General features: G+C 39.0%; 12 protein-coding genes across 12 annotated transcripts; 5 read left to right on the top strand and 7 right to left on the bottom strand.

Moving 5' to 3' along the window:
- Positions 1-6,687: 6,687 nt before the first annotated feature.
- On the top strand, positions 6,688-7,228 carry K441DRAFT_600246 (uncharacterized protein; the record flags this gene model as incomplete). Its single annotated transcript, XM_067645189.1, has 2 exons — positions 6,688-7,068; positions 7,118-7,228. The coding sequence occupies exons 1-2, from the start codon at positions 6,727-6,729 to the stop codon at positions 7,226-7,228; spliced, it is 453 nt and encodes a 150-aa protein (XP_067510582.1). The 5' UTR covers positions 6,688-6,726.
- A 232-nt stretch (positions 7,229-7,460) lies between these two features.
- Positions 7,461-9,158, bottom strand: K441DRAFT_650684 (kinase-like protein). Its single transcript, XM_067647071.1, has 4 exons — positions 8,734-9,158; positions 8,141-8,641; positions 7,561-8,080; positions 7,461-7,504 (listed from the first exon to the last, which is right to left on the bottom strand). Exons 1-3 carry the CDS (start codon positions 8,765-8,767, stop codon positions 7,647-7,649), a joined length of 969 nt encoding a protein of 322 aa, XP_067510583.1. The 5' UTR covers positions 8,768-9,158; the 3' UTR covers positions 7,461-7,504; positions 7,561-7,646.
- Positions 9,159-17,264: 8,106 nt separating this feature from the next.
- K441DRAFT_10948 (uncharacterized protein) lies at positions 17,265-20,096 on the top strand. Its single transcript, XM_067639945.1, has 2 exons — positions 17,265-17,438; positions 17,495-20,096. The coding sequence occupies exon 2, from the start codon at positions 17,518-17,520 to the stop codon at positions 19,858-19,860; it is 2,343 nt and encodes a 780-aa protein (XP_067510584.1). The 5' UTR covers positions 17,265-17,438; positions 17,495-17,517; the 3' UTR covers positions 19,861-20,096.
- Positions 20,097-20,127: 31 nt separating this feature from the next.
- K441DRAFT_650686 (uncharacterized protein) lies at positions 20,128-21,401 on the bottom strand. The gene has a single exon (XM_067647072.1). The coding sequence runs from the start codon at positions 21,261-21,263 to the stop codon at positions 20,394-20,396; it is 870 nt and encodes a 289-aa protein (XP_067510585.1). The 5' UTR covers positions 21,264-21,401; the 3' UTR covers positions 20,128-20,393.
- A 1,783-nt stretch (positions 21,402-23,184) lies between these two features.
- On the top strand, positions 23,185-24,213 carry K441DRAFT_530636 (subtilisin-like protein; the record flags this gene model as incomplete). The annotated part of the gene is made up of 1 exon (XM_067642177.1): positions 23,185-24,213. The coding sequence occupies one exon, from the start codon at positions 23,185-23,187 to the stop codon at positions 24,211-24,213; it is 1,029 nt and encodes a 342-aa protein (XP_067510586.1).
- A 564-nt stretch (positions 24,214-24,777) lies between these two features.
- On the bottom strand, positions 24,778-26,196 carry K441DRAFT_672647 (DUF1692-domain-containing protein; the record flags this gene model as incomplete). The annotated part of the gene is made up of 3 exons (XM_067650575.1): positions 24,778-25,319; positions 25,425-25,973; positions 26,115-26,196. The coding sequence occupies 3 exons, from the start codon at positions 26,194-26,196 to the stop codon at positions 24,778-24,780; spliced, it is 1,173 nt and encodes a 390-aa protein (XP_067510587.1).
- Positions 26,197-26,420: 224 nt separating this feature from the next.
- On the bottom strand, positions 26,421-27,566 carry K441DRAFT_650688 (uncharacterized protein). Its single transcript, XM_067647073.1, has 2 exons — positions 26,614-27,566; positions 26,421-26,562 (listed from the first exon to the last, which is right to left on the bottom strand). The coding sequence occupies exon 1, from the start codon at positions 27,343-27,345 to the stop codon at positions 26,827-26,829; it is 519 nt and encodes a 172-aa protein (XP_067510588.1). The 5' UTR covers positions 27,346-27,566; the 3' UTR covers positions 26,421-26,562; positions 26,614-26,826.
- A 99-nt stretch (positions 27,567-27,665) lies between these two features.
- K441DRAFT_650690 (uncharacterized protein) lies at positions 27,666-28,546 on the bottom strand. Its single transcript, XM_067647074.1, has 2 exons — positions 28,346-28,546; positions 27,666-28,210 (listed from the first exon to the last, which is right to left on the bottom strand). Exon 2 carries the CDS (start codon positions 28,187-28,189, stop codon positions 27,842-27,844), a length of 348 nt encoding a protein of 115 aa, XP_067510589.1. The 5' UTR covers positions 28,190-28,210; positions 28,346-28,546; the 3' UTR covers positions 27,666-27,841.
- Positions 28,547-29,155: 609 nt separating this feature from the next.
- K441DRAFT_10977 (NAD(P)-binding protein) lies at positions 29,156-30,817 on the bottom strand. Its single transcript, XM_067639947.1, has 3 exons — positions 30,354-30,817; positions 29,647-30,238; positions 29,156-29,597 (listed from the first exon to the last, which is right to left on the bottom strand). Exons 1-3 carry the CDS (start codon positions 30,459-30,461, stop codon positions 29,365-29,367), a joined length of 933 nt encoding a protein of 310 aa, XP_067510590.1. The 5' UTR covers positions 30,462-30,817; the 3' UTR covers positions 29,156-29,364.
- A 2,058-nt stretch (positions 30,818-32,875) lies between these two features.
- Positions 32,876-35,129, top strand: K441DRAFT_625322 (uncharacterized protein). Its single transcript, XM_067646104.1, has 3 exons — positions 32,876-33,135; positions 33,271-33,382; positions 33,440-35,129. Exons 1-3 carry the CDS (start codon positions 32,963-32,965, stop codon positions 34,952-34,954), a joined length of 1,800 nt encoding a protein of 599 aa, XP_067510591.1. The 5' UTR covers positions 32,876-32,962; the 3' UTR covers positions 34,955-35,129.
- Positions 35,130-35,595: 466 nt separating this feature from the next.
- Positions 35,596-37,422, top strand: K441DRAFT_683516 (uncharacterized protein; the record flags this gene model as incomplete). The annotated part of the gene is made up of 6 exons (XM_067651697.1): positions 35,596-35,653; positions 35,731-35,807; positions 36,036-36,347; positions 36,473-36,811; positions 37,100-37,128; positions 37,335-37,422. The coding sequence occupies 6 exons, from the start codon at positions 35,596-35,598 to the stop codon at positions 37,420-37,422; spliced, it is 903 nt and encodes a 300-aa protein (XP_067510592.1).
- K441DRAFT_11105 (uncharacterized protein) lies at positions 37,134-38,015 on the bottom strand. The gene has a single exon (XM_067639961.1). It carries the CDS (start codon positions 37,944-37,946, stop codon positions 37,491-37,493), a length of 456 nt encoding a protein of 151 aa, XP_067510593.1. The 5' UTR covers positions 37,947-38,015; the 3' UTR covers positions 37,134-37,490.
- Between the last annotated feature and the right edge of the window lie 31,832 nt (positions 38,016-69,847).

A 69,847-nucleotide genomic window follows, 5' to 3' on the forward strand; every position in this document is an offset into this window, starting at 1 on the left:
AGTCTAGCTTTTAGCTAGGTTATTTAGTTTTCTAATTCTTTATTATAACCTAGACTATATTACTAGGGGCAAAGTTAGGCTTTTAACAGTATTTATTTGCCTACTATTCTATTAACCTTTAGGCTTTTTTTAGGTTCTTATAAGCTACTATCTAAGCTTCCTCTAAGCATTTAGTATACTATTAGGCCTTACTATAGAATAGCTTCTCTTATATAGTCTAGGGTTTTTTTTTAGCTTTTTTTAGTTAAAGCTTATATAGGGTAAGTATCCCATTTCTAGCTAAATTAGGGCAAACCCTGTAGAGTTATAGGGTAAGGTTACTTAGGCATAGTCTATTAAAGGTAGTAGTTTAGACTAGTTATTTTAGAAGTAGTTAATAAAGGGCCTAAGCCTCTAGTCTAGGTACTAATTTATAATCTCCGTCTAACTATTTATTTAGGGGTAGTAAGCTATAGAAAGCTTTAGCTTAATATCTAGAATCTAGGTAAACTCGTTCTAAAAGGCTAATATAAACTATAGCCTATAATTAGACATAATAGTATCTAGTAGTCTATAAACTTAGTAGACGTAGTGGATATATAGCTAGGCTACCTCTTTAGTATTAATATTTTTATAATAGGGAATTAAGAACGGGTGTTTGCTAAAGCAGTTAACTATAACTATAACTATATTATACCCGTCACGGTCTATAGGTAGCTTATAAAAGTCTATAAAGATATACTACTAAGGGCGCTCTAGTATTAGGAGTAGCTAAAGTAGTCCTAGAGTTTTGTCTTATAGGGTTATAGCTTTCCGGCAGTCTTCGCAGTTCTATATATATTAGTTAATATCCGCAACTATTCTTAACTAATAATAGCAGTAGTTAATAATTTTACGGGTCTTATTCTTGCTAGGGTATACTATAGAAACTTAGCAATAAGCTTCGCGGATTAGTTTAGCCTATAAGTTGTTAATATTAGGGACTATAAGTCGCTTCTAGTATAGGAGTAATCCTTTCTCTATTTTAAAATCGGGGGGGTTTTTTTACTGCTTAGTCGCGGAGGGCCTTTAGGGCGTTAGCTATGCGGTTTATAGTTAGGAGGCGGTTAATTAGCCCTACTAGTTTATCTAAGGACTCCTTTATTAGTGCTAGCTTATTATACTAGAAGTCTAGCTCCCTAAAGATCTGCGGGTTAAGCTGTTTAGGGTAAAGGAGGGCGCGCGTCCAGTATTAGGTCTTTAGCTTATCTTAGGGTCCTATATTTTATTTTCTTTAGGTTAAGGTATTAGCCTTAAAGTTTTACTTATTAGAATAATATATAATTATAAAGAAGAATTATAAGAGTATTTTAGCTTACTAGGCTTACTATTTAGTAAGCTGCTTTATAGTTATAAAGTACTCTAGGGCTTTATAATCTATATATATTTTAATCTAGGAGTTTATACCTTTAAGCTCCGCACGCTATTAGAATAGTAATTAAATAATAGTTAGTATTTCTTTATTATATACTTTATAGTTATACTTAGCTAGGTTTATTGTTTTTTTTTTTTAAAAGGCAATAGGGTACTATTTATCGTCTAGATATAGCTATAATAGGATTCCCGCTATAACCCTATTAGAAGCGTCCGTTTCTAGCATTAATTTAAGGTCTAGGTTATAGTAATAAAGGACTAAAGAAGAGATAAGCCAATCTTTTATCTCTTTAAAGGCCTTTATATAGTTATTATTAAAGATAAAAGGCGTATCCTTCCTGGTTAGTTAAATAAGAGGTTTTGCTATAATTCTATAGTTATAGATAAACTAGTAGTAGAAGTTATAAAAGCTAAAAAAGAACTAGATCCCTTTTACTATATAAGGGGGCTTTTAGTTACAGATTGCCTTTACCTTCTTAGAGTTAACCTTAATTCTATCTGTAGTTATAATAAACCCGAGGTACTTTATACGTTTTACCCTAAACTTATATTTCTTAATATTAACTTATAAGCCTGTGTTTTATAGTCTTTCTAGGACCTTCTTAATATAAACTTAATGCTTAAGTTCGTTGTCTAAGTATATAAGAATGTTGTCTAGGTATACCATATAGAATTTGTCTAGGTAATTAAAAAGAACGTTATTTATATACCTTTAATACGTAGCTAGTCCGTTTATTAGTCTAAAAGGAAGAACTTTATATTTATAGAAACTATAATTGTCTGTATAAGTAGAGGTTGTAAATAGTGTTACGCGCAGAGCGTATGCGGCAGGGGCCGTATAGCGTAGCGTAGGTCACCTGACCACCTACGGCCCGATAGATAGTCCGACCTCAGCCCCCCCTATTTAGGCACCGCGATCCTTACGATCCTCTGCAAGAAAACAAGACGAATACAATTGAACCAAAAACCCCCCCACCGTGATCCGAACAATAATAAGTGCGGAATATAGTTAAATCTTTAGATGCGGGATTTATTCTAATTTAGTGGAAAGCTTAATAGATATTAAATTTAGTAAAGATCTTTACCCAGCTTAGATGTGTAAGGGTCTTATTAATTAACAGAATAGAATACTAATCCTTTTAAGTAATAGTATTTAGTTTTTAATAGTTAATGCAGGGGCGGAGGCCTTTATTAGGCTTTTTTATAAATAGGATAGGGGAAGTAAAAAAGGGTTAACTTAGCTTAATAAACCCTTTATCTAGGTTATTAATTAAGTACTACTTTATTACTTTTAGCTTATCCGTTAATTATTAGTAAAGGGGGCTATAATTTAGCGAGTTATTAGCTTTTAATTAAATCTTATAATTATATATTTAGTAAGGGGGTAACTTATTTAAAGCCGTCTTTAAGAATATATCTTTATAATTTATATAAATAGTAAAAAGGAGGCGTTTAACTAGTTCCTCGTTAGTTTCCTTAGCTAGCTCTTTCTGCCTATTATTAATAATTTAGTTAATCTTATATAGGCTCGTTATAAAGACCTTATTATCCTTCCGGTATATATTAAAGTNAAACNCTATAGCGCTAATTNCGGNNATNTNTATNGTAGGGGNGTTANNTAATAATAGGGGCGTATATAACTTTAGGGACTTCTAGGGTACTAGCGTTATTATTACTCCTTTTAGCTCCTATTACATCTTTTAAAGGTTATCCCTTATATCCTATTAGTGCGTTCTTTTTTATACCGGTTAGATCTACGCAATTTAGATATTATCTATATTACTATCTATCCTACTTCTATATATAGAGTCCTCTTTAAATATAGCGCTTTAGGAGAGTATCTTTCTTAGTATAAAGTTCTTTCTAGCTTTACGGCGGGCGTTTTTTTAGGTAAAGGCTAGATTACGGGCTAGGATATTTTACTAGTAAGTAAGGTTAGCCCTTACAGCTAGTATCTTATAGTTAGTTCGGATCTCCCTAATAAAGGAGGGTAACCTTAGTCTATCCTTTGGCCAGATAAACTGTCTTTATTGTATATTTAACTAAATATTAAAATAGGATATCTATTTTCGTCTAAGGATTATATTATAGGACTCTAGGTCTAGGATATAAAAGGGAATACTATATTGGCGTTATCTATTAAGAGTAATATATAACTTTAAAATATAGGTAATAGGCTAGCCGGCTTAGCCGTTATAGCCTTTTACCTATATAGGCTTCTCTAGTTAGATAGCTTCTGCATTTAAAAACTTAGCAATATTATTTATATAGGCAGTATTTATAAAGGTAAAGCTATTTACTCTAGTGTTAATAAGGGCGGTTATATTAACTTTATATCTATTTTAAGATACTATATATAGAACTATAAAATGCTTTCCACCTATTAACTAACTAAGATTAATCTCTTTAAGATTAATAGGGTACCCTAGGGGGGAGTCTTTCCCTAGGGTTTTTCTTTTCCCGACTTATCGGACGTTTTTTCTTCCTTTATTTCCTTAATATTACTTATATCCTTTAGCTCTAGGTAAAATAAGGTAAAGTAATCCTCTTTATTACAGTTGTAGTATATAGCCAAGGTAGGGTTAATTAGAGTATTACGGCGAATACTAGTTAATAGCGTAGTACGTAGCTAGTTAGGCGAGGCTCGCTAGTGCGTAGTTATAACCGCTTTTAGTATAAGAGCAATTATAGCTTATCTTTTTACTTTAGCTTTTATAGGTATAGCTAGCGAGTTCTAATTACTATAGAGTTACTTCTACTAATTAGGGCGGGCGTTAATCCGCTTTAGTTCTAAGTCTAATAATAGGTAATAAGCTGCAAGTCTGTTATAAGTTGGTAGGTTATTTAAGGTTACAGCGATCTTCTCTTATAGCCGAATTATTAGCTTATTATATAGGTCTAATTAGTAGTTCTTAAGGGGAACTTAGCCTTCTCCTATAAGGTATAGGAATTAAGTCTAAAATTTAGTAATAGGTTAGTTTAGTTTTATTATTAGGCGATTATAATTATACTAGGCGTTTTATACTTTATTTAGGTTAATATAGATAGCTGCTAGGTGCCGTATTATCTCATTAATAGATATAAATTAGATAGAGGACTCGTCCTTAAATTTGGCTTAAAGGTGCCGTTAGGCGTCCCTAGTAGTTTAACTAAAGAGGTAGAGTATTTTAGCTTCTTTATAAAGGAAATAGTTATAGTTAACACGGAGCTTTCCTTGTACTTAAATCCTCTAATTCTTAAAGGTAGGGTCTATCCTATTAGATAATAGTAGGGGGTTAGGGAGCTTAACGGACTTTAATTACTTTATTATTATATCTGTACTCCCTAGTATATTATATTTAGTAGAGTAAATAGGTTAGCTAGGGCTTTAAAAGGGGGAAGCTAAGCCATTTTATAGGGCTATAAGGCTTTCTAGGATCTCTTATAGGGTCTCTTATATATTTCTTACTTTAAGATAATTAGCTTTCTAGCTAGCTGTAAGGGCGTAAATCTACTCGCGTACGTCTATAATAATATTATTATCTTTAATTTCTAATCCTAATTAGATCTTAGGTTCCTCTTAGGTAGAGGCAGCTCTCTTAAATAAGCTTACTTTAGGTACCATCGTTAGCTTCCTAAGGTTTACTAATATTATACGCTTTAGCTTTAATTCCGGGGGTATAGGTCTAGCCCTATCTAGCTCGTAAGGTAGGATATTATCTAGGCCTTCCTAGGTAATATAGAGTTGTTTTAGTGTCTAAGTATAGCGCGTTAACGCGTTATTATAGATAAAGTTTCTTTTTTAGGGTAGAATATTATTAAGGCCTTCCCAGGCAGGGTAGGGTAAGCTTAGTATAATATTACGGCTTAAATAAATGCCTCTAAACCGAAGCTTAAACGAATACTGTATTACGAAGATACTAAGCTAAGGAGAAGGAAAAAAGGGGTTACTAGGACCGATGTAAACAAATATATAGGGTGAGCCGCTAAGGCGCTAGCTTTGGGCAAGCCAATTATAGGTTGGCAGAATATGGCAGAATTTGGCAGGTAATGAGCAATAGCGCCATTACACCCATTTTAGTTACAGACCCCCCCTACCTTTCCTATTTCAGACACCTACCTCATATATAAATAGCTTCTTTTCTTTATAGTTTAAATAGACAGAGTCCTTATTCTTTACTTACTTATCGGTGCACGGACTACCGATTGACAATTATATATAGGGAGCTGAACTTTAAGCTAGGACTTTTATATACTAAAGCACATTATATTAAATATTATATAAATACTATATAAGAAAATAATTAGATAAAAAGCGGCCCTTAATTATAAAGGACTTAGTAAAGGCTTAATTAAGGTAGGTAATTAAATATAAGAAATAGAAGTAATTAAGGTAGTTTAAGATTATATAAAGTAACAAGTGTTCGATTAAGGGAAGTTCTAATAAATAATAATCCTATATCTTTTATATACTACTATAGAAATAGGATAAAGGTAAGGTTAATACTTATAAAAAGGATAAGGGGTATAGTTATATTATAGGTAAGCTTTTTTAAGGCTCTTAGGAGGTCCTATTTAGTGGTTATAGAAAGGGATAAGAAATCGCCTAAGAGGGATACTCTACTTAATCTTATATTTAAGTTTTAGAGGACTAGATACCTTAAATCTATAAGCCCGATTTCCAATTTATGTAGTTGGACCCGTCTTAGAATAGTAGGTTTTGTACAAGAGGATTTAAGTCTCTAAACTTACGTCCACCCAACGCGATAGAATGAGGGTATATAGGCTCCCTTCCACAAATTCATGGATATCGTGCACGGTGTTCAGGTGTGATAAAATCACCGATTCACTTAGGGGTGAAAGGGCAGGTGTCATGCTATGCTAGTATATGGAGGGTGCTGGTGTCGTATTTGTTGAATTATCGACAACCGGGTGTAGTGTTGCTACCGTATAGTTGGAAACGATGGTGTCCTACGCGTGACTAATGGAATCAGCATAAATTAGGCAGCTATCATCACATGACGCCTCTATGAAGTTCTCTAGGTCTCACTTTGTTGGCGTGAAACTCTGTCTTGTTGGTTCAAGCCATGACCTCAAAATGACCGTTAATATGAACTTAATTGTTGGAAGAGGTACTTAACTAACCGTGAACAACTAAGAGGGAAGTAATAATGTGGATTGTAATACCACCTCATCAGACCTAAAACATGACACCATACACCCGGGTGTGTAGAGTCTGGAAAAATATTATATATATATTTCCAGATCCTATTTAAGTAGACCTGTTCCCTTTCTGTGTGGTATGCTGGCTCTTTTATTCGCTAGAACTTTCCTATCACCGTTTGCCCTTAGATAATGCCTCGAACAATATATCTAGCAGTCTTCTCTAATGGTGCGAGACCTGCTCATTGGGCCATCTTTATTCCCACGCCTGGCACAGAGCACGCGGGGAAATTGATTCACGTCACCGGATCCACGGCCACCGGGTTCTACCTGGAATTCAAGCGCAGATACAACTTCGCGACGACAACTCGCCGATACCAGATCGTCCCACTGGCCCAAGTCAATGACCAATACATTGCCGATACTGTGGGGGGTGGAGCTGCCACAGCAGATACAACGGCCCACGATCGGCTTGAATCAGCCGCCACTGTTGTGCAGCCTCCAGGCCGCAGCCCCAATCCCTTCGATACAGCGGTAAGAATGTCCTCGGTAACACAAACTCCGTGTCTAACACCCCATACAGGCCCTCAATTGTCAGAACTGGATTGAGGACTTCGTCCAAAAGCTTATTGACGATGGCTATATTGCTAGCGCCACCACCTCAGTGCTGCAGACTGCACCCAGACAATTGTGAAAAGCGGACAGGTTAATCGCCAATTGCGCAGCGTGTTGTTCCGGTCCGCGAGCTGCTTTGGGGTGACAAGATTCATTAAGCAGTGGCACATTATGTCGAGACCTTGTGGAGTGAATTGACGGGAAGTTTGTATGATAGGATCAAGCTATGAGGGCGAACTATACATAGACCCCTCTGGCTGGGATCATGATTTCCGCTTAAATCATCTCGATTGCCGTGGATTGTAAGGATCGCCGCCGCAAGCCCTACGATCCCCGCGAGCCGCATCCGCTTTGTCTGTCCATCTGTTAGTCCACAATAAGGGTTATTATCTTGAACATTCCGCAACCAACCCTCGGCTGTATTATATCTCCATTCTTTCCCCACAATCACGCGATACGTCACCTTCTACGTGTCCAGTGTCACCTGGCCCTGAAACTCAGCAACCCATAGCTATTGTGTAGTAGTCCCATGGCTCCCAGGTGTCTATATACTGATCCAAAATCATTGGCAGATACTTCTCAGACCATTCTCCCAAATAATTAGCAGTGAAGTGGGCTTTGCGATCCTCCCAGTAGGCCGGTAGCCAGCCAGCCTGTTCCCAATCCACGATTGCAATAACCCTGGGTGGGCTAGACAATGTTAGTATAATGTTGCTCCGGTGAAGATCTCCATGTGTGAATACGACCTCAATGTCATCAGGAAGACATTGGCGGAAGGGTTCTAAGGGGACAACGTGGGGATCAGGCATTGGCCGCCGGTGTAGGAAGGTGAACCAATCATGGAAATTTTTAACGGAAGTGAATGGTCCCGATTCTGACATGTATCTGGGGTTGATGGCCCTGTCATAAAGAGGATCCCGTGCAATGCCGCCTAGACATGCAATTTTAGCTCTTGCGGAATATGTTGCTAGGTAGAAAGAAGGTATCCCACCAATAAATGTGTCCAGCGGATCTTGTTTAAGCCGGCGTAGATTATCAAAAATTGCCCGGAGCTCGCGACAAACACTGAGGCGGTCATTTATTCCCATCTTGTCCCACGCTTGCTCTAAAGTCCTGCCGTTTATCGCCTCCATATAGAGAAATATCTCGTCTCCATCTGTACGCCACCCGTAGATTTCGGGGACTGGCACGACGCTTTTAAGGCAGTGTCGAACGGCATATAGAGACTGACCTTCAGCAATTCTAACAGTGGATCCCCACTTAACAAACAAGCCGATGGACTCGAATAAAACAGGTGGAGGATACACATTAGGGCCAGCTAAGTTGAAGGTCTTTCTCTTATCCCAGTTAATGCCAGCAAGATGCTGGGCTCGTGCTTGTGAGCGGACTGTTTGCGGCGATGGTAATTGGCTTTGTCGCTGGAAAAATGACGAATGTTGGACATCGAAGTTTGCGTCTGTTGGGACCATAGAAAGCGTCAATGAGACAGATGCTGTAGTTTAGTTAGTAGATGTTGTGAGCGACGCACACGCGGAGAAGATCTCTTCAAGGGCTAAGTTTGTGATCTCGATCCGCGCTACGTACCTGAGAGTGTGGGAGTTGGGTCAAGAGAATTCATGATTAATCACGAGGGAGGGCTGGAAGCAGGCTGAGGATAGAAATCGCAGAAAGTCGCGTCTAACTGCCGAAACTGGCAGTCGCCGAGCCCGCAAAACCACGCTAGCATGTAAAGCAATAGAGAAATTTCGAGTTCTACTGGAGGTTTGAGGGAGGAGGATGCTTTGGGGAAAGAGAGACTTTGATTGGAGTTTGTGAAGAGGAACGGGAGACGATCGATGAGAGGCGGGGAACGAAGGAGCAATGGAGAAACTGCGAGGTGGCGCATCGAAAGCACTGGCAAGAGATTCTTAACTCGACGTCAAAGTAGTTGGCGCTCAGTCAGGTGACCTTAACAAAAGGGTAATGGATCGTTCGGTTGCAAATGTTATCCCAGGTGCCCCAGACCCTCGTTGAGGAATTCGCGGGCTCACAGCTCGGCGTGGTCACGGAAAAGACTCGGCGTGGTCAGAAAGTTCAACGTGGTCAGAACTTACAAACCAGCTTCGTGACCACAGTTAGCTTGAGACCACGCTGAGCCTACGCATATGCAATGCACATGTAATTTAAATAAAATAGGAAATGCAAAGCCGTTTATCCTTAAATCATAAATATCCTAGTTTATAGAAGTGTATATGCCGCGCATATACGCTAAACAATGGCCATTTAAGGTAATAGTAGTTAGTCATTAAAACATGGCCCGTGCACACGCGTAGCATATCCACAACAACAGTCACACTATAACTTCTTCTCTATAACATTACAGCGTATGCCATAAGTATATACAGCATAATATAGGCATAGGTCTTGCATATGCTGACAGAAAAAATAAGGCAAATTCCTATTACCAATTTAACTATTGTATACGCCGCGTATACGCTTACTATAAGCAATCTAACAATCGCAGACTTCGATAACCCGCAGGTGGCCTCCGCCGCTAACCCTTCTGCCTTTGGCCATTACTATAGTAAGCATATATAGAATATATGCTTACACCATACTTATAAAGCCTTATAGGTCCGATTCCAAATCCTAATCCCAGTTAGGTAACTCCTGGTTAGTTATAGGATTACATATACACGGTATATGCTTATAATAACTATAGCGCGCGCTACAGCAGCTCTCGCTAGAGGAAGACGTAAGTGTATATAGAGCCGCATATCCGGTGTATATGCTAACTGTATATAGCCCTAACTGTTTCGGTCTAAAATAACGCGAGTATATACAGCTCTATGTATAGCATAGGCATATACTAAGCGTATACCAGACCTACCCAATGCCGCCTCCATGCTCTTCTTGGTCAACACTATAGTATATATTGCTTATCCACACCCTATGCGTAGCATATACTAATTCAAAGTTTAGGTGTAATATTGCAGTCAACGGTACGCAAATATGCGGCCGTATCTTTACCGCTTAGCTAAGTATACGTTTTATATATGCGCAGCGCCTGCGGCTCTACTAATATGGCTGTAGTATTACCGGCATATCCGCAATAAGCACAGCGGTGCTTATATATACTACTATATTGTTATAGCAGCTCGGTATATGCTTACCATATACAGTAATTAACCTAACTACTAACAACACATTAGTCGGAGAGCTGGTCGCAGGCGAGAAGTATATGCTATGTATATGCAGCGCATATGCGAGGCTAATGCATTATAGTTCCCTAAAGCTGTTTGTTCTCTCTAGTGGCTAGTGGGATACGAGATACCTATATAAGCCCGGGTATGTCTATGCCCATGTGTCGCATATGCGTCGCTAATAGTGTCTATAGTTGTGGCCCCTCGGGTTCTAGGATCTTGGAGTATACAGATGCCTGCACACTCTTTGTGTATATCCACCCTATACCGCGTATACGCTTAGCCTAAGCTAATTAAATACAGTGCCTAGGACTAGGGGTTTACCACCCAATTTAGCAGGCAATTCTATTGTGAGGTAAGAGCACTAGTGTCGCTTCTATATATGCGCACCATACCCTAATATATATATCTATCTATCTATATACTTATTCCCCCTAAGTTTAATTTTAAACCTAAAGGTACTTGTAGGCCTAAGGGTAGCGTATATAAGGAATAAGCATGNCTACTACTAGGGCTACTACCCGATTCCGAAACCAACGCTTAACTCTATATTTAGGAGACTGGGAAAGTTTAATTTGGCGTATCCCCTGCATATATATCACCAAAACCACCACTTAGTTATATTGCTAGCTTATACGCGCATACCCTACGTATATACAAACCCCTAATGTCTTCTACTAACTATAGGCTAATACGCGCTTATGCTAGGCGTATGCTAACACAAGGGAAACAGCGCGTCGGCCCTACTACTCCCTCCACCGGCTTAAAGCGTAAGGTTAGTATTTTACCTGTATATATTTAGTATACGCTAACTATATGCGCAGCGCGGCCTAACCCCCCCGGACGACCGCAAGGAATCCCCCTTGCCGTCCGCACGCCGCCAGAGCGGTAGGTTTGCTTTGTATATATCCTGCATATACACTGCTAATATTTAGCATAGGGAGCAGAAAAACAGCAGGCCGCCGCCGTAGTAGTAGTGAAAGCTCCGGTAAGTTTAGTTTATTCTATTACGTATATTATGCTTATGCTCTATATAAGCCACTCCCACCGCAAGTAGAACCCGCCGCTCGTCCTATATTACTAGTTAAGCCCTAGCATATGCTAGGCCTGCACACTGTATACGCAATATGTAATATACATGATCGGAGTTTAGGTGGAGTTTGGTGGAGGGATAGGCTAGGTATATGCCCGACATAGGGCGCTAGGCTATAGGCCTATATCAATTAATTCTTTATTTATAGTAATGGAACTTTATAATACTTACTCTGCGTATACCGTGTATATGCGCCCTATATGCCAATACTATGCTCCTACACCTACTTTTTAAGCTCTGCTAGCTCCTTCGCTTTATTATATATATCTTTAGCCTATTTTAATTTATTAATTCGTTACTCCATATTTTCTATATGGAGTGTATATGCCTCCTTCTCTATCTCCTCCGTAGATAGGTTAGACCTATACCTTTTACCCACAGTCCGGGGCGTTTAACTTTAAGATAATAGGGGCAATATCTGCGCTACATATGCTGTGGATACGCGCGACGTATCTAATACTAATATAATATTATTATCTGCTCTACTTATCTGCGATATAGTCTGCCCACTAAATATAGTAAGTAATTCTATATTAGGTATATACTATAGATTAGGCTTAGGGGTGTTAAATAGGTTCTAAGGATTCTAAGGAAGATTTAGTTTAGGATTTCTAGCTCGTCGCTCAGCTGCTTTCCGCTGTTTCTGGGCTGCTTAAGCTTAGCATCTACTTTGCATTTGCAGCGCATATATATACTTTATTTCTGTAGCTATACTGCTATCCGCTTTAAGTTACTATAATTTCTCTATATATTATCTATTCCTATCTCTTTATATAGCTCTTATAGGTTAAATATTTCTTATATATGGAGTTTAAGCCTATACTAAAATATTAGAATATGCGGTGCATATACAAAGCGTATACATTTACCGTAGTACTATAGTAAGTATGCATAAGTTTCGACCGGTAAAGTTATTATCTTAAAAGTGACTACTTTTACTAATTCTAGTATACTTTTATATATATACCTACCACTTATAAGGGACCTTTAACTTTTCCTTTATAAGCCTAGCTAGTATCTATATTTTCTTCTTATTGTTTATTTAAGACGTAAGCTCCGGATATAGAATGTATATACTTTATATACGCTCCATTAGTTTCTGCTCCGTCTCTACTTCCTATATCTACTCTATAATATATCTTGCTTTATAAGTTAGAAAGCGCTTTATAAAGTTTCGTTTAATATATACTTGGCAGAATACAAGTATATACTAAAGGTATTCATCCTATTTATAGGATGGGTTAATTATATATAGGTAATCCCTAAAGCCTATATATTATTAGTATATGCTAGGTATATACGCAGCGTATACTTACCACTAGCTTATTTCTTACATATATTAACTATAGCCGTGCGAAGTCCGGTTTCATAAATATATATAAATTATATAGATAATCGGGCAGTATTACTTAAAACCTTAAATACTAGCTAAAATATCTTTATGTATGCAGTACGTGTTTCTAAGTTTAGAAATACGTATACCCATACCTTAATTCCTGTTATAGATATTAGCCTATATATAGTATATACTTAGCATAGGGCATGTATACGTTTGGAATTCTTATCCTATCCCATAATTAAAAATAAATTCGTTTTACCTTAAACCATTTTAAATAATAGGTCCATTTCGATACATATTACGTGTTGGAATGCCTTAGCTTACGCGTATATACAGCATATAATAAGGAAATGCTCGTTATTAAAGTTATAAATTACCCGAATCCATTGCTCTATATTCTCTTTATGTTGGTTAATAGAGAACTCGCGTAGTATACCTGCTACGCTTAGGCTCTGTATATACTTGGCGTGTATCTAACCTATACTTACCTATATATGCCGTCCCCTCTAGGAATTATAGCATCCTTTCCTTTTGAATTAAAGCAGTAATTCGATCCTTAATATTAAGACTACTATACACTGCACGTAGTATCTGCGCCCTATACTTCTTACATAGAGTATAATACTGTAGAGATAGGATAAATCGACCTATGCTATAGTAAGTAGTTTTATTTGCATATACTGTGTATATACGGGGCATATATATAGTAAGGCTTAGGACTTCCACCTGCCTTATTGCTTTAACTACATTATTAGCAAGGTTAATTAGTAGCTTTGTTGGGTATGGTGGATGATATATATAAGAATTCCGTATAATAAGGCAAATATAAGGATACCGTGCTATATTAACAGGAATATAGCAATCTAACCGTGCACTATATGTTCGGCTTACTACCCTACCTTGGCCTTGCGGATAGTTAAACCCTAGTAGGCTTAGCATATGCGTAGCGTATATATAGTATATACATTACCTACCACAATTTTTTCGCTTTAACGTTGAATGTCCAATATAGGTATATTCTTTTTTAAGTTCCTAAACCCTATATTTAATAAGTAGACGTAGGTATTAAATATCTACCCTAGCAGTTGTTAATAATAAAGGCCAAGCAGTGTGCTATGGTTTAGTATCACTGCTGCTAGAACAACTGATAAACATCATCTGTATATAATAAGCATATATTACGCATACGCTGGCCATATACGCACTCCATATTAAGAAAACATTATTAGTCTGCTTTCACTACATACATGTTCTTGTGTACTAGGATAGGTATACTACCGCCATAATTATAGAATACCGTTGTAGTAGCTGTATATTATAAGTATTTACCTAATATATATAGATAATGCTTACTTCTCTATACTTTGCTTAAGCTTTTTATTAACCTCTACTGCTTAGTGTAGACGACTGCTATACTTTCAGAGGTCGTTAATTGATTTAAGCTTAACCCTATTATATGCGGGGTATATATAGAGGACATCCTTATGAGCGTGCTCGTAGTGTTTAATGCCGCTACATTTAAACGCTTAATAAAATACTTTTTTACTCTCCCAATTATTGTTTTCTCCAAGGAGTTATAGTTGTGTAACTTTAGGGTCACCGGTTTTATAAAACGAAAATTAAATCTATTAGAGGTATAAGTATAGTATATACCTAGCATGTGTATTACATACCTTCGACATATACTACTTAATAACCTTGTATACTATTTCTTTATCTGCATCTATAGATAGCAGAGGTGTTGCTTTATAGATAAAGTGTACAATTCCTTCTTTTCTAGTTACTGGATATTCCGGCATTATAATATAGTCTATTGCCTCTTAGATAATAACTTAGTGCTTACTATTAGAGCTAATAAGTGCTCCATAGTCTTAGAGTGTGCTCTGGATATTCTTAGTATATATATGGCCTATATATAGTGTTATACATAGTCTTACCTTAGAGAGACCCATATAAAATAGAAACTGCTATTATATACTATCTTAACCCTTACCCTCCTTACCCTCCCTACCCTCCTTATCTTTAATACTCTCTCTACTAATTGTATTATCTTAAGAACTATCATCTTTATGTTTAATATTAGGTACGCTCTGGTGTACCTGCGTATCCTTAGCATATGCCTAGCATATAATTATACATACTGACTTGTAGACCGTTCAGCCACCCTACTATACTCTTGTTTACTTCAGTATAGTTTTTACTTGTTATTGGTATAGTAAGGTATATATAAATGCGGTTGTATATATATAGGTATAGATGTATGTATATATCTGTGTTTATGTCTCCGGGTGTATACGGAGCATATGCTCTCGATATTTTAGTTTGTGTGTTCGCTTAAGTCAAATGTGGCTACCGATGCGCGTTCTGTATGGGTAAAAGTGTAGTACCGCCGACCTTTTTCCGGGGGCTCCATCGGTAACCACGCTCAGCTTTCGCCGACCCCCATCGGTGACCACGTTCAACGTGTCCGAGACCACGATCAGCTGCGACCCGGGAATTCGCCTCTTACTTTATGAATATTATACAATTCTGTCATAAAATTCTGCCAAGGAAGGTACCGTGCGCAAGCGATCTAGCCAATTAGAGCACGTGTGAGGCAATTCCTCTCCGAGGGTCTGAGGGAAATGGTCGCGTTTTGCACCCTTACACCTTATAGTTTTCTTATGCTTTTAAGATAGAACTTCCCCACTACAACTTATTTTTCCCTAAGATTGGGTAAGCTACTTTTTAGCTATAATAAGAAGTAGCTTACCCAATCTTAGGGAAAAATAAGTTATGGTGGTAAAATGCGATTAAGGTTCTAATATAGCTAGTTGGGTGGATACAGGTTCAAAAATACGTCTTTAAACTTTAAGGCTGTACTTTACCCCCTAATACGTTAGTTAGCTAGTTTAATTAATTAGAATATATTAGTAGGAGAGATTATAATGTAAATGCATCGCGAACTGTAGCAATAGCTGCTGAATTAGCCCTAATATAGCTATTTGAATTTGATATACGTTGGAAATGGTATACGAGTTGCACCAAACACGCGCCCATAAGCTCTCAGACGCTTCGCAGAGGATTGCTGGGTCACGTGGAGTTGAGGGTTAGTAAGAAGTTATGCGGGCCTGCCAATCATCTACGAAGCGGCTGAGGCACCTGAGATAATGCAAATGAGCTCCAGCGCCTTTTAGTGTCGCCCGTTTCATACACCACCTTGTCAACTCCGGTTGAAAGTGCGTGTTGATCTTTGGTAATTAAACGGTAGAATTTATACCTTTTGAAGCAATAAGCACGGCAATTTTAACGTATTTTCAACTACTTTTGGGTACAAATGTACGCATTTTGGTTAGCGTAATCAACACGTGCTTTCAACCGGATGCGCCGAGACGGTGTAATTAGTAGCGGCTACTACCGTAGCTCATTTGAATCTGTAATTGAGTCGATCGTTCGGTAATTCGGTAAGGCTCCAGATGAGGCGTCAGATTTGACTTCGCATACTGCGTGATTGACGTTAGTGAGCGATTTAAGTGAACCCCTCTCTACCACCAGGCCTCTATCGCAACTATAAACGAGCTGTTAGCGACTCGGTCAATCGAGGTACGAGCATAGCAAGGAGGCAGAAATGTTCCGGAATATTGTGTGCACCAGTATCAGTCAGAACAGCCTCAAGTAACTCTTCCTTCAAAATAGACAAAGCCGGAATATTATTACTTCTTCTCACTTGGTGCCAAGTAATGGCACTGCGAAGTTTTTATCACAACTTACCTCTTTAATCTTTGTTCCCTTTTCTTTCTTGAATATTTGGCTCCTTTCTCCGGCGCACCTTATGGGTAGACCCAGGGCATTGTCCAATAATACATAAATGTGGTTTCGAAGAGCCCGATCGCTTGGCTTCCTTGTGTCTTCAGTGCCTCTCCGCGAGAAATATGATACCACAAAAGATCCCAGCCGTGCCTCACAAGCGCCGAGCCTAGAGTCGAAAGTAACTTCCTCGGAGCCTCGTTTGCTGTAGAAATTTTCATTTGTCAAACTTTTTATTTCCTGCCCCCCACCTCAGCTGAGGCTTGGGGCCATATCAATTCGACCTCAATTCGACCGAGGGCGGAGTGATCGGCGAACGCCACTTGCAGCAAACCCTGGTCAGTCATCACACGCATCCGTCCATGAGTTCCTTCGAAGGACTGCTAAAGGTAGCGTCTAGACCCCAACTATCGGCTCCACTATTCAAGTGCAGGGCGATCAAGAGCGGAGGGTGACAATGAGGGGCACGCTGCAGCCACAACTGTGGGGCATATGCCCGCAGCGGTTCAACTTGCAGAATCACCCCTTCCCACGCTGGCGTCCACTTGGCGCCAAGCCTACGAGCATGAGTATCTCTTAGTCGAATGAGAGCCTGCGATCGGCCAAACCCTTATCGATACGCGCCGACGTAAACCAGCGTGGGAAGGGGTACCACGCTATTATCTGCAGGTGCTGCTTCTGTATTAATGGACCGGTCACACTTTTTCAGCTCGAGCTGGCGCATGAGTAGCATTTTCCAGCCGCTTTTTTTTCTGGTTACTTATGGCCCGGCAAAGCGTCCCATGAGCTAGCGCCTTCTTAACGAAGATAAATTTCCTTTCGCCTTACAGCCTCCAAGGTCGGCCAATCTTTGGGACACAGTTTGCTTTGATCTCATCAAGTTTTGACAGTAAGTTTTCTAGATTATGTGGTAGTAAACAATGCTAATACTTGGGAGTGCAAAAGCGTGTAATTAGTCTATCGCGGTTATGGCAGACGAGGATGACATCGATAGTTTCCCGCCCGACCCTTGGGTGGACCCTGTTTCACCATTCGACAACAGGCAGAGATTTCTCCAGCCCAAGGAAAAGTGGGCTATAGCTTTAAGCAGAACGAGGGACCTGATTAGAAACCGGTATAATTATACACGACTCAGAGGGGACGAAATTCGTCTGCTCTCGATTTCCAAAGGAAACAAAGAAGCTCCGCTCAACTGTAAAATGCTTATAAAACCACTGAAGGATGTTAGAAAAAAGTACAACGCTCTTTCGTACCATTGGGGCTCGAACGATGCAGGGAGCGCAAAGAATATGATTACCATTGTGGACGCCCAGCCAAGTCTCGCCGCTGTTGTTGATCATGNTATGGGCAAGGGAAAACCTAACGACCCTATTTCGAAACAATTCTTCATTCATGATAACTTAAACAGCGCACTACGACATTTACGGCAAGAGAACAGGCCGGTTTTTATATGGGTTGATGCAATTTGCATAAATCAAAGAGAGACACCTGACGGCGAGGAAGAAAAGAAGCAGCAGGTGCAAAGGATGGCCGAGATCTATAATTCGGCCGCTAATGTATGTGTTTGGCTAGGCCCAGGTTTGAAACAAACGGATATCGCGATGGACTTCATCCAGGAGATCGTTAATCTTGAAAAATTTGACAGTCTTGTCAAGCAAAGCGAGTCAATTCCGAAATGGGAGGCATTAACAGACCTGATGAAATGTGAATGGTTTAGTCGGAGGTGGGTGGTACAAGAAGTTGCTCTTGCAAGAAGAGCGACAGTGCACTGTGGATCCAAGATAGTCCATTGGAACGATTTTGCCGATGCTGTTGCACTTTTCTTGACGAAGCTGGACCAAATCAAAAACCTTTTCAGTGGCCCGGATGCCCTCTCGGACGTCGAAGCGCTCGGTGCGATCGTTCTCGTCAGTTCCATCAGTAACCTCGCGCGGAAGTCAGCAGACGGCGATATCCAAGAACACTTGGTTGGTTTAGAGACATTAGTGTCGAGTCTTCTATTTTTCAGTGTCTCAAATGCCCACGACGCTATCTACTCTTTATTATCTCTTGCAAGAGACACTCCGCAGAGGTACTGCACCGATCGTCATGCATCGTTGGTTGAAGAAGATTCCAAAAATGCACCCTTCATCATGGAGGTCGATTACAAAAGGAACCCGATCGAAGTATTCATCGAGTTTACAAAGCAGTGTATTAAAACTTCCGGTTCTGTGGACATCATTTGCAGACACTGGGCTCCAGATGTTAAGGATGCAAAGTTTCCATCTTGGATATTGAAGATATCCGATTCATCCTTCGGAACACCAGAAGATGCTCTCCAAGGTCGCCGAAATGGGGATAGTCTTGTTGGTGCTCCGTATCGCGATTCTCGGAAATGCTACAATGCCTCTCGTGGTACCATTGCCAAGGACGTCATTTTCGGGCCACGAAGTCCTGCAGACCAGACCCCTGGCCTCCCCCGGCGTCGCAGTACTGGTTCTCTTAACGAGAATGGTCCTCCTGATGAGATGCCTAGCAACAAGGAATACAGTGGCCTTCTCAATTTGAAAGGCTTTCAACTTGCAAGCATCACCGTCAGCTCTGGTCGAATAATTCGCGGTATGATTAATCGCGATTGGCTACGGTACGGCGGCTGGAAGAGTTCAGACAGTTCAGAAAAGAACCTTGTTCCCGATAAGCTATGGCGGACTCTTGTCGCAGATCGAGGCTCAGATGGGGGAAACCCACCTGGCTGGTATCGAAGGGCTTGTTTGCAATGCCTGACTGATATAGCCATCACTGATGTTAACGATGATATGGATGTCTCATACACGCGCGTATCAAAAAGGAAATCGCGTTCGGACATTACGATGCAATTTCTAAAGAGGGTCCGCAGCGTAATTTGGAACCGCCAGTTCTTTTTGGCGAACCTGTGGTGCGAGAACTGCAAACAGGACGGGCACGACTTCCTCACCTGCAAGCGTCCACTCCTCATCCGTAGGCACAGCAGCCGTATAGGCAACCAGACTAATGGCGCAAGCGGCAGCAATGTGAGTGGGGTTTCTGATCGTCCCGGCTTCGTAGATACAGCGCCAAAGTCAGAACAGCTCTATGGAATCGCTCCCGGAAACGCTCAAAATGGGGACTTGATATGTATTCTAGCTGGCTGCACTGTGCCTGTAGTCCTTAGAAGACACAGAAGCACCACGAATCAAATGCATTACGAACTCATTGGGGAAGCTTACGTTTACGGCAAAATGGATGGCGAGGCAATGGCTGACTTAGACCGAGAGGCACTTGAAGACAAACTTCGGTGGTTTACTCTGAGGTGAAACATTTTAAGTTCGTCCAAGAGGAAATATCGCTCGAGATATACCCCTGGTGATTGAGCATGTCTCTGAGTCTTCAGCTTCTGATTGAACCTGGCCAACATGGCCTCGACGGGCTCATAACGTTCCTGTGGTCATGTAGGAGCCTTTCCGTTATGACTCGGTATTGGGGTGTAGTAAAGATTTTGCAAGCAAGAACTTAAAAGCTTCTAATATTGTTTCGTTGACTTCATGAAGGATCATAATTTCTCTATGGATACTAAGTTGACAGCCGAGTTTATTGAGGCAAAAGTCGAGACGTCAAAGCAGCAAACAGCAAAGGCATTTATTAACTGTCTACGACTGGGCAGCTTTGCACCTCAAAGGGCAGAGCTATGCGTGCGGTTTCATTCTATCCTGATACGCACACTTGCTTCATACCTAGGTTTTATCAACAAGGAGCTCGCAATTCTCTCATTTGTAAGACTTCGTTGCCCCCCCATTCACAGTAAGCTTACTGATTATGCCATCTATCCTGAAGCATAATTCCATGCGGCTCAAGTGGGATTAACGCAAAGGCACTCATCGCCACCACTCTCATCAATCACAACATATTCACTCTTCCCAACATCTGTACCTCGCGTGTCGCCTTCCGGAAATTCATCAACAGTGATTTCAATCTGCTCCGCTTCCTTGTCACCCTCCATACCCAAGGTCGAGCCATCTGTGAACTGCTTTTGGCTGAAATCGCCTTTCGGCCCAACCTTGATCTGTCTGAGCCTGAAGCCCAGTACAAAAACGTCCGAGCTATCAAACGACTCGACTTCAGTTCTTCCACTGGTGACCTGGACTTCTGGACCCCCGCTCGCCGGTACGCCGGCTGGCGTCCCATCGACTCCCAGATGAAGATGGATGTTGCGCTGTCTGGCAGCCTCTGCAACCAACGAAGCCCCCGAGGCAATTTTCACACCCGTGACCATGTATAGCTTCTTTGAGCTGTGTCCTCCAAACACGTACTGATGTTTATTCTCCACCAAATGCTCCTTCACGCCGATATCCTGTATGCAATCTTGCACAAACGCACGCGAGGGATTAAACTCCCGTGTAGTGACTTTCTCGCAGCGCAGAGTCTGGCTGCTGTCGGTCTTCTGCCCCCCGCCCACATCTCCACCAATGCCTAGAATGAATTGCAGGAAGGAAGCCCAGAGGCCGAGTTTCACCTCGTTGTTCTTTCCGCGGCTTACGCTCCAGTTGGTCTCGCTGTGCTCTTCTATATTTGCCACATCTATAGTGAATGGTAGATCATTCAGTGGTTCGTCTGGCGCAGTAGGGCTGGAAATGATATTGCCCAATTTTATACGCTTTTCAGGTGCATAGTACCGAGTCGGAGCGAGGAAATAGCACTTCTTGAAACCGATTTCTGCCATAGATCGCGCGTAAATAGTATAGATATAAAGCGATTCAATAGACTAAGAGAAAACAAGCGATAAGACGTGAAAATTTCCGTACGGCTTGCTCAGTAAAGTCAAAATTGGAGAACGAAGCCTGGAACTGGGCGAGAAAAGCTTTTAGCGACTAATATATTGCAGAAAACTTCAGCCGCATTGTAACTCTTCTGTATTCCATCCCATTCCAGAACCCCTTGACCGGCCCCCGGTCAGCTGCCTCGTGCTGTCGCGTCCACCCTACATCCCCATACGAGTGGAGGGGGCGGCACGGTATTTGTCCCCACCCCACCCAGCCATCCTGTAATCTCTGGACAACGCCACATGAGAACAATGGGCGACCCTTGGCCCGGTCCCTAAAGCAAGGCAAATGCTTTCGTGTCCTTAGCTAGCCGCCCTCAGAGGCGCCTCAGCCGCGTTATTTATCTCGCCGTGCCGACGCGGTCGCTGAACTTAGGCAGCCTCACAATTCGGGCTGAAACGTGCCTTACAACTTTCCGAGCCTCATTTCTGAGTATTCCTAAGTCGTGAAGATACTGATGAAAAGATGGAGACTGAAGAAGGGAAAGCGGAGCTGTACAATGAATGCGACGTGCTCTATCACCGAGCAATGGCTTGTCTTGATAAAAAGGACTACGATATAGCGTTTTCGCTTTTTATGGAAGCTGTAAATCTCCATGACAAACTCGGTGAATGCAACGATGATACACTAAACTTCCGGGTTAATATCGCACACGAGCTTTTCACAACAAAGCGGTTCAGTGAAGCAAGTCAACTCGACGACGACACACTGGCGAGATTTGTACTCATTGTGGAAGAGCGCCGAGCAGGGTATACGCGGGTTTTGGATACTCGGCACCGGCTTGCGTGCAGCCTCTCTGAGATAGGCGATACCAGTAACGCAATTATGTATCACCGCCAGAACGCGAAGCTGTGGGGGAGTGTGAGGGTATGGGAAGATTTCAGACAGCCGCTGGGCGAGTCCCGAACGTATATCCGGCTAACAGATGACCTGCGCAAGATTGGCAGAGATGCCGAGGCGGAAGAGGCCAAAGCTATCTGGATGCGAATTACTATGCAATTGTTTAGGAAAGAGCCCGAATTTGCGGCCTGGATGTCAAGGAGCTGGGTTGAAAGCTGGATTGGGTTTTTCCATACGGGTATGTTCAGCGCGGCTTGCGCATTGCTTGAAGCAGGCTTGAGGACGGCTCGCGACGAGGCCATTGAAGAGTCGCAGGAGGTTATGGATGTTATCGGCCTCTGTGAGGCGTGGCTTCGGGAAGCTCAACGGGGTGAAAACCGCACGAACGAGGAGGTTGGAAGCGATGTGGATGCGACGTCGACGTCGGGTACAAGACGAATCGACTCTCTAATTAACGGTAGTAGCGTACCTGCAGCGGTGGCTAAAGAAGAAGAGGTATACGCAAGAGAGGTGATGTTAAGGGAAACTCAAAGCCGCGAAGTGGCAGGGGATGCTGATGTACCGCCGAACCAAGGCGCGATGTTTGGTCCGCACCAGGAGACCAACACTAACCCAGAAATCCTTGGAGATGCAGGTCGATCAAAGAGTGAAGCCTCCCTAGACGCGAGTAAGTTAGTTGTGTCAATGCATGGGATTTTGACTCACCAAAATCGAGTAGGTTCAAAGCCTCACAGAAATGTGAAACGATCTTTTTCGGAGAGTGATTTGACGCATGAAACGTATGCCGACGCTGTACCGGATAGTAATGATCCAAGTAGGTTGTTAGGGGGGAGCTCTGATGTTAATACATCGTATGTCGATTTGTGTTCTTTTATATTGGCCCAATGCTAACCATGCCAAAGTGCGGCCAAGTCTGATCGCTGGTTCAACGATATTCAGACCAAAACACATCCATTTATATATGGCGAGAATAACAAGTATATGAACTGCGAAGTTGGAGACTCGCAATATAAAAGAGTTAGGATCGCCATCCTTGATACAGGCATTGCAGGACCGCCGGTTCAGAGACCACCGAAGCTTGTTACTTCCAATTGGGGTCATCTAGTAGAATGCAAGAGTTTTGAACATTCTGGAGTCTGGAATAAAGATTCCAATGGTCATGGTACGCACACGTCTATGTTACTCCTCAAGGTTTGTCCGAATGCAGAAGTCTCCATATTAAAGGTGGTGGAGCGTCACGGCGATTCAATCGATCAGAAAGCGGTCAGTGATGCCATTGTCTATGCGGTGGAAAAGGGAGCCGATATAATATCCATTTCTCTCGGATGGAAGTATGATAATGGACATCTGAAGACAGCGCTCTTGTATGCCCAGGAGAAGCACGTCCTCGTTTTTGCGGCAACGTCCAATGACGGCATTAGAGATTCGTCTGGCATGATGTACCCAGCGCGAGCACATAACGTAATCAGCGTTGATTCTGCGAATGGCGAGGGCGAGACTTCAGGATTTAACCCAGCCTCTAATGACAACGAGAACAGCAAAGGAGATAGATTTACAGCGCCGGGAGAGGACGTCCTGTCAGCATATCCACCAGATCTCGAAAAGAGTGGCATAAAAAGGATGACTGGAACCTCGTTCTCAACGCCGATAGCCGCCGGCGTTGCTGCACTTGTCCTGGAGTTCTCGCGGCAACCTCCCCTTGGCCTGGACCCCAACATCAACTTTAAGTTGAGAGATATGGATGTCATGCGATCAATCCTACACACGTTCTGTAGCGAGAAGAAGGAAGGGAGCAGAGGCTTTCGCTTCCTCTACCCCTGGTTGAACTTGAGCAGTGGCGACCATGCTAGCCGTCCATATGGCGGTGATGCGAACGACCTTGGATCTCCACGTTTTGATGTCGCAGGTGCATTTGTTAGGCATTTGCGAAAACGGGTGGACCCAAATATTGGAACAGCAATGTACAATCGACTATTCTCTTCTGACACAGATAAGCTTAATAATTTCTAGCGATGAAAGAGATTGATTAAGGCGACTCAACGTTCTGTCTGTGACTAGTGGCTGTGGTTAGACGAATCCTTTGGTATCGTCTGCATATTGATAATGAATGGAACTCCTGGTACATAACCCGAGAATCCTCACACAGGTTGTTATCTTTTAGGCCTGTGGTTAGGAGAAAAAGAGAGGAGGAAAAGAGAAAACGAAAGGTTGAGAAGGTTAAGTAGGAAGTGTAGAAGAGCGAAATTTTCATCCCTTAACCTTTGAAGTGCGTAAACGGTTCCAGGAGGCGACACTTTCTCAAAGTAAACTCGACGCACAACCCTGAAATGATTGTGTGAAGATTGGCGCCCAAGGGATCATTGGCGTGGAATAACCACAAATAACTTGGTAGATAGGCAGTAAGCCACAGTGAGTACAGAGTGTTGGTTGAATAAGTGACTGACGAAATCATAACGATTCAATCTCTTTCCCTACCATAAATACAAGCCCGATCCACATCCCAAACAAGAACACATCCAGATGCCACCAACTCCATAAAATGCACATCTGTCCCGCGTCCCCTTTAATCTCCGCTTAATCATACGCGCTCTTCACATCATATTCCCCGCTCCTCCTTCCCGTGATAACACCCATATTGCTCTCTCTCCGCCTGGTCCTCTTCCCCCACGTCTCCAACCCCCAGTCATACAGCTGGTAGCACCACCCACCAGCTACAATCACGCCGCTGACCACATTGACCAGCCGCACAAGCAGGGCGATAATTCCGCCCCACTCTTCCGCGATTGTGAGCGTGATGGGCTCGATGTCAAATTTGACGAAGATGCCGGGGACCTGGTTTTCGCCGACCAGGTGCGACTGCGACGTCACGGCGTACTGGTTCGTCCAGATGGTGTGGGAGCTGTAGGCGGGTGGATCTGAGGGGGATGTGGCTGGGTTATTAAGTTTTGCTATCGTGTGAGCTTCTTCCGTGTAGATTGTGGGTACGACGGAGAGATAGTACTGGAATTTGAAGAAGTGCGATAGGGTGGTGGCAATGGTAGAGTCGAGAGGGTTGACGAGTGAGGGATAGTAGGGACCGAAGGAAAGCTCGTTGATTTGGTGGGAGAAGTTGAATGCTGGATGCGCCGTTAGTGGTTTGGAAATGCCATTGACTTTAATCTGCTCTTTTCTGCACCTGGAAGTACAGTGAAGTACAGAAGGAAAAAAGTAATTGGACATACCGTTGTGATCCAAGTGCTCCCCCAATTCCATATACCCATGCCCTCTCGCCGTGATATGGAAATCGCCTTGTACCTTATTTCCCTCCAAACTCCCATAAATCCTACAAGCATCAGGTGGACCTCTGACTCTCGGCGTCTTGGGAAACTTCTTCTTTCCCCTCGCCGCTCCTAGATAATCATGCACATCCTCCCCGTCTTCCCAGCCTGGTACATCGTCCGGTCCACTACCCAAAGTATGTATGCTGCGCCCCTTACCCCACTGCTTCCAGGATGTAGGGTCCTTACGGAGGGTTTCACCCGCGAGGATACGGTCTCCAGAGGCGTCTTGCACGTTGACGTGCAGGTCGGCGCATTTCATGGCGACGACGAAGTCGATGTTTATTTGGAGGTCGTGTGAGACGCCCTTTTCAACGCTAAAGGTGTGTGTGGTAGTACCTGTGAACCAGCGCATGGTCTCAGTCACAGTGAGGTATACACAAGTGATGATGAGGACCAGAGTCCACGCGCCGCCATTGCGGTTGCGCGCGAGGTAGGTAGATTTGGTTTTCGCTGAAGTACTGATTAGCAGGTATTTTCAATAGCCATGCTTTCGTATTCTCCGAATTCAGATGAATGGGAAGGTAGAAGGGTGCGCGGGCGGCGCAATGGGCTCGAGGAAAGCTGCATGAGACCTCCACGGGACAAACTTACGGAAAGCATCAAAGGACGAAAGGCCCCCCTTGGAAGCGCCAAAGGCTTCCTCAGAGAGGCCACTTTCGGCAAAACCATTCATGGAGCTTTTTAAGGCGCCGTGTGCCCAAGACCAACTCTTTGAATACCGGTATGCAAGGAGTTAGGTGAGGGTTAAAAGTGAGGGCGGCTGGAGATTATGATGACCAAAAATGTGAAGAGGCCACCTCGACATTCAGCCTTGCGCGCGCCCGCAGCACAGACCATTTATTGCGGAGCTGTAAAGTATTCCCCGGCGAGACTCCCGATTCTTATACCACCGCCAATTGACACAGGATTGGTTCGGTACAGTTCACGATTACAATTGTTTTCCAGATATATTTGAGATATTCATCTGAATTATGAACTGTGTACCGCCACCAAGAGTATTGATAGAAGACTATGACTTTCGTTGACATATGAAGACTCCGTAAAGTATCTATGTATATGAGTATAAACATCTACCTAATGCTTTATCCAGAACAGTATGTTGTGTGTTGAGGGCGGCAATGGCATTTCTTAACTGTATATCTGATGAACGGAGTAATTTCCAAAGCTAGCTCCATAATCCTCAGTCATCTTACAAAGCAGCTGATATCGCTATTAGACTCATTCTCACGCCTGCTCCTCACTCCTTAACGCATCATACGTCCCCTTCCCAGTAACACCACTCTGTCTCGGTCCACTTCTAGAATCATGCGCACTCTGCGCGTTCGGGGCTTCCAAATTCTACTCCGCGAGCCTCCTGGGTCTTTTTCAGTCCCAATATCCTGGTCGAAGCTTGCGTATGGCGCGTTGCTATCGAATCCTCCTTCGGTAATGTTCTTGCCATGTGGCTTGAACTCGTTCTCGCCTTCTCTTGCTTCGCGAGCCTCGGCGTCTGAGCTGGGTCGAAAGTAGTGGCACTGCTTGTGTCATGGTTGTTGGTGGTTGTGGATCTGCTGGGCTGGGACGTTGCATCTGCTTTAGGGTTGTTTCGACCGAATTCACCATTGGTGAGTGAATCTGCTGCCAGAGAACCTGAAGTAACGGTGCCTACGGCTTCGGGGATTTCCTCTTTGGCTCGTGTGTCTTTCGTGACCTTGGAAAGATATGTCAGTGAGCTGTCTTTGTTTGGGACCAAATGGGAGCTGCAGACGTCTCGGAGAGAAGAGAAGTCTAAGAAGTTATGGGTGATGGTATGGCTTACCTTTGTTCCATGAGAAGTAGCCATATTGGTTGCATGAGTTATGAGAAGTTACTCTGTGTTACGAATGGTATTCCGTGCCGATTATTTGCAACCGGGCGCGAAGGATAGTCTGGACTAAGAAGATTGTTGAGGGGATGAATAGATGCAAGAAGCCCATGAGAAATACCATTTTTACCACCTGCGAAGGTATGATATCATAACTATAGATCCGCATAAAGTACGGTAACAGAGGAACTTCGAAATTCATAGAAATGAGATCTATGAATAGTTGAATGTCGGTTGTATGAAATTAGGTATTATAGCTTAGATCGGTGCAGATTTCACTGTGTTAGGACTAGTTGAAGCTTGTGGATAGTGTATATCTTGATGTCATAGCAAAAGCTGGCTAAGTAGAGCCAGATGCGAAGAACTTAGTTCTTTACTGTATACGCCTCGATTAATTTTAGACTTTCCTATATTTAGCTGCTCATAACAATTCCACCTTTACAACTCGCGCGACTGATCATTCCTGTGGATAACCCTAATTCCACTTCCTTGTCTCCACCGTCGATGCCTTATTCCTCGTCTCCCTTGTCGCAGCATCATTTGGCAGACCCTGGAGGTTATCCTTAGCTTCTCGCCCAGCACCATTGGCCGCTGTGTTTGTTTTCCACTCCTCGCCGGACACTCTGATATCACTCTCTCCGGTTGCTGCCTCCCTTAATGTTTCTGGGCCTCTACGGGAGGCGGAAATGTCGTCTTCGCGGCCACTAGGTCCGACATTCATAGTTCGCTCATCGCTGGAATTCCAATCGGATGATCGAGGAGGCTGTTCAGGAAGAGGAAGGTTGGCTTGGCGTTCGTCGATGATTTCTTGTTTGGAAGGCATGTTAACTGTATAGATGTGAGGCTGCTGAGTGGTTAGCGTCTGTAATTTGTATAATTGTACAGTATGAGAGTGAGTTGAAGCCATGGAGAGGTCGCGAGCTTCAGGTATTTCAGGATTGGAATAATTTTGCGGGGAGAGGATGAAAGGAGTGCTTACTTACGATGTGTAGTTGTTAGATGTGGAAATTGAAGGAAATAAGATTCGCAGAGTTCGTATGCAGCAATGAGGAAGTGTTTTGAAGACAATTGTAAAATGGTCGTGTGCAGAGCTTTAATAGTCGCTGTCGAGGTCCGTTATTGGTGGGGCATCAATACATCATACGCCGAAAATCCAAATGTGGATCGAAGATTCAGGAATTGCCTTGTGCTTCTTTAGGCACACATGCATTTCTTTGCCTACTTAAGCAGGACCCCTTGTCAGTGTGATGTAAATATTGAAATATGCCAACCTAGAATTGTTGGATGCCTGAGGGAACTGGCCTTGGCAATAGCAACACTCACCTATCCCTGTTCGGGTGACCAAACGCCCTGACAACAATGGAAATCTTTAAAGCAATTTCGCCTCAAATTAAGCATTCCAAAATTATTACCGAGCTTAGGATATGCGCCGACTAAAAAATTACGTAGATCAGGGTAACGCTGGGCTGCTTCCAGCAGTTCTGTGAGCAGGATGGCAGCAGGAAAGGAGTGCTGACGACTACCCGCAAAAGGCATTGCGTATTTACTAAACGTCCAGGTTAATAATTTGAATTCATTCATAAAGTCTGCGCGCAAAGAGATGTAGAATCGCTCCGGATTGGGTGGAGGGCTCCATAATCTACACCTTGTAACTGCCGTCGCCCTGATGAAGGATGACTCTACAAGGGTTTTTTGGAGCGAAGAATACCACAGAGTTGCTTTTTTCCAATGTTGGCTATACAGTCTAAGTAATATAGGAAATCAGCTTAGTGAAGTCAAAAAATGAAGCAACGAGGCAGAAAATGAGAGTGAGGCGGCTGTAAGACTCAGCTCGACACCGGAGAACGTCAGCACTGCACGCCCGACTCACGGAATGTCCCTACTCGAGTGTAAATCGCAACTCATGACTCCGGCTTTGTGCTAGCTGTATCTTCCCCGTCACCGGTGCGTTCTAGATCGTAGTCTAGTCGCTTCTCCTGCTCACACCGACTGCTGAGCCTAGGGAACTCCGGCCCAATTTCTCACGAACCAATCTCGAAAGCGTTCGGGATGAATGTCTGGAAACTGAGAATTGAGGTACGCTGGCTGTGCGAAATCGTAGTGACCTTCTGCTGTCGCTATTAGGGCGGACAGGCGTGTCTGTTTCGCAACATCGCTTGACAGCTGAGCCAGTGTTAACTCGTATCTTAATGTATCGGGATTGTGCCATTGAACGTGGGCGAGTTGTCTCCCTACCCTCCTGTTAGATTATAATAATCAGTAGCTGTGGGAGGTGTTTACCTCGACACTGTTTCACCGTTTCAATCAACGTGGATACACTGGTCCTTTCTCCACACATGGTGAGTTCAGATGGCCACTGGGCCATATCCAAGGCCCGAACCACAAATCGTCCAACATCGTAAGCCGAAGTCATGCAAAGGCTAGAGAGGTTGTTGGCCGAGTCGTACACAGGCGCTTGGGCAGTCATATTTCGAGCGTCAAGAACGTAGTCACCTTCGTTTGCGAATCCAGAGTTGACACCGATTTGATGCGCTGCTAGGCCGTTCGGTGCGAAACGCTCATAGAGAATGCCACAAGTGAAAACGGTCGACTGAATGTAGCCATGGTAGTGTTGCAAAGCACGAAGCGCGTCGGCCTTTCCGCGATTGAGAGGGTCACTAACGGTACGCAAAGATGGAGGGCCTTCGAATTCTGCTGGTGCAAATCGCCGTACGCGCTGTGCGACCGCAGCTTCGATGAGCCTTAGCTGCGGAGTGCCGGTCACGGTGGAAATGACGGTGTCGACACCCATCAAGGAGTGTTGAATGGAAGCAGGATCATTGTAATCCACGGTTAGACATTGGTAGCCTTGGGAGATGAGGCCAGGCTGGGGCTGAGGGTTGTTAGCATGCAAGAACACACCAGGCTACTCCTCTGACGGATTCCTTCTTGCATTTGCGTGTATTGCATCCACCGAGTCCCATACAGAAGTAAATTGAAGAACTTACCGATCTTGAGAGGATGAGTAACTGATGGCTTGTTTGCTCCTGAATTTCTCGGGAGATTATCAACGCCAAACCGCACGTTCCGGCAATGGCAATCCGCATAGTTGTCATAATTGCTTCTTGGAGTCGAATGAAATTCAGTCAAATTCATTTGTCTTTTGACAGCAGATGAGAAAAGTAATGCGATATACTTCCATTTATGCTTCTCTCATGAAGACAGGGGTAAGGCGCTCAGCTTGAGCCTCATGGAGAGGGCAGGGTACGGTGAAACTCTGACAAAATCCGGTTGTTGTACAAGGGATCGAGATACCCGTGACTCACAAGGAAAGACTTTTTGAACGGTGAGCAGGCCTGAGAAGCGCGCAGTAGTACCAGAGGAGTCAACCAGAAGGACTAGCACTGTTCTAGGAAAAGGATGTCGGACATAGGGTTGAAAAGGGGAGGCCGTTTGATGAGGGGGGCTGAATAGAGGGAGCCAATTGAAAGGGTGAAACGCAAAGGTGTATTGGTAACGACATGACGACGAACGATAATCCCGATCATATATCAGTAGTTCCTAGGAAAAAGGAATTCAGTGGCCACCAGGTTTTCTACACATCAAGGATTATCGGAATTTTATCCGCTACTGTCAGAAGAATAGACCTTTCTTGAAATGACTTCGTGCACATGGTGCGGTTGCCTTGGTTGACGCCTCTCCCGCAAGTTCAAGCAATCCTCTAAAGCCTATCCTTATATTTAATTCGCGGCCCCCACCCTACGAAGATGCCCTGTTTCTTCGGTTACAGCCGGCAAAGTGCCAACAGCGACATGAGCGGCCTTTGATCATGGGATTTATGCAATACATGACACTTATGAGCTTGATGCCTAGCGCTTTTTGCATTCGTGAAGTTCTTCTCGTCCACTTAGGGGTCGATTCTTATCGACCACTGCACGCGGCCCTTAACGATACTAGGGTAGTACCCACATGGTTAGTCATTTGCCGGGCCCCAAGCAGCGCCCAATTGCAGCTAACGAAAGTCAAATCAACCATGAGTACAGCTTTCTTGGGCCGCATGTCAAAAGTGTTGGAGTTTGGGCTCCGGGAACGGGGGACCGGGACCGGGGTTGGGATGGTTCAGCCCTAAGACTGAGCCCAAAACATGGAAACAATGCTCTTTCACCGCACATTCAGTAGCTATTTTGCTCCGCCAGTGTTCAACCTAGAGAATAGCCATTTCCCTGTCCGCCCTAAGGATACTTCCTACGGCAGGGCGACGGTCCGGTGGCGTCCAGGTGTGGGGCGACTTTCTAGCCAAAGGACGCTGCGCCCTCAATCGTAGTGGGAGTTGCTGAGGAAAAGAGCAAAGCCGGGGTATTAAAGGATAGAGAAACTGGGGGCGAAATCCGGTGAGATTTAGAGTGCGAAAAAAACTTCTAAAGGTCCTTAGGAATCTATAGCAGTAGTCTCCATGAAAACTCGGATGGTCCGTGATCGAGGAGACCCAAGATCCTGTCCGCTGGGTGCATGCCACTAGAGTCCCCGCATGACAGTAGTGTCACTGGAACTGGATTCGCGGCAGTCTAGACGCGCGACTAGCCAGGTGATCTAGGCAGAACATAGAAACCGGCACTTTGCCCCCGTTGTGACGAAAAGAGAATGAGGTAAGATGGCTCCGTACGAGGTGTCTGCCTTGAGAGGGGAGAAGACCGGTGATAGTGGAACTGTAGCATTATCAATAGATTAAGGCAGAAGGACACCTCAACGGAGTGGAATTGAGGTCGCTACCGAAGGTGACCGCAGCAACGCAGGGTCAGATGAAAGAAAAAGATCTTACTGCGTAAATGGATCTGATTTGCTTGCGCCTAACGCAAACTTCAGCCCGATCTTACGGTTGAACGCCAAACCAGGATGGAAAAGCGGTCGCATGGGAATTCATGGTTGCAGGAATGCCTGGGCGGCTGCCTATTTATGATGAGTATCGGCTTAGAACGGAAACAGCCGAGCCTCAACCATATGCACGGCCTCCTCGAAGTGGAATACATATCCCTAGAACACGTATACCATGGTGTTTGTAAGAGGCCTGAGGTGAACATTGCCACGCTGACCGCCAAGACCGACACGTGACATCGCGGGAGGGTCGTGATGAAGGCTATATCCCTCCGGCTGAATGAAGTAGGAAGGGATTTAGCTATGGAAGAGCTAGTGAGCAGAGTCAACCTACCGTAGAATAGCATGATATACTTGCTAAACATTCAATAAGAATTATTACCTGGAGCTTATGGAAGCCATGAGGGATGTCGCATTACTTGATGTATCACAAGAGTGAAGCTAACTAATGGGTGGTTTGAAAAGATTTCAGGACAGTATTTTATTGATCAATGACAATATACATAGATTCCGCTGGGCAATTGCGGTGGTGGAATAAAGAATGCGGTTAGATTGTTCTGCACAACATTGATCGTCGCCGCTCGGACCGAAGCGAAATCGAAATCACGTCAACTGAAAGCCCCCTCGCACACGCGCCGCCATATCATCGCGTCTTTCACCACCACATATCCTGTCTGGCATTGGCACCAGACACTCACCAAACTTCAATTTTATTGTTATCATTATCTGTTATACCCATTGAACAATGAGCGACTCTTCTTCTCCGCGTTCTTCTGCATCCGACTCCGGAGGATGTTCCAGTCCAACGATTGCTGGTGGCCTTGCATTCTTGGTCCACTCTCCAGAAACTGTGCAGCGCAATCTGCCACCAGATGTTGATAATAAGCCTCTTGCTCGCCAGAAGCGCAGACGCACCAGGTATGCTCGTATTTCCTACTGTATTCTGTGGTTGGTGGGGGTCACGACGCGTTATTGCGTGGCAGTACTCCGCGACCAATCCTGCATCTGTCACACGAATCCCACACCGCCGCTAATCACGATGACACCCAACAGCAAAGAAGACGAAGACATTCTAAAAGCTGAATACCAACGCAACCCGAAGCCAGACAAGGCTGCCCGTTTAGAAATAGTACGCCGAGTCGCGCTTGGAGAGAAAGAGGTTCAAGTATGTATACCTAGCTCCATAACTTAGGCCGTGCCGAATGACTAACCCGGGAGCTAGATTTGGTTCCAGAACAAACGTCAAAACGACCGCCGGAGATCTCGTCCCGCTCAATCGTACGAAATTTTGCCTCATTCCTCCTCCAGTTTCGACGAGTCTACTTCGACCGCGGTCATGTCTTCTTCCTTTCTCTTAGATACCAGCACGCAGAGTGACGACACGCAGGAACATGACACTGAAGGAAATGCTCTTACAACCACGTCTTCCCAGATTGCGTCAGTAGCATCTGAAACTTCATTAAGCAAATCTACCATAGACACTGCGAATTTTGCCGCGCATACCAATGTTCAACTACTACCAACACCGCAGTCAACAGCTAAGACCGATTCTCAAATAATGGAGGTCTTCCCATATCCCTCCACAGATTCACATTCGTGTGATACAGCACCAATAGAATTAGGCAGCTCCCAACCTTTACCGTCCTCTCAAGACAGCACCCAGCCTGCTGGACTGCGGCCTGGATATCTTGCAAACAGGCGCAGTGCTTCGTATATCAGACTCAACGAGGAGGAGCTGTCAAGTTCAATTACAAATGCGCCTGCAGAGACCGTTCAGCAGCCGTCACGTTCAATGAAACGCTCGCATTCTTTTATCCGGTTGTCAACGACCGTCGACGGAAAGGCTCGCGTCATAACTGATGCTGACCAATCGCCGTCTCCTCCAAGATCTCAACCGCCGCCTGGAAGATTTACCGGACGAACCTCAGGACTCCACCGCAGCTACAGTGCCGCTGGACTTAATGAAAGGCTTAAAGAAGCTGCTAGTCAAGAACCATCGCCAAAATTCGCAAGAACCTCTACTGGTAGATCGCGTGACTCGAGAGCGTGGGAATTCTGGTGCGACTCAGATGCTAGGAATTCTTTGAGCGAGAAAGCAGACCAGGAACGGAGCGGATCCGCTGCTGACGCCATTGGTTTAATCAGAGCAAATAGCAGGGGGACTTTGAGGTCAAACCCAAATAAGAGAAACGCACAACTATTGATGAGGCAGGATTCTACGAAGCGATGCAGGGATGATGGACTGAAGTCCCCAAGACCCGGATTGGTGCGAGCGTCTACATCTTACGGACGCCTCCAAACAAAGCCGCCTGACACTGTTCCTACACCTGATAAAGGCAAAGGTAACGACAACGATAGCGACTTCGAGGTTCCCCAGACCGAATCAGATAAAGAGAACTGGGAACCAGAGGATCAGCACCAGGGTTCCCGTCGCAGCAGAGTGATCGAGCCGCATACTACAGGCCAACGGCGCCAGCGGCAGATACTCGGGGAAAACACTCATATACTCAGCCAGAGCAGTAGTCTAGGGGCGATGATGGCCCGTGAGAAGCAACAGCAAGCATCAGGCAAGAAGCAGGTTACGAATACCGAAAGCTTCAATCCAGAAGAGGACGACGAGATAGCAACATTCATGAGCAATAGAGGGGCCAATAGCGGCCGGACAAGCATTTCCAGCGGCGAGGAACTCGGCTGCGTAGAAGGATTGCTAGCGCTGAGTCAAGGTAATTGGAGATAACGATGGGAAGGTCTTGAGTGGCTTGGAAGACATTGATGGGAACGAGTGTTGATCTCATGGGGTTGCGGGCCGGACGAAGACATTCGGAGTTGTTAGGAGCATATGGCGTTACATTCGGTAAATTCCTATTTATATCAGTTCATTCTAGCTGTCCAATAGCAAAGCCATATTGTCCAACTATGTTGTCAAAAATCTCCCAAATGGTCGGGTGCATTCTGGAAGGATCACTATTATTTGCCTGTCAGCCAACGGGCGGGTCAGCACATACCCGTCCGGAAATCTAGCTAACAAACCACATCGCTGGACCCACAAACGTCTCTCAGCTGAAGGGATCCCTACGAACAGATCGTTCCAAGATCTTTTTTTCTCGCGCTCTTCGTTTCCGCCACGGAAGCGCCCCGCCCGCCCGTCAGCCGCACCTTGCACCCCTGCCTGCTGATACAACCCCGCAAGAGCTGATATAATCCTTGAATCCTTAACGTTTGTAGGTGCTGTGAACTCTACCAATGATGCCTCAGGATGGGCTTGCACGTACAATGGTTCTTACAGTCGCCTTGTTTTCGTTGGGTATCTCCGATCCATTACAGCTGTTTTGTACAGGAGTGCTCACTGCCTTGCGCTCAAGGTGCGCCTGAGACTTCATGGCACGCCAGAATGGCCTCGGCTTCCCCATAATATTCCGAACTCCGACGAAAGGCAGTGTGCATGATTTGAGTCTAAGCCAGGGGCTTTCGGTATTCGATTTGATATTATTTCGCTCACTCACTTGCCTGAAGAGGAGCACTGCCCTACCTACAAAGCCGAGTCGTACTACCCAATGCGCTTAGGCGAAATTCTAAACAACAAGTATCAAGTGTGCATGAAGTTTGGCTGAGGCACAACTGCAACAGTTTGGGTTGCGCGGGATCTTGACCAGTAGGTTCTCTTTTTCATGTCCGACTTCATGTATTTGAAGCCCAAGCGTTTCTTGAGGCACCAATGATCTCGCCTTTCTGCTACTCACTATAACCTCTTCATTATTGCACGGGTCATATCTTTGAGGTTGATACTATTACTCGTTATAATCAGATTGCGCTGACAGGACGAACGTTTCGTGACTCTAAAAATAAAAGTCAACAATTATCCGGACGAAGAATCCGCTGAGAGAGAATTGAGTATAATTCAAAAAATTACCAACAAAAATTCAAAACATATGGGTTACCCTTACGTGCAACATCTCCTTGACTCATTCACCTTAGAAGGCCCTCACGGTAACCATGTTTGCCTAATTTTGAAACCTCTGAAAGAGCCTCTCTGGATACTGAAGAGCCATTTCGCGGATGAAGTCTTTACATTTGACGTATTCCGATTGTTCGTTGAGGTTATGCTGCACAGCCTGGACTATCTGCACAGAGTGCCAGATAATCCATACGGGTAAGAATTTTTTTGTAATAATCTGTAACGACCATATATCAACATTCACCTCTATGTAACACCTAAAGATTCGTGAGCTAAAATTGCATGCAATTAGACTTGAAGCTCGACAATATCATCTGCCAATTTGGGGACATTTCTGTGTTGGAGAAACACGCTCGAGACGAATTGCAGAATCCTCGACCGCAGAAGATTCTCTCCGATAGGACCATATATCTTTCCAGAAATGATTTTGGAATTCCTGACGAGAGTGGTGGCACTAGTGCACCAACCATCACTGACTTCAGTAGTGCCGTAGGAGAGCCACCTGAAGGTCAATTATACACACAAAACATTCAACCTGATGGGTACACAGCCCCAGAAGTTGCCCTAGTCGCTGGGTGGACTCACAGTGCCGATATACGACAGCTGGGATCGCTTGGCAAGCATTCAATTGCCCCTGGAGTTCGTCATCTGGTGTAGCTTAATTTTCATTTTTGTATTCTTCATCCCTCGCCTTTTTGTTGGATCACATAATAGACGCAGGAAGTGAATAATATACGTATATGAGCCCTTTATGGAACAGAGGCAAAAGAGGCACACGTGAAGCATGGGATATATTCCGAACAAGACAATTTCATTGCTTTAGGACTATGATACAGTCACTGATTCCAGACCGCGCCGCCCAGATGCTTCTTCATTCTGTTATCAACCAGGAGGCCAAGGATATCCAGATGCGGTATGCAGAGCTAGGCCATATTAGCAATCGTTCAATCACAAAGGTGAGTAGACATACCGTGTCGAAGGCTATGTAGAGCATGTCCCCTAGCTGAATGCAAGAACCTGATGCTTGTCTCGAAGACGTTGAGGATATTGATGCCAGCAATTTATTGGAAATTGAAGAGGGGGAAGAAATCACTCCGATTCGGAGGGAAAGTGCATCGTGGCAGTTCTTTTTCCGTAGCTAACGTTAACATCTATTCCGAAGGAGTCACAAAAATCGGTGCCCAGCAGATTCACGTGCTCGAAATGCGAGCCGGCATTCGGCGGGTTCACCCGGAATTGATTGCTGTTAATCCGAATGCGAAAACTGGGTGGAACCGGGTTGGTTCCAAACAGCTTGTCGCATGCCTAGAAAGCGTTATTAGTGGTTACAAGTGAAGTGCTTAGTAGGGACTCCACATACTTCTTGTGAGAGGAACGTGAAGGGACTTCCACTGTCATACAAGAAATGTATGACATATGAGCGCGACTTGCCAGGGAGCATGACGACCAGCGGAAAAAGCACGCGGCAATGTTTGCCAAACATAATACCGTCCACGGTGATGTGAGGGCTTGTCAGGTGTGGCGTTTCCGACAGGTAGGCCGACCCGAGTGCGGTTGAGATCTCGTCATGCAGGACCTTCTCATCAATATCGGACAACAGTATGTCGTAGAGGTCCGGCATATCGGTGGGAGCGACGTCAATGGGGCCCTGGTCAGCAAGAGAGAGGAAGTGGTTGTGATCTGAATCAGTGTGTGAAGGGCTGCCAGTGGGATCGTCTTTGAGTGGTCGAGGTTGAGAGAAGTAGAAAGCCCAAGGCCGGAGAAAGGAAGACATGTTTGTTTGCTGAATAGGCAGTGGGAAGATATCGGTAGGAGCAAGAACAACAAGGTGCGCGAGGAAGGTGCGCGAGGGGACTGCCGCCCCTCACCGCCAGGGGTGCAGGTCGGTCGGACCACGCTAAAATGTCGGCCCGATAGGCGAAACCTCCGCCTACCACACCAAATTTGACTCTGCCTCTTACACTTTAACCTTACCTTCCACCTCATCTTTTATCACAAATCTATTTCAAATCCATTCTAAATATAATAGCTACAATCTTAACAAGCTATATAACGTATTTATAACGTATTTTAAAGCTATTTTAATAATTTTAGCTACTTATAAAGCTTATTTAAAAATAGAAAGGTTTTTATTATAATATATAGTTCTAAGTATATTTAAAACATATTTTTAATATAATCCTAGCATAATAGTAAAATAGATTTAACTATAGAGAAGGTCTTTTATTAATGTAACGGCGCTGAAGCGCGTCACCTAGTCAGGGGTTCGCTTAAGACTTGGCATATGTATATAGACGTGGCCTCACCACCTTCTCTTACTCCTTAGCTTAATATCTTTATAATATAGCATTCGTTTGCTTGATCTTGCAAGTATTTGTTTAAGTCTCTGTTAAGACATTTGTTCTAGTTTAAGCCGTTACAATTAATATAATATCTTCTTTAATTTAAAGAATCTAGTATTATATAGAGTAAGCAAATATATATATTAAATTTATAATATAGTATTAACATATTTATAATATATTTAAAAAAATTTTATAATACCTTTTGTTGGTTATATAAGGGGATATTACGTAGCTACAGTTCGTAGATAGTATAATAATTATTCTGTTTTCTTCTTAAAGAAAGGGGTAAGGAACTTAATATAACGGAACCTTATAGCAAGAACTACAGTAGGCTCGTTAATGGGCTAGGTGTGTAGGAAATGCAAGTATAAAAGTCAACAACAAATAACAACTGGTGGAGTGGTTGCCTAATAGATTAACTTTAATTATATTCTAAGAATTACTATAAGGAAGGAACTATCTAGGTAGGGACTAAGGGTCCTTAAATATACAACCGTACTCCTATAAAATCCTTCTTATACGTAATATACGTCTTATATATAAGGTATATAAGTTCCTCCCATTTCTCTTATTTAACATATAGCATATTATATAACCTTAGTTACTATTCCTCGTTATATAGTTCTATCGGCTCTATTCTAGACTATGCCTAAATTAACTAACTAGCTTCTTTTATCTCTTCTCTAAGTAGTTATAATATTGTACTTAAAGCGTCCGTAATACTATCTCCCTTCTTTTTATCTTCGTTTTCGAAGATTCGAAATATCTCTAAGTTATTTACTAAAGGTGTAATATCCGTCTAATTAATTTAGTTAATATTATTGCTTATTATGCCTAAAGCAATTTCTTCTTTATACGCCTAACGTTGTGCTCGCATTGTTGCTGCAATATTATCTCTTAGTGAGATTATACCGTCTCTGTATTCTCGCTGTTTGAAAGAGGGGTTGGTTTATATTATATTGGCAAACCCATCTTTATAATAACCGTCCTCTTACTTAGAGTGTACTAAAGCAAATATTCGTTCGTCCTATGACGTTCGCTCTATATCTGATGCTAAATATACGCGACCTATTACTCTTAATAGTTATCTAGTTCCCTAATTAATTTATCTTAGGGTTTTATATTTAATCTGCTGCTGCGCGGCTAGATAGTAAACTGTTTTAAGCCCTAGCTAAGTTAGAATGTTCTCGGGATGCGGAACAGAAGGCCCTAGATGCTCGCATTACGGCGTCTACTTGTTTGCTCCGTCTTAAGAAGGTTTATAAGAAGGTTTGTTTTAAAAAGTGGAAACTTATAGAATAAGGTTTATAGGAACTTAGTAATAAAAGAACGGATTCTCCTCTAATAGAGAAGGAAATAGATCTAAGTAGTTCGGTAACTGCTCTTCCTAGGTCCCCCTTAGGTAACTTATTCTTTAGCGATCCTTTTTATTTAATATTACCTAACCTAATCTCTTTTAATACTCCTATACCTTTCCTATAGCATTCTTTAAATTCTCTAGTAGCTCCTAGGTAGTCTTAGTGTAGCCTATCTACTTAACCTCGTACTATATTTTATTATTAATGTCCTTATAATTAACGATCCTTAAAACTTACTATTTATCTTCTTCCTGTCCTTTATACGTGTCTACTTTGTAGACTAGTAGCTTAATATTTCCGTATACTAGCTCTAGTATTGCGATATGCTATATAGGGTAGATCTTTATTTTAGCCAGTAGGTTTAACTTATACGTGACCGATGAAATCCTCTACGTAATTTTAAAAGGTCCTAGTCTAACATAGTCTAACTTCTTGCTTAGTCGTCAACTCTTGAAATTTTTGTGTAGTAGCCATACTTTATCTCCCTCCTTAAGATCTGGTCCCTTAGATCTCTTAGTATTATAGTACCTTTTTATTTTTTCTTATACTTTCTTTGCTAATTCCATAAGGTCTGTATAAAGATTTATTAACGTCTTTATTCTTTCTTTAGCTATGCTACTTATTTTCTTTACTTGCCGTAGTAATAATAATATTCTTAGCTTATATCCGTAATTTGCCTTAAATAGTAATATACCTATTCCTTCTTAAGGTGTTGTATTGTATATAAACTATATAACTGGTAATAGCGATACCTAATTGTTCTGTGTATAATTAATATAATGCCTTAGATACTGCTCTAGTATCTAATTTAATCTTTCCGTTTAACCGTCTGTCTATAGATAATATATAGTAGAAGTTACTACTCTAACTCCTTGCTCCGCTAAGAATACCTTCTAAAATACTGCTATAAATCTTAGATCTCTGTCCGATATAATCTTACTTAGTGCTCTATGTCTTATAAACACTTCTTTAATATAGATTCTAGCAATATCTTCCGCTGAGATTTCTTCTATACATATTATAAAGTATCCCTACTTTGTGAGCTTATCTACTATTACTAAGATCGCGTTATAATCTTGTCCGGTAATAGGATCTTTTAATTTTAGCAACTTAATAATAAAGTCCCATAATATAACCTCCTATGGTCTCTCTGGTATTTTAATAGGTTATAGCCCTCTATATGGCTTATGCCTTGTTAGTTTATTCCTTTAGTAATCTAAACACTCTCTAGTGACCCTTCTAGCTATCCTCTAGATTCCGTCAATAATGTACTCCTTTTAGAGTCTTAACACTAAGCCTATGGCTTTATTGTGTCCTTAAGTTAATCCCTTATAGAACTCTTCCATAAATTACTCTGCTATACTTCTTGGGATGTACTTTACTTCTCGATTTTCGTATATATCCGTTTATAGATCTTCTAGCTATACCTCTAGAATTCTTTATACCTAAAAGCTTTTTAGTGCTTTATAAACTCCCTCTAGTTTACTGCTTTCTTAAGTTGCTATAATTTTTAGATGATTATACCTAATTAATCCGTCTATATCTTTTCGCAGTAAAGCCCCTAATGGCTTCTTATTACTTTATAGTTTAGCTTTGCGGCTTAGAGCATCTGCCCGCGTATTATCTGTACCCTTAGTATACTAAATCTCAAAATAGTATTCTGTAAGCATCTCTGCCTATCTAACCTGTCTTTGGTTAAGTTCCTTCGTTATTAGGAATTCTATTAGGTTCTTATAATCCGTCTTAACTATAAATGGTTTCTCTATACCTTGCAAGAATGCTCTCTATTTCTTTAATGCTGTAACTATACCTAATAACTCCTTATTGTAGATGTTATAGTTTAATTCTAGTGGTATTATCTTCCGACTATAGTATACCACTAGGTGCCATCTATCTTAATACCTTTATATAAAGTATGCCCCTAGTGTATAGTCTAATATATCTGTTTTTACAACCGTCTCTAGACCTAGTTAATAGATCTTAAGAACTGGCTCTTGGGTAAATAACTCTTTGACTTTCTTAAAGAGTTCCCTCTATTCCTCTCTCTATGCCCATAGTTCTTCTTTCTTTATTAATCGCGTAAATGGCTTAATGTCCTTTAACCACTGCGCTATAAACCTTCTATAGTAATTGCAAAACCCTAAAAACAATCTTAACTGCGTGACGTTCTCTAGTTCCTGCCAATTTACTATAGCCTTAATCTTCTTTAGATCTATACTAAGTTAGCCTAGTTTAATAATAAATCTAACGAAATGGGTCTTCCTAGTAAAGAACTTATATTTCTCAATTGCTACTAGCATCTATTCTTCTTATAGTCTCTTTAAGACCCATTCGACGTGTTCCCTGTATTCTTCCTTAGTTATTAAGTAGATAATAATATCGTCGAGGTATACTATAACAAATTCATCTAAGTATTCTCCTAATACATTGTTAATACGCTTCTAGAACGTTGCTAGTGCGTTTATAAGCCTAAATTGTATAACTAATAGCTTATATAGTCCTTCCTTTAACCTAAAGGCTGCCTTCTATTTGTCGCCTTCCTTAATCCTAATCTAATGGTACGCCTATCTTAGATCTATCTTCGTAAAGATTTACGCATTGCCTATCCTGTCTTAAATCTTGCTAATTAAGGGTAAAGGATACCTATCCTTTCTAGTAATACTATTTAACTATCTATAGTTAATACACAGCCTTAGTTTGCCATTCTTCTTTAGTACAAATAGTACTAGATAACCCGCTAATGACTGCGATAGTCTAATATATCCCTTTCGTAAATTTTCTTAGACAAATTCTTTTAATGCTCTACCTTTTTCTTTAGTAAGCTTATAGATTGGAAAGAACTTTAGACTTATTCCTAGTTCCAATTCTATTTTATAGTCCCATACTATATACTTTAATAGCTTTTCGCTTTCCGGTAACTATAGTTTCTTACCGTACTTATAGTATCTCTTTAGTATATAACTTAAGCCTCGCTTAGTCTCTTTATATATTGCTCCAACTTAGTACTATACTAACTTAGCTTGTTATTATATCTTGCGGCGTTAAGTATTCCTAATATTAACTTGACCTATAATCTAATCGATCTTTAGATTGTATTCCTATAACTAAGGCATGCCTAATACTGCCTCATCCTGTCCCAATAGTAGGATATTAAAAGACATCTCAATTCATCTTCCTTTAATAGTTATCTAAATAGGTCCTGTTTTAAGATTAATAATCCCTCCTCTATAGGCTATTAGATCTCCTAAAATCGTAACTAATAGGTAAGGTTACTTCTTCTATCTATAAGGTAATCCCATTCTCTTAACTGCTACTAGTAAGATATAGTTTCGCGTTACTCCACTATCTATTAGCGCTTCGAACTGCTAATCTTACCAATTGACTTATAAATTTAGGTGTTGTCCTTAAATTCCTTTAAGGGTCTAAGGCTCTACTACTGGCTCCCTCTGGTCCCGTAGGCCTCTACTTTTCCTAACTATTAGCTGCTTAATCCTTATACGCTTGGCTTACTCTTTAACCAATACCTAGTTCGCTTTTTATCTTTAATATGCTATAGACACGTGTTCTCTAGGCATTTCTACTACTATTGTCCTTCTAAGTATTCTTCCGTAAGGAATCTTCCTAGTTAAAGTACTAAACTTCCTTCCTTTTAAACTTCTGCTGGATGCTATCTATATATATATTTGGCATTCCTGTACTATTACTTATCTATTATCTAGTATATCCTTATAGGGTATTTCTAATTCTTTTCTTTTGGATTCTTATATATCTCGTATATATCGTCTATATACGCGATCCATAATAACATGTGGTATGCTAGGTGCTTTAGGTTAACTCTTAACTTATCTTTATCCTTAAGTTTAAACCTTTATCGTGCTAATTTAAACGTTATAACTTTATTCGCGGGTACTAAGATACGTCTCTTACTTCTCTAGTCCTCTAATCGTTCCTCTAGATCCTTTAACGTTATAATTAAAGCTCCTTTAATATGCGTTATAGCCTTCTCTATAATCAGGTAGTCTTAAATAACTTTTTTATCCAACTATATATAGAAATCTTCCTACTTATTATTATGCCTTTGCCTATACTACCTTTAGTATAGCTACTAGAGTGTATACGGCTTATCCATAAGGAAGTATCTTCTTATTACTACATCGTGATAGCCCTTTATATGTCGTTCCTTAAACCTAGTTGGGATTCCTAGATCCTCTTTATCTTCTAGTTTAGTAAGCCACTTAGCTCTCAGTATGCCTACTCTCGGCCTATTAGTAATTCTTCGTATTGGTGCTCTGTCCCTTATACGTCCTAATATGCTAGATCTCTTATCTAGTTTCTATTCTTACTATGCGATAATTCTTTACCTAAACTCTTCTATAGTTTCTTTTAGTTTACGCCTTGCGCTCTAATCCTCAAAGTTCTCTTACTTCTTAATCCTAGTATTAATGTTTTAATCTTTAGTCCAAATAATGTATTCTACTAGTAAGTCTTCTAGGTCTATATATTCGTCTCCCAGTCTAATTACTGTTTGCGTTACAGATTCTCTAATCTATAAAAAAGCTCCTTGCCTCTTGTTTATAGGTGTCTTAATTTATACTCCAAATTCTTAACCTCTTAGATTTATTAATCCTGAGCTTGTTAGTGTTCTTATCTCGTCTTAAGAGTCTTAAATCTCACTTATCTTATCTTAAGAGTCTTATACCTATAGGAAACTTCGTCCTAAGCTCATTTGTATATTACTGAACTAAGCTATTGCTCTGCTCCATCGGTTATCGTCTATTATAGGTCCTTAAGCTTGCCTTATCTCGTCTTAAGAATCTTAGTCGTCTTGTATCTCGCTATAAGAATCTTAAGCCTTTGGCCTTTTGCCTTTATTAAGTGCCGAAGTAGTTTGCTGTCCTACTTCTCTTACGTCTTATAAAGCAATAGACATTATATCTAGTGGGGTTTCGATCCCTACTAATGTTCCCTATTCTATAGTGGAATTATCCTCTACCTCTAGTGTGACATCTCTAATAGCTGCGTGTTCCTAGTAAACCGCTCTTATTGCCTTATTATTACAAAATGCTTCGCCTATATCGAATTCATTGTCCTTAATGTCCGATCTGCGAGCTAGTTTATTGGTTCCTTTATATCCTATAAGTAATAGCTCTTATAGCTAATAGCTTGCGCCGTACTTAGCGTCTTTATAAATTTAGTATGCGTTGTTATAACAGAACGCAAAACTTCTAATTAAACATTCTTTTATTCCTTGCAGTATATTATCGTCCCTCTATACGTGTATATTGTCTGCTAGTCTTATACCTTTTACTGTATAGTAACTCTGTCTACTTCTATAGTCTCTAATATAATAACCCTATTTTCCGCAATTTATATAAGCTCCCTCTTTAAACCATTTTTCTTGCTATGGAGTCCGCCTAAACGTCTTCTACTATTAAGATCCCTAATTCAGCCTCTGCTTCTTAAACCTTTAATTACTTAATTCTTATCCTCTAGGTTTCCACGGTTTGCTCTATCTCTTATAGGCTTCTTTAGTACTACTTAGGTCTATTAGCTCTGCGCCATACTATAGTTTCTGACTTAGCTTTTATTGTTGCGTACTCTGCGCCTTATATAACTATAGAACTCTGTCCTAGCCTCTCTTAGCCTATTCCCTTTAGTAGATCCAATTATTAATCTTAATCACCTAATCTATTAGTTCCCTTAAGGTGTCCGCATCTTCTATTAGGATAATTATGTCCTAGACTTTAGCCTTAAGTCCCTGTTTATACTATACTATAAGCGCCTTATTATTCCACTCTACTTGCGTCGCTAACGTCTGGAACTACATTATATACTTAATTGCTAAAGTTTATTACGTAATGTCTTAGAGTTTTCTTTCTGCCGTGGTTACTGCCTCTGGGTCTCCAAATATTTATATAAGTTACTCAACAAATCTATTCCAGCTTAAGAACATAAACCGTACCTTTTAGTTAGTAGTTATTATACCGTTCGCTTGTATTTCTATTAGGTAAGACTTAAACTATTTAAGTGCTCTTCCTATTAGAAACAATCCTGCGTATACTATTTAATCCATAGGTATTGCTAGCTTTACTCCCTCCTATGCTACCTTAAAGTGCATTTATGTTAGAAATCCTTTAAGCTTTAATCTCTTACCTAAGTATCTTTTAATCAATAGTAACTTAACCTTTACTGCGCCTATCCCGTTAATCCTATTTTCCAACGTTACATTATTTTCTATCAACTAGTTAACTATCTCTTATAGCTATCCAACTGTTATAGGTTACTATAAGTCAGTGTCTGCTATACTAGTGTCGTTACCTAACCTCGAAGTAGTTGCTACTATCAATGGCGTTATAGTGGCTGCTTTTGGTGGCATGTTATTCAACTTCTTATATTAATACCGTAACTAGGTAGTGATTGTATAACGGAACCTTGTAGCAAGAACTACGGTGGGCTTGTTAATAGGCTAGGTGTGTAGGAAATATAAGTATAAAAGTTAACAACAAATAATAACTAGTGGAGTAGTTGCCCAACAGATTAACTCTAATTGTATTCTAAGAATTACTATAAGGAAGGAACTATCTAGGTAGGGACTAAGGGTCCTTAAATATACAACCATACTCCTATAAAATCCTTCTTATACGTAATGTACGTCTTATACGTAAGGTACGTAAATTCCTCCTATTCCTCTTATTTAACACGTAGCACATTATATGACCTCGGTTACCATTCCTCGTCACATAGTTCTATCGGCTCTATCCTGGACCGTGCCTGAATTAACTAACTAGCTTCTTCCGTCTCTTCTCCAAGTAGTTATAACATCGTACTTAAAGCGTCCGTAACACTTAAGGTTCCTTACTACACTAGTGCCGTAGCGGTATGTAATGGCAACTTGCTATACGTGACGGCAATATGCCTTATATGGTGACCATTTACCTTTATTCCTAACACTGGTAACTCTTCTTTTGTGGTTACCATCTATATATATATACCGCTTAACTAGCGGAATAAAAATTAATCCTCCTTACTTACTATTGCCATTGTAATATAAGTCTCGCTATTCTAAAATTTGCCTCTTAGCACGTGGTGCTTTCTTGCTTATAAGTTATGGGTAGGTATCTTATTAGTAGGGCCGCCAAGGCACTAGCGGTAAGCGAGCTAATAGCGATTTTCTATCCCGGGGATGGAAAATCCTAATTGGCTGGTTTAAGTTAGGGTCTGTAGAATCTAACCAATTAGACAACTTTAACCGCCGGTTAAAGTTCCTAAATATCTTAAGACCTTATATAACTAAGAAATTTCTAGGGACTCCCTTTTAACCTAACCTTTAACTTATATATATAGAGTATTTGTATTAACAAACGTCTCTAGTGCCTTATTTAGGTTCGCCTTTATTATTACATCTACTAGGTTATCTTAGCTATTAATCTATTAAATCTTAAAGAGTTCTTAACGCTTATAGGATTGCTAAAGTACCATAATATTGATTATAAGGCGCTTCTCCTTTGTGGTATTAAGCTTAACTAAACACTTATAGAGGGAAAATAAATTAGTGCACACGATTATAGGGATAATAAGAAGTTTAAGTTAATCTATAATCATCTTTAGGGTAGTTTTAATTGTAATTGCTATATTAACTCCGCTAACTATTTTATATATCTCTAACGCTAAAATACTTTAGGTAACGCGCTTACTCTTAGTTAAGCTCCAATAGATAAGATTGCTATAGATTATAAAGTTATTCTCTTTAGTAAATTCGTTCGTAATAATAATCTTATATTCTAACTAGGAGCTAAAATCTTTATTATTTATAAACGATCTATTAATAAATATAAAGAGCTTAGCGGTAGGAAGATTAATAGGTATATAGAGTAGTCTCCAATCGAGATGGTTTATTTACTAGGAAAGACGTTTATTTAGGGCAAAAACGTCGTCCTTAGTTAGTTCTTAGTATTAGGCGGTAATAGAGAAATTAAATAAAGCCTTAGGTTGATAGATAGAAGTAATATAAGCTCTGCAAGCGCGTTACTCCATATATCCTTACTTTAGGGAATTAGCGTTAATAACGTTAATCTTCTTACCTTAACCCTTCTGGCGCAAAGTAATAAAATCCTTATTTAGGGAGAGGATGCATCTATTAAAGAGTAATGGTGTTATTAAATTAAGCTTTTCTTTTAGCTTTGCTATAAGATTTACCTTTACTAGCTTATTCTCTTTAAGAGCTAAGAATTGGTCGTCTCCTAAGATAATTATATTATTAGTTTGTATACTAACAATTCTAAATAGGGTTCCTGTGGTTGTAATAAGGAAGTAGGGATTAAATATAGAAGTAGTTATTAAAAGCTTCTCTTTATAGTGCTTGCTGTAGGTAGCCCACTAGTAAGTTCCTACCTCTGTAATTCTATATAATGGCTTAAATATAATTATAATCGTATCTTTAGGATATTAGTGGCGAATTTGCTCTAAAAGGTATGCTAATATTAAGCGCTAAAGGGGCGTCTCTAATTAAGTGTAGGCTTAAGTAATATCTCGCAAATAAACCGCTATTCTATTCTTTATTAAGGAGGGAGCTAATATAACAATAATTTGCTGACTAGCTTGTTAAATCGTAAGAGATTATATAAAAATTATCTCTTTACTATTATTATTATACCCTTAGATAATAAGCCTTAATTTCTTAAATAGGGCGTTAGTAGCCTTGCCCTTAATCTTATTAACTATCCTTAACTTAAAGATATAAACTTTATTAAACTTAATAGGGTTATACTTCTTAAATTTAAAGACTCCTCTTATGATAAGACCGTTGATCTCCTGCTTATTAGATGCTTGAAAAGGAGCTCCTGGGGTTATAATATAACCTTTCTTTTAGAGCTGTTTTGCGAGCTTAAAGTTAGCCTTCTCTTTAGCTGTTATAAAGGCCATTAATAACTTAACTCTATTCTTAATGGCGGTAATAAATTGTTCTTTAAAATTAATAAAATATTAGTGATTCCGTGATCCCTTTGGGCGACCTCTACTATGTTATAGTTATAGCGCATCTACTATAATTGTATTAGGATCGTAGTCGCCTTCTAAAGTATATTAATTATGATTCTCTTCTAGGGCATCTTCTAGGGCATTCTATAAAGGCTTAGAATTGTTATCTTTATAGTAAGGCTTAATAATAGTTAAACGGAATTAAGTGGGTCTGTAAGGCATCTAAATAGTATAAGTTTAACTATTAATTATAATAAGTTGGTATAGGCCTAACTATCCTCCCCTTTTATGCTATACGCGTACTTTAGACTAAAGTGGCAGATTAAGCGCAGTTAAAGTATTTAGGCTATTTCTTATTCCTAGTGTATTATTAACCTAGCGTATAGCGTAGAGATGTCGCACCTCCTTTATTACCTTGCAAATAGCCTTAGCTTATTATATAATAGAGGGAGATAGTAAAGAATTGTTAGTTATTTAAAGGTAGGCGCTAAAGACTAGTAATATAGGTATAAGTCTATCTAGGCCAGCAGAATCGTTAATAGCTTTAATAGCTATTTATAAAGTAAGTTTTTTACTAGCGTCCTTTAGTTCTAAAGAGATAATCTTATATACGCGGCGTAATAGCGTGTAATATCGTTCCACTTTTCTAATACTATTATATGCCTTAACGGGGACTTCCTTAACCTTAATTGCTATTACCTTTATCTATTATTAAAACTCTATAGATAAGAAGTTCTTTCCTATATTATGGACGATTTAATTAGGGGGTTCTAAATAGATATTAATCTAGTATAACTAAAGGGTATCCTATGTGTTTCTAGCTGATATATTTTTTAAGAAACGCGCGGCTTAGAAGGAGGTTAAGAAGTTAATAACTTAGAGCACTAGCTTGCCGCTAAGATATATAACGTTAATAATAATACAGAAGTTAAAGTTATAGTTATCCTTAAGGGTAAACTTAAATCGGCTAGGGGACTTCTGGTTTATTTAGCAGTAATAGTAATACTTTATAAGATGCTTAATTGCCTTAACCTTAACTTTATGGCCTACTCGCTGAAGAACCCTAAGCAATTAATAAACGGATAGGTGGCCAAAATGACGGTATAGTTAGCGTAACTCTAACTTAGTTAAGTGGCTTTAAGTAACACTCTTTTCTAGTTAATAAAGGAGTAACTAGGGGTAACCCTACTTGCGTATAACGGGCACCCGATTATCTCCTTAGATAAGTATATTCTTAAGGTTATTAAGCTTAACGCCTAATTTGTCTATATCTTTAATATAAAATAGAAATAGGGTATTTATAGAAATAACGTAAAAACTAATATACCCTAAGGGGGTTTAAACCCTAATTATGCTAAGAGAGATTGTAGTACCTTTGCTAAAACGAATTGTATGCTGGCCTGCCGTTAAATGGTTAATCTAAATAGAGCTATTAAGCTGCTAAAGGGCTTGAACTTAAGGTTCTTTTACTATAGATACTCCTGCGGCTCTAGTATCCGGTATAATACTATAGAAGACGTTCGTCAAGTATCAGTTGTTAAAGGAAAACGTGAAACTCTCCTTTAGCTTATTAAAGATATTTAATTTCGTAATAGAATGGAGTATAGATTAGTTATTAAGAACAGTAACGGTTTATATACTATTTACCTTACTATACTTAGTAAAGTATTAGTTAGGTAAGTAGTCCTTAATTTCTATATCTATAAGGAGCTGTTTGGTCTTATTAACCTTACCTTTAAGATCTTCTACGCCTTTATATTAAACTAGGAAGCTTTAGAAGTAGGCTATAGTGACCTTATAATTTTTAACGTTTCTTATACTCTGACGGAACTTATTATATACCTCCTTTCGCTTATTAAGGGAGTATCTAGTTAACTAGTAATTTAGCTTCTTATAAACGTAGTACTTCTTTTAGCGATTACTTTGAAATAAACCTTTATAAGGACCTCTATAATTACCTTATAGTTAATATTAATTATACCCTCTTCTATATTCCCTACTACGGCTACTATATATTTAATTAGTCTAGTTATAATTGTATTAGTTAGGAATACTTAGTTAGGTAGGGTTTTTAGTATAGAACTATTAAGGTTCTTATATTTGTATTGCAGTACCTATAGTAAAGCGTAGTTTGGTATATACTCCTTTAAATATATCTATAGGTTTATATAGCGCTAAATTACACTTAGGAATACTATGGCATGCTAAGATAACCTAGTCCCTTAGGCTGTTCTTATTTTAGTAGGTTTTAGTAAGGCTACGTTAGATTTTCTAGAGTTTATTAAAGAGTAGTTAAAGGCACTTTAAATAAGTCTTTATTAGGTTAGAAGCGATAACTCTTTAAAATATAGTCTTCCGCTATTTAGATATATAAAGCTAGTAATTCTTATTAGTTTTAAAGTGGGCTCTAGTAAGCTAAAGTATTATATTAAAGCTATAGTTTTTACCTATAATATAGTTGTGTCTGTATAAGTAGAGGTTATAAATTGCATTACGCGTAGATAATAATAATGATGATATTTATTCCGCCCGGAGGCACTAAGCCTAAAGGGCACTAGTACTATATTATATATTTTCGCTCCTTTTAGTCTCGCCATATTCTCGTATAAGCCCGTATATATGCCTTACTTAGTACTCCCTAGTGTTACTAATACCTTATTCTGCGAGATCTTATAGGTGGTTAGTAGTAGGTAGTCTTGGGGGGCTGTTCCTCTAAGTGTTTATTGTCCTATCTTTAGCAATTAAAGCGAGATCTGCTAGTGGCACAAGGGTATATAGTATGGGTTGGTCGAAGTGTGAGGGGGGGGGGGGTTTAACTATAGTGGGCGGGTTATTGATCCGGTTCTGCCTTAAGTCGTCCGGTGGCTATTATATATTTTACTATCGTTTAGACTATGTCCACGTTTAGTGTCTACTGTCTAGGGTTAGATGGCGCCTTGCCCCTAAGGTAAAAGGATAAGCTGCCTTATCTTATATCTATTTGCTATAGCATTTATTCTTAATACACTGTCCATTTTATATACCTAAAGAGGAAATATTCTACTATTTCTCTTACTTGTCCGCAGTTATATTAATTTAATTCTACCGCTCCAATCCGGTATAGATATCCATTAAGTCATATTATTCCCGTCCGTAGTTAGGCTAACACGTTTACCTCTTCTTACTTAAGAGAGTTATATAGCCTACGGGTATGTTTACCTGGTAGTACTATATCCATTTTTCTTAAGTACCTTCCTACTCCTTCCGGTAGTATTTTCCTACCCTACTATCTTACTCTTACTGTATTAATTATTGTAGCCTTAGCCTAGTATTATTGTCCTTATAGTAGGCGTCCTTACATAGTGGCCTACTATGCTGCTTCTTTTGCCTTCTTACCTAGTACAAACTCCCCTTATATTAGGACCCATGCTATAAGGACGCGGTTGCTTCTTTACCTTAATATACGGGCTATATTATAGATCTATGCAATACTTATTTAACCAGACTAGTGCTTAGGTTAGCTAAGCACTAGTAGTGCCGCCTAATTACTAGTAAATATAGTAATCTGTCTCCCTTATAGATCCAGTAGTAAGCGTCTTATCGCTAATAATATTACCATTAGTTTAGCCGTGTATAGGTTCTATTCTGCTCTTAGTCCTAGTATAGTTAAGTATATAACCGCTTCCCTATTTAGTGTATTGCTAAGGGTATTATAAATAATACCTCCTATCCCTACTATGCCTCTTCTCCCGGACGAGCTTATTGCGATCTATATGCCTTAAACGAAGTTAGCGGCTTTAGTTGCCCTATCTTTATCTAAGTTAATACTTATAGGCAGTTGGTCCTCCCATAATAGTACTACGTAGGGTTAAATGACCTCTATCTTATCTGTTAGTGTATATTGGTATATATAGGCTATCTTCTATAGTGGGGACGTAAACCTCTAAAGCACCTTTATGCGGAGCCTTAAAAGCGGGTTCATTTTATATAGCGTGTAGAGGTCGACCTATAGCTTAGTGGCCCTCTTTAAATGCCGCTCGCGTACTAACCGTATGCTTGCTTTAGCTTCCCCAATAACTATAGCTACTATACGGAAAGTTCCTATAATTGCCTACGCTCTAATTCTTTGCACCCTATTCATTACGGCTATAGCGGAACCCCCACAGACGTGTATTTAGATGTTTAAGGCGTAGTCTACTACCGGCGCTACCGTTGCCCCAAATAGCTGTCTTACGGTTAAGGGGGATACTATCCAGAGTCTCTTTAGTGCTATAGCTGCGATAAGGCCCTTGGTGGCTGCTTTTGCGATATATTACTTATACTAAAGCTCCGCATCCATAACTACCCCTAGAATCTTAGCTGTATGCCCTAGTATAACTATTTTTCCCTTAATTATAAATGGGGTAGTATTGGTCCGCTCCGCGTTTCTCATAAAGTACACTAATATAGTCTTTTCTCCTTTAAACGTTACGCCGCTTCATTTCTCCCAGTCTATTACTCTATTAATAATAGCCTAAATACCTTCACAGTTTGCTGCTACTGATGGTCCTATAACCTATACATTATAGTTGTCTATAAACGCCATTAAGCCTCTATTTATATTAAGCCGGTACTAAACTAGGTTAGCGTTAAAAAAGAGGAACAGTATTAGTAAGAGCGGCGATCCTTACAGTAGTCCTACTTGTAGTAACTGTTGCTAGTTAGAGGTATAGCCGTTGACTAAGATAGTCGCCGTATAATTAGAGCAAAATGCATCAATCTACTACACTAGCACTAGCAGTATACCTCTTACTATAAGCCTCTATAATAGCCTCTCTTTATATACTCTATTAAGTATATAATATAGTTTTAAATACTAATAACGTAAGTTAAATAAAATAATAAGGCGCTTATGGTATAGTATAAATAGGGACTTAAAGCAAAAGTCTAGGACGTAATTATCCTAGTAGGAGATGCGGACATACTTAGGGAACTAATAGATTAAGTAATTAAGATTAATAATAGGGTCTATTAATAATAACAGGCTAAGAAGGGTTAAAATAAAGTTCTATAGTTATATAAGGCGTAAGGCACGTATTAACTAAGTTAGAAATTATAGAATAGTAGATTAAAGCTAATAGACCTAAGTAATACTAAAGAGTATAAAGGTAAACGACTATGGAAACCTAGAGGATAAGAATTAAGTAATTAAAGGTCTAAGGAGTAGAGGCTAAACTAAGGATCTTAATAGCAGAAGATGTTTAAGCGGACTCTATAATAATAAAAATGGTTTAAAGAAGGAGCTTATATAAATTATGGAAAATAGGGTTATTTTGCTAGAGACTATAAAGATAATTAGAGAAACTATGTGGTAAAGAGAACTAGACTAGTAGACAATATATATATATAGAGGGATAATAGTATACTACGAGGAACCAAAGAGTGTTTAATTAGAAGTTTTGCGTTTTATTATAACAACGCATACTAAACTTATAAAGACGCTAAGTATAGCGCAAGCTATTGGCTATAAGAGCTAAAATTATTAAAGTTTAGAGAAACCAACAAACTATTTTATAGATTGGATATTTGTTGGTTACATAAGGTGATATCACGTAGCTACGGTTCGTAGATAGTATGATAATTGTTGTTCTTGTTTTTTCTTCTTGAAGAAAGGGGTGAGGAACTTAAGGTTCCTCACCACGCTAGTGCCGCGGCGGCACGTGACGGCAAGTTGCCGTACGTAACGGCAACTTGCTACACGTGATGGCAATGTGCCTTATGTAGTGACCACTTGCCTTTATTCCCAACAATATTAAAGACGATAAATTTAATATAGCCGAAATATTTAGTGATAATAAGGTAATAAAGGCAGCTTACTAGGAGTATATAGACTTTAGAGATGTTATAATAAAGGTAGAGATTAAATCTATTATAGAAAAGGGATTAATAATAGGGATCGAGACTCTATTAGATATAATATCTATTGCTTTATAAGATATAAAAGAAGTAGGATAGTAAACCACTTTAGTACTTAATAAAGGCAAAAGGCTAAAGGCTTAAGACTCTAAAGAAAGAATAAGAGTATAGGCTAGTTATCTACGAGGATAGATTAGAGTAGATAATTAGGAAGATAAAGCTTTTATAACTAAGAAAAAGAGTCCTATAATAGGTAAATAAAATATTTAGCCTTAAAGTTAAATAGTTAATACTAGAATTATAAAGTTTATAGATCTAGAGGATTCTATAGCTAGATATAGACTAGGAGAAGACTAAGAAAGATTTAAGAATTAAATTAAAATGTGGTAAGAATAAAGAGGCTACTAAGGGTTAAGAATACTAGGTAGACTAAGGGTTAAAGTACTTATATAAAAAATTATTAATAGGCCTAGAGCAGGTACGCTAAAAGTAAAGTAGCTTAAAGAACTGGAATAAGAAAAGAACCTAGGGGTTTTAACTAGATTTAAAGAACGGTATACTAAAGGTTGTAATAATATAGTAATAATAAGATATTTTCTTATAGATAGATTATATACGCTTACAGAACTATACTAAAAGTAGTATAGATAGCGATATAATAATAAATGGGAAGACTTTTATATATAGCTAGACGAAAAAGTTATTTAAAACTAAGCAATTATAGAAAAACGTATAAGTTATATTAAAGGAGCGTTAATTATAACGTTAAGAAATCTAGAAGAAAGATTAGAGGACTAGAGAGATAAAAGGTAAATTATAATACTAGTAAATAATAGGCTAGCATTTAAATTAGCTAGATAGAGGTTTAAACTTATAAATAAAGATAAGCTAAGAGTTAACCTAAAGCACCTAGCGTATTATATATTAACATGGATTGTATATATAGATAATATATATAATATATATAAAAATCTAAAGGAAAAGAATTAGAAGTACCTTATAAGAATATATTAGGCGCTAGATAAGCAATAGTATAAAAATACTAAGTATATATATGGATGGTATTTAATAGAAGTTTAGAGGTTAGGAGACTTAATACTTTAATTAAGAAGATCTCTTACGGAAGAATACTTAGACGGATAATAGTAGTAGAAATGCCTAGAGAATATATATCTATAGCATATTAAGGATAAAAAGTAAACTAGGTATTAGCTAAAGAGCAAGCTAAGTATAAATAAGATTAAGCAGCTAATAGTTAGGAAAAGTAGAGGCCTATAAAACTAGAAGGAGCTAGTAGTAAAGGCTTAAACCCTTAAAGGAATTTAAGGACAACACTTAAATTTATAGTTTAATTAGTAAAATCAATAGTTCGAAGCATTAATAGATAGTAAAGTAATAAGAAACTATATATTACTAGCAGTAGTAAAAAGAATAGGACTATTTTATAGATAAAAGGAGCATTCTTATCTATTAGTTATAATTTTAGGAGATCTAATAGCCTATAGAGGAGGCATTATTAATATTAAAATAAAACCTATATAGATAACTATTAAAAGGAGACAAATTAAAATGTTTTTTAATATTTTACTATTAGAATAGAACGAGGCAGTATTAGGCATGCCTTAGTCACAAGAATATAATTTAAAGATTAATTAGGTTATAGGTTAGGTTAATATTAAAAATACTCAATAATATAAAAGGCGTATAGTAACTAAGTTAGTATAGTACTAAGTTAGAGCGATATATAAGGAAACTGAGAAAGGGTTATCCTATATACTAAAGAGATACTATAAGTATAGCAAAAAACTATAGAGCCTAGAAAGTAAGAAGCTGTTAGAGTATATAGTATAGAACTATAAAATAGAGTTAGAACTAGGAATAAGTCTAAAGTTCTCTCTAATCTATAAGCTTACCAAAGAGGAGTTAAGAGTACTTAAAGAGTTTATTTAAGAGAATCTATAAAATGGATATATTAGACTATCGCAATTATTAGTAGAATATTTAGTACTGTTTATACTAAAGAAGAACGGAAAACCTAGGCTGTGTATTAACTATAGATAGTTAAATAGTATTACTAGGAAGGATAGGTATTCTTTACCCTTAATTAGCGAAATCTAGAATTAAATAGGTAATGCGTAAGTCTTTATAAAGATAGATTTAAGATAGGCGTATTATTAGATTAGAATTAAGGAAGGTAATAAATAAAAGGCAGCCTTTAGGTTAAAGGAAGGACTATATAAACTATTAGTTATGCAATTCGGACTTATAAATATACTAGCAACGTTCTAGAAGCAAATTAATAGTATATTAAAAGAACACCTTAATAAGTTTATTATAGTATACCTTAATAATAATAATATCTATTTAATAACTAAGGAAGAATATAGAGAATATGTTAAATGGGTTTTAAAGAGACTATAAAAGGAATAGATACTAATAGCAATTAAGAAATATAAGTTATTTCCTAGGAAGACTAATTTTATTAAGTTATATTAATATAGACCTAAAAAAGATTAAAGCTATAGTAAGTTGGTAAGAACTAGAAAATATAATACAGTTAAGGTTATTCTTAGGGTTTTGTAACTACTATAGAAAGTTTATAGTATAATAGTTAAAGAATATTAAACCCTTTACCAGGCTTATAAAAAAAAGAGGAACCGTAAGTATAGGGTAATAAGTAAAAGAAGTTGTTTAAGGAACTTAAGGAGTTATTTACCTAAGAACTAATCCTTAAAATCTATTAACTAGAATTAGAGACGGTTATAAAAATAAATGTATTAAACTTTATATTAGGAGTATGCCTATTATAAAAGTATAAGAATATATGGCATTTAGTAGCGTACTATAGTTAAAAGATAATACTACTAGAGTTAAACTACGATATCTATAATAAGGAGTTATTAGGGATAATTACAGCACTTAAAAAATAGAAAGCATTCTTATAAGGTATAGAGAAACTATTTATAGTTAAGATAGATTATAGGGTTCCTAATAATAAAGGAACTTAATAGAAGATAAGTTAAATAGGTAGAAATGCTTATAGAATACTATTTTAAGATTTAGTATACTAAGGGTACTAAGAATATAAGAGTAAATATATTAAGTAAAAAAGCTAGACTATAAAATAATAAGAAACTATTAGGGGCAATACTATAAAAGGATAGTAATAGATTAATTAGGTATAATTATTCTAAGATTATAGTAACTTAAGAACACGAGCTACTAGAAAGAAATTAGATAAGAAGAATTTAAAAGGCGTAATTTAAGGACCTAAAAACGGACTAGTATAAGTAGAAACAAGGAACACCAAAAGCGAGATCCGATCCATACTGTCCTATAGGGGTTCCTTTCCATCTTATTTTATCCGCACGGTTAAGCTAAAAGTGAGGATCTCGTCTATTACTAATATAGCGGCGTTACGTCGTTACTAGAGGGCGCTTTTGAATACATTGTCCTTAACGCCGTCAGAATAGCAGAGTTTTCGTGGGTCTTGGCGTGCTAAGACTTAAAAAACACTACAGAAGAACAGAGGAATAGTTTTAAGAACTACCTAACATCTCTCTACCTAGATAACCGATCTAGGGCTATAAGCTAGCGCCTATATTTACTAGCAGAAGCGATAGGTCTAAGGGGACAATAGGGCACCTCTATACTTATTCCGCTTTAAAACTAGGGGAGAATAGCGAGGGTATAGGAAGAATCTTAACACCATTAACTATATTTAGCGACGTTAATCCTCCCTTTCTACGCAGCGGCGTTAACCTATCTTTAGGCGGCGACGTTAATCTAAAACGGACTAAGAAAGAGCTAGGGCAACCTCTCTAGGCGGCAACGTTAATTTAAAATAGACTAAGAAAGAGCTAGGATAAACCTATATAGGTAGGCTAAAACGGACTTAGATATAGGTATTAGTTAAGATAAAAGGATAATAAGTTTAGTTAGTAGGCGGCTAAGGAACAATAGCTACGCGGCGTTAAGTTATTATAGGCCTACGCCTATAAGACACGGTCGGCCTATTATTATAAAAGCGTTATAGGTAACGCGAAGTAGCCAGCAACGGTTATAGGGCGTAGTATATAATAGTAGTAACGAACGACTCTAGGAACCTTACCCCTTTACTAGGCTCTAACTCCTAGTAGACCTATCTCAGAGGAAGGATTAATACCTTATTGACGACACTATCTATATAGCCTAAAAGGACAGACGTGCGTGTCGGTTTATTTAGGCAGGGGTAAGTTATAAGGATAGGCTTATAGAGCAAATCAGGTGCATATAGGCAGTGGCTAGTTTTAGCTAGCTAGCTGCTATAGAAGCGGACAGGCGTCTAGGGGGCGTCTAAAGTGGAAAACTATAGTAGAGGGCCCTAGTAGGAGGGCCTCCGCAACTCTACTTTGTATATAACTCTCGTAGCTTTATAATACAAATGTATCCTAGCCACTACCAGCCTTATAGGCCACTGGCCCACGCCCTACCTAGATAACTAGAGCAGCCAGGAATAAAACCTAGGCCCTAGCTATACACCCCACCGAATAGACCTAGGAGTACGCATTAAGATGGCTTTTCTATAGCGCCTTAAAGAGACGTCTACTTGTGCTTGGCAGTCACTAATTAAAAGAGAGGCTATATAGGCCGCATAATAAGCCATATAGGCCGTATAACAAGAAAAGAAGAGGTTTTATCCGGCCCTAGCGGTACGGTTCCCCTCTTATATATGTATATATATATACCCATATAGACCCGCTGCATAGACCCTAACGAGAGCCGCAATAGCGTAATTAAATATCATAACATAATATATAAGTAGAAAATAAATAAATATATCGTAAGGGGAATAATAGAGAAGTTTATTAAAGATTTCTATAAGGGAATAATATAAGGATATAGTGGAGCTATAGGCTTAGTATTAAGACTTTAGAAAAAGTATATTATTTATAAAATCTAGGGCTTAGCAAGAAAAGTTATAAAGGAGTATTTAGATTGCTAAAGAAATAAGCTAATAAAGTATAAGCCGTATAGAAAGCTATAGCCTATTAAGGTACTAGAACGTCTATAGGAGATAATATTATAGGACTTTATTATAAAGTTACTAAAGTTAAAAAACCCTATTACCGGATAGAAGTATAATATAATCCTTATAATAGTAGACAAGTTAACTAAATAGGGCTATTTTATAGTATATATAGAAAAAATCTTAGCGGAAGATATCGCTAGAATCTATATTAAGGAAGTGTTTATAAGATATAAAGTACTAAGTAAAATTATATTAGATAGAGATTTAAGATTTATAGCAGTATTTTAGGAAGTATTTTTTAGCGGAGTAAGGAGTTAGAGCAGTAACTTCTACTGTATATTATCTATAGATAGATAGATAAACAGAAAGATTAAACTAGACACTAGAATAGTATCTAAGGTATTATATTAATTACGTATAGAATAATTAGGCATCGCTATTACCAGTTATATAGTTTATATATAACGTGACACTATAGAAATGTATAGAGATATTACTATTTTAGGCAAATTACAGGTATAAGCCTAAAATATCGTTATTACCATAATAAGTAAAGAAAATAAGTAGTATAGTAAAAGAGAGAATAGAGACTCTAATAAATCTTTATAAGGACCTCTATTTTATAGTAAAAATAGTATAAAAAAGGATAAAAAAAAGTACTATAATATTAAGAGATCTAAGGGACTAGATCTAAAGGAGGGGGATAAAGTATAGTTATTATATAAAATTTTTACAAGTTAACGACTAAGTAAGAAATTAGATTATATTAGACTAGGACTATTTAAAATTATAGCTAAGATTTTAGAAGTTATATATAGACTTAACTTACTAGTAAAGATAAAAATCTACCCTATATAGTATATTGCAATACTAAAGCTAGCGTATAGAGACGTAGAGCTACTAGTTTATAAAGCAGATATATATAGAGGATAAGAAGAAGACAAATAGTAAGTTTTAAAGATTGTTAGTTATAAAGATATTAACGATAAAATATAGTATAAAGTAAAGTAAATAGGCTATAATAAGACTACCTAAGAACTACTAGAAAACCTAAAGAACGCTATAAAAAGGTATAGGAGTATTAGAGAAGAATAGATTAGGTAATATTAAGAAGGAGCTAAAGATAAAGGGATTAGTTAAGGGTAATAGACGAGCCGGATTATCTAAGGGATCTACTACTAGCGTACGAGCTATTTCCGCCTCTTCTTAATTAGAACCCCTTTTAGCCTCTTTAGTCTTAAGCTTTACTAAACCTTACTTTATAAGACGGAACTCCTTAAAGCGTACCTTTTTACATACATTTTTAAGACGGAGTAGCTGAATGGATGTGGCTAGGTAAGCCTTAGTAGCCTATTACTAAGCTTCTATAACCTTTTAATTTACCTTATAAGAATAATAAAGCTTATTTAAAGCTAGCAAGAGTTCCTTATTAAGCTTTATAGCAGTAGATTAAATATAGGACCCTATAGTAGATTAGATAAGAAAGTTAGAGACTTTAAAGACTAATAAAATGCGTATACTTAGTGTTAGAAACGGATTAAATATTGCAAGATAATCGTATATTCGCTTACGTATACTTAGTATAAAAAGAAGGTTAGTAACTAGACGGAGCTATAATTGCAATATATACTAACTTCTTCTCTATATAACGAGAATAAGAAGATATAATTTTACTTAGTAAGAGGATTATTAAAATTATATAAGTATAACGCTTAGATATAGAGGATCTAATAAGAGGCATTAGGGATAATAAAGGTTATTAAATTAAAGATAGGAATGCTATATCTCTAATAGACAACTTAGAGATAGGAGAAATCTTTAAGAATAAAGATAAAGAGGAGGGGGATAGTATTACAGACCTTATATTAGCAGTAGTATAACTACTAAAAAGAGATATAAATGGGTTAGTTAAAATAATATAGAAGGCGCTAGAACCGATTAAGCTATAAAATAAGGGGTAGCTAAATTATATAGCTAATTACGTTATAAGTTTGGAATATAGGATCTATAAAATCTATTAGAACATTATATACTTAGATTATTTAATATATTAATATACTTAAGTATTTCTTAGGCGCAGTATTATATATTTAAAGGACTATAGTCCCTACCTAGATAGTTCTCTTCTTTATAGTAAATCTTAGAATATAATTAGAGTTAATTTGTTAGGCAACCACTCTACTAGTTATTATTACATTATTGACTTTTTGTTTACCTATACACCTAGCCTATTAATAAGTCCACTATAGTTCTTACTATAAGACTTTGTTATAAAACTAGTTAAAAATATATTTTAAATTTAATATAGCCTACTTATTTAACGGTTGTTTTAATTAAAGCTATTTTTATAATAATTAAATAAATAATAAAACTCTTACTACTCTACTGTGCTTGCCGAAATATCGTGAACTCGCGCCGGAGTAAAGCCGGTTATCGCGCACCACCCAATTTTACATAGAAATCGATGTAATTGATTATTTTTGCTTGCCCACGCCTTCCACCCCAAACAATTACGGCGTAAAATCATATATTGGCCTAGCTGCATTTAGCTAATTATATAGAATTACTGGTGTTAACTATAGAGCCGCCCATATATATATGTCGACCTGAATCAGGTTATCTTATCACCGACTCAGCAACCTCCCATCGACTCAGTCATTGACTCAATCATTGACTCGGTCATTGACTCGGTCACCTACCCCTTGTTTCCATTGCCACCCCCCTACCCCCTTCTCGTTCTCATTTCCTACACCTTTCCTATGTATATATAGAGGCTCTAGAGCCACCATTTAATAGACAAAGTCATCATTCTTTTCTTACAATCGGTGCACGGTCTTCCGATTAACAATATACCTGGTCGCGCCAATAAGGACCAAAATTATAAGCGTATATTGTCTACTACCTCGCCCACATAGGCTTCTAAAAGGACTCTAAGGCGTCCTTTAAAGCAAGCTTTAAAGAAGGCTCTAAGTCGTTAAGTAAGGCGTCCTACAGAACCACCATAGCAACTACCGTCACTAATATTTGTAGAGTTTTCGCCACCGCGGTTAGAGCAGCCAGAAGAGCTAGAGGAGAAGAAGGAGCCAGAGGAGGAGCTAGAGGAGGAGCTAAAGAAGGAGGAAAAGGATCTAAAGGAGCAGCTAGAGGAGGAGCTAAAGGAGGATCTAAAGGAGGAGCCGGAGGAGCTTTCTATTAACTTTATAAGTCGGTGGAAGGTAGTATATAGAAGAGAGGCCTTTACCTAGTGCGGTATCTTTAAAATATAATACCACTAACCTCTTCTACTACCTAATTAAGCGCTAGCGAGACAGTATTGTTACTAAGTACCTACTGCGGATCTTTACCATTAATCGCCTTAAAGCTACTGCGTCCTATAAGAAGCAATTAAAGACTAATTACTTCCGCTATAAGATTAGTAAGCGTTATAATCTATATAAGGTAACTAAGCTGCTTAAGGATCTTTATAAGCAGAATCCTACTAAGTTATTATACTTAGATCTTACCTTATATATAAATAAGGAGAAGCCCTAAGAGGTACTAGCACTGTTATTAACACCTTCCTTTAGCTAAGTAGTAAGATCTAGTAGAAGAACTACCACATAAATCCAAGAAGCTAATCTCCCTAATATTATTGCTATAGAGGAAGCTGCTAGTAATAGAATTCCAGCTCTAGCAAGTAGGTAGCCTTATATTAATAGCTACTATTCTAATAAAGGAGCTACCTATTAGTAAAATAGACGTGGAAATAAAGCTAATTAAGTTAAGCACCACTATCCTATTAATGCTTATATCCTTTAGAGGTGGAGTAAAGAGATTTAATTAAATATATTAACGGTTAAGGAGCCATCGCAAAATATAGTCTATTAGCTGTTAGCTTAGAAGATAAAACGGTAGCTACTAAAGAGTTAAAAGCTAGTAGTAGTAGGAAGCTTATTATCTAAGTAAGTCAAGAACCTTATTTAGCTAATTACTATTTAGGAGTTATACTTAATAAAACGTCTAGATTAGCAGCAGTATACTTAACTCCCGCCTCCCTCTAGTATTAAGCCGCCTACTTAGTTAAGCCCGGTATAATTAGAAACGGATTATTACGAGATCCTCTTATAGTTCTTTAACTAGCTAATAGCTTAGCTAAGCTATTCTAATAAGCGTTAAAGGCAGATTCTGGAGTTAATTAGGCATACATTAGTAGAGGACGATTAGGGTATTAATAGAATAAGATCTTTAAAAGATATAACGATTAAGATCTAGAAGGATTATAACTTTGCAATTAGCACGCTACCGCGGATAAGAGAGAAAATAGAAGAGTTTAAACGGCAAAGAGTAATACACCACAAGTAGAGAGTAGATTATAGAGAGTCTCTATAAAGAGCCTTTTATGTAAACTCTATAAGCTTAACTAATTGCAAACTCTAGAAATCTATTAAAGCTCTTAAAGTTAACCGCTAGTATATAGTTTCTTTTTATCTAAGCCTTTAGATCTTTAAAAGTTACCTTAATTGGATTTAAATCTGGCGAATATAGTAGTAAAAACTTAAGAATAACACCCGCCCGGTTGCAAAGCTTTTAAAGCCGCTTTAACTTATAAATAGATACGTTATCTAGTATAATAATTAATTGCGGCCCTGGGTACGGTGTATAATTAAGTAGAACTTTATGCTCTATAAAAGCCTTAAAAAGCTTACTTATAAAAGCTCCTTAAAAGATAATATAGTCTATATAGCCTTTAAGCGTTAACGTTAATAAGATACTCCACCGTTTAGATTTTTTGTATGGCGTTAATACCTTATAGTCTACACCAACTGGCGCCTAGCCTCGTCTTCTATTACTAGTCCTCTTATTTAAAGCCGACTTATTAAGAAAGATAAGCTAGTCGGCGAGCTATTCTTTCTACCTACTTTACCACATATAGCGGAGCAATGCGCTTTACTAAGTAGCATATTTAAAGACTGCCTTTTAAGACCACTAAGCTACCTTAAGAATACGGCGAATAGTAGTAATAGAGGCTTGGATATCGAATTCGTTAAAAAGGAAGTCTTGCATCTCGTTAAGATACGCGGTAGGCCTCTCTTTAAGGTACTTAAGCAGTTACTATAAGTGGGCAAAAACGTTAATAAAAAACTTAATACTATACCAAGAATACTAACCTACTTTTAATACTCTAAAAGAAGGCCCGGTCTACCTAGTTTTACACTAAATGGCGCGTATAGTCGGCCCTAAAGGTCCCAGTTTAATTGAAGCTTATAAACGGTTGTTTTTAATAGCCCCAAAGCGACCGCAATATTAGGTATATACTTATTAAGATCTAGACAAAGCTTGATTTGGTTTATAACCTTAATTAGAAAACGATGGCCTATTATAACGGCGTGGGTAGGTAGAAATAATTAATTATATCGATTTCTATGTAAAATTGGGTGGTGCGTGATGACCGGCTTTACTCCGGCGCGAGTTTACAATATTTTGGCAAGTTAGTAACTTTTATTAACTCTTTTTTTTTAAAAAAAAAAGGAAATTAAAGCTATTAAACCTATAAAAGAAGATAGTTTAGCTATATTTAAGTAAATTACTTAAAATTAAAATTAAAATATGTTTGTAATGCGTTAGGTATTAATATTTTACTTTTAAATAATATATTAAATTTTATATTAAATCTAAACATGTTATAAACTAGTTATAAACTAGTTAGAGTATAATTTAGATTTATATTAATTTACTTATATAGCCTTTTATAAAATAAAACCGCTAGGTAGCGAAATGCCTACTAAATCTAGAGGCTATGACCGTAATTTTCGGAGGGGTTTTTGCTAAAAACCTACCCAATTTCTAACTTAATCTATATCCTACCATAAACTCCTTTAAGCAGCCACCTTTTATCGGTTATATCCACCTCCATTAACCCTATATATTTTATTAACGCTATTAACCTATTAACCACATCTATCTCCTTCCTCTTTAACCATTATCTGCATCTATCCTATGGCTTAGCGCTTGTAGAGGCTGTGCCTTTTAAGCTTAGGCCGATACCCTAGGGCTACTAAGGGTCAAGCAATCTAAAAATAGAATCTAAGAGATGAGGGGCCCGTTTTAGCTCCCTCTCTATTTAGCATAAGCCTATAAATATTAGGGCTCCCCCTATTTTTCTATAGGCCACTCCCTTTACCTCTATTGTCTTCCCTATCTTCTTACTCTTCTTATCCCTACCTTAAGTTATTGCTCTTTAAATATACAAACGCTATAGCTCCCTAAAGGAGAGTTAAGGATTGGGATAAGGATAAGGAAATTTTTAATCGCTTAGCAGATTATTATATTAGATAACGCGACGAATTTAATAAAACGAACCTTACTAAGCGAAAGTATAGTAATTCTATAGAATACCTATAAAAAAACTAATTAAAGAGTAATAGGAAAAGTAAGGATTCTTTTTTAGTTAACTTTTTATACACTTATAACTCTAATAGATACTTCTATCTTATTAAACTTAATCTATATAAAGCTCTTAAAGATTTTGCTATTAAGGATATATACAGCTTCTTTCGTTAGTTGCTTTAGGAAATTTAAGGTAGTATAGACTCCTCTAAGAGCGTATAGATATATTAGAATATACTCTACCTTATACGTAAAGGGCAGACTGGCCGTATTAAGATTAACCCTTCTACTAAATTTGGGATAATAGGAGTAAGTTAACTTAGATACTTTTAACGATATTAATATACTAAAACTCTTATAGGTAAAATAACAGCTAATTAAGAAATTCGGCTTAAGAACTAAATTGAAAAAAAAAGCCAATTATACGGGTAGTGTTACGGCACTAGCAGAAAACGGCAGAACTTGCGGTTATATGACTAGAGGACCGCATAAAAAACCCTCCTTTAACTAGCGCTGCTCTTCTTCTCCTTTCCTTTCTTTAGCTTTAAATCCTTGTTTATAGGCAATCCAATTATATAGGCTTGCGCGTCCTTCTTACCATATATGTGCTTTAATTAACTAAGTCGCTAATATTATCTAAAGCTTATCTACCCTTTTTTCCTAAGAAGGAACTTAAATATATCTAAAGAATAAGAGTTAAAATAAGAACTAAGAATATAAAAGAATATAAACCTTAAAAATAGGACGAGCACAGACTAGAACCCCTATAGAATTTACCTAGAATTATCTAATACCCCTACTACTATATTAAAAAACATAGTAGCTAGTAAAACGGCTATAGGACCTTTAAATACCTTAGATAATAAAATAGTTAATGTTTTAAACCCCTAGGTAGAGCTAGTAGCAGCTAATACTAAGATTAAATAACTACGAGAGCTGCTTAAGGCTAGAGATACCCCTACTTCTATATTTAGTAACAAATTATTAAACACCTAGAGACTAGCTACGGTCCTTAAAGCCCTATCCTAGCGCCTTAGCGGACCTACTAAGCCCTATATAGCCCTATTGCGGTCCGCGAAGGTTATAGACCCCCCGTTGCTTATAGATAGGATAGACCCTATATTTAATAACTGGAAGCTCTAACTATAGGACAAGTTTAAAGTTAATACCGACTACTTTCCTACCCCTCGGGCCTAAATAGCCTATGTCTTTAGCCGTACTAACGGGGACACCTAAACGTACCTACGCCCGCAATACACTAAGGACTTAATAAACCCTTTTACCTTTAAAGAAAAAATAATTAACTACTTATCTTTTATTTATAAGGACCCCTTTAAGGTATAAAACGCCCGCCTTAATTATAAAGGCCTAATTATAAAAATAACGGAGACCTTTTTAGCCTTCTAGACCTGCTTTTTATACTTAATAGGCGAGGCCCAAATTCCCTAAAAAGATTTAATACTAGACCTATTTAATAAGCTTAACCTAGACCTACAGTAGGCCATATTACTAGTTTTTACTACTATATAGACGTTAAAGGAACTTATAGACTAGTACTTAGCTATTAACTAAGGCCTTTATTAAAATAAGGTACGCGCCAAACAATATAAAGCTAAAACCCCTCTAAATTAGACTATAAGCAACGTAAGAACGGCCTATAGTGCCCTAGTATAATTAGTAACTCCTATAGCACTAGCTATACAGCCTACCGCTAATTTAATAGCTGGCTATACGGCTAGTCCTACCGTAGGTCTAGCAAATTTTTTATTTATTTTTATATCCATTGTATTATACTACGTACAATACTGCGCATGCAGCCTCTAGGCTATGGCGCTATAGTCCTATATACATAAATCCCTTAGGGCAGCTTAACATGTACTAGTAACTATGTCCTAGTAGTTTATAAGCCCCAAAACTAGGGGTTTATAGTTCCTTAGTAAAATACTAAGTTACAAGCAACTACTAGGGAATGAGAAAACGGTAGAAAACTATAAGAAATAAGAAATCCTAACGCCTTTCCCTGTCCTTTTATAATTTATTTCTGTCCTTTTGCTTACTAATATCTCTTTTCTAGGAGCCTAGTAGGAGTTACCTCCTATAGATCCTGCTGTTATTAGCCACTTTCTAGTAGCTATCCCTGTCCTACTTAGAAATAGAAAAAGCGCCTCTCTTCCTTTTTGTGTACAAAATAGCTTCTTTAGAGAGAGAGAAGAGCCTAGTTTCTTTCGCATTTCTCTTCTTTCTTCCCTATATAGATTGTAGTCTAGTAGTAGATGTCTAGGGGTTTATAGTGCTCTATATTCCCTAAAGCATCTACCTTCTTTATCCTCTCCTATTACTTTAGTAAAGGATTTAAAATAGCCTTTTAGGATATTTATCCTTAGGGGCTTTAAGAGAAAAGGAATGGCTTCCTTTANAGATCCTAGTATAGTGTTTTCCTTTATTCTTATTCTGCTGCCAGTTGTTTTTCCACTATTCTAGTATCTCTTCTCTTGCCGCTCTCCCTATATAGGCTAAGGAGGTATAAGAAGATTATAGTTTTCTTCTAGAAAGGCCCTTTTTTGCTAGCTTATCTGCTATTTCGTTCCCATAGATTCCTAAATAGCTAGAAACCCAGTAGAAGTTAATAAAGATCCCCTTACTAGCTAAATAAGAACAGCTTTATATAATTTTAAAGACTAGTTCTTGCCCCCCTATAAGAGAATTAAGCTGTAATCTCTTAATAGCCGCTTGGCTATCTATAAAGATATAGACTTATTTCTCTTCTAGTCTTTATTGTTTTAGGTGTTCTAGGGCCCTATAGACTGCATAGAGCTCTGCGTCCATAATTTCCATATAGGGTCTTAGATTCCAGTTCGTTGCATATTTAATCCTATTTCTCTCCCCTATTTTATATATAGCAGCTGCATTTAATTTATTGTCTTTAGAGCCATCTATATAGTATATATCTACTAGGTCCCACTCTAGGGATTCTTATAAACTTTCTACTAGTTTTAGATATTCTTATGCAGCTTCTTCTTTACTACCCCTTAAGATAGAAAAGAATGCAGAGATAGGAGGAGACCACGGTTTTTGCCATTCTAGAGAGATTCTCTCTATTTTCCAGTTTTGAATTAGCTGCTAAACTCTAGAGGCTAAAGATAGTAGCTNTGTCTTTGGCTATANGAGGTACTTTATAGTAGAGTTTTTAGGGCTAGAACTAGAGCTAGAATTAGCTGCTAATTCGTCCCTATCTTTNTTNATCTCTTCTATATANACCTTCTTAATTACGTNGTTTTCCTTNAATTTTAGGATTCTTAATGCGTAGTTATTGNAAAGCTTTTTAAATCTAATTCTAGGAGGAGNAATAGAGGCTTCGATCTCTANAGCTTGGCTAGGAGATCCTCTAAACGCNCCTAGAACTAGTTTTAGGGCCTNATTTTATAGAGATTNGTACCTATCTAGTAGGTAGTCTCTANATTTGCTTTTCCACNAGCATTNTATACCGTAGTCTGCTATAGTGGTAACGCAAGCTATATAGAGCTGTCGTAGGGCTTATAGAGATAGACCTCTTTATATATTACCTAGTCTTCTAATTAAATAGAAGGCTGTTTTTGCTTTAGATATTTGTATTTCTATATATTATTTAAACGTAAGCTTAGAGTCTAGAAATACCCCTAACCACCTAACTAGGGGTTTAGGAGATATTTCTACGTCTCCTAGCTTTAACCCTTCCTCTATAGTAGTGCGTTTACTATAGAAGTAT

The sequence above is a fragment of the Cenococcum geophilum genome (assembly GCF_001692895.1).
Source record: "Cenococcum geophilum 1.58 unplaced genomic scaffold K441scaffold_1, whole genome shotgun sequence".
Taxonomy (NCBI): Eukaryota; Fungi; Ascomycota; class Dothideomycetes; order Gloniales; family Gloniaceae; genus Cenococcum; species Cenococcum geophilum.

Coding starts and splice junctions, on each gene's coding strand:
- K441DRAFT_650684 (XM_067647071.1), bottom strand. CDS start 8,767: ATGAATTCTCTTGACCCAACTCCCACACTCTCAG. Junction 8,642..8,733: donor CCCAACTCCCACACTCTCAG/GTACGTAGCGCG, acceptor ACTAAACTACAG/CATCTGTCTCATTGACGCTT. Junction 8,081..8,140: donor TCCGCTGGACACATTTATTG/GTGGGATACCTT, acceptor TTGCATGTCTAG/GCGGCATTGCACGGGATCCT.
- K441DRAFT_650686 (XM_067647072.1), bottom strand. CDS start 21,263: ATGGCAGAAATCGGTTTCAAGAAGTGCTATTTCCTCGCTCCGACTCGG.
- K441DRAFT_650688 (XM_067647073.1), bottom strand. CDS start 27,345: ATGGCTACTTCTCATGGAACAAAGGTAAGCCATACCATCACCCATAAC.
- K441DRAFT_650690 (XM_067647074.1), bottom strand. CDS start 28,189: ATGCCTTCCAAACAAGAAATCATCGACGAACGCCAAGCCAACCTTCCT.
- K441DRAFT_10977 (XM_067639947.1), bottom strand. CDS start 30,461: ATGACAACTATGCGGATTGCCATTGCCGGAACGTGCGGTTTGGCGTTG. Junction 30,239..30,353: donor TACTCATCCTCTCAAGATCG/GTAAGTTCTTCA, acceptor AACAACCCTCAG/CCCCAGCCTGGCCTCATCTC. Junction 29,598..29,646: donor AACGGTGAAACAGTGTCGAG/GTAAACACCTCC, acceptor ACAGGAGGGTAG/GGAGACAACTCGCCCACGTT.
- K441DRAFT_625322 (XM_067646104.1), top strand. CDS start 32,963: ATGAGCGACTCTTCTTCTCCGCGTTCTTCTGCATCCGACTCCGGAGGA. Junction 33,136..33,270: donor CAGAAGCGCAGACGCACCAG/GTATGCTCGTAT, acceptor GACACCCAACAG/CAAAGAAGACGAAGACATTC. Junction 33,383..33,439: donor TTGGAGAGAAAGAGGTTCAA/GTATGTATACCT, acceptor CCCGGGAGCTAG/ATTTGGTTCCAGAACAAACG.
- K441DRAFT_11105 (XM_067639961.1), bottom strand. CDS start 37,946: ATGTCTTCCTTTCTCCGGCCTTGGGCTTTCTACTTCTCTCAACCTCGA.